The sequence below is a fragment of the Ceratotherium simum genome, chromosome 13, assembly GCF_057802395.1.
Source record: "Ceratotherium simum simum isolate JZ-2026a chromosome 13, ASM5780239v1, whole genome shotgun sequence".
NCBI classification, from domain to species: Eukaryota; Metazoa; Chordata; class Mammalia; order Perissodactyla; family Rhinocerotidae; genus Ceratotherium; species Ceratotherium simum.
Window position 1 is genome coordinate 24,050,447 of NC_141912.1, and position 72,089 is coordinate 24,122,535.

Genomic DNA, 72,089 nt, shown 5'->3' on the forward strand with positions numbered 1-72,089 from the left:
ACCTTCCCATGTCACTATTGCTTGTAAGATACTCCTTAAGCTCCCTAACATGGCAAACAAGACCTCCATGCTCTAGTCATGCCTGTTTCCCTAAACTCATCTTCTGTCCTTTAATAACTGACCATACAGGCTGGTGATTCCTTTCAGAATCCATCCTGTTTCTTCTTTTCATGCCTTTGCAGATGTTGGGCTCCAGAGTGGGAAATCTTACCGTAACACTACATATCTAACATTTACTCAGGAATTACTGAAGGAGATCTCCCCTGTGCTCTTCAGCTTGGGATTGGAACCCCTCATCTGGTCTCCCATAATGGCCTGCTTGTCTTCCTGCTACTGTACCTAAGACAATGCACTGCCATCTATTATTATGTCTGTCCTCCATATTAGAATGGAGCATAGTGACTGTGTCTAATTTACTTTAGTGTCCCAAGGTCCTAGATTCTAGACTATAACAAGATCTCAGTAATTATTGAATTTATTCAAATTTGACCTTCTATATCCTTGCGCTGATTTTTCACTCAGAATTAGTGTCCATCACATCACCTCTACACAAAATGACTCAATGGCTGTAATGTCCATCTGCATGGTAGAGATCACCACAAGAAGCAACCTGGAACATGGTCCTGGCCCCTCTGAATGTGCTCTGACCCACCAACACCTACAAATTATCATTTTACAAAAATACTGATCCATTTCATGTTTTGAGCTTTATATATGATTTGACCACTGAATTAGCTGGATCTCAGAAGGAAAATATGGTGGGCTTACATTGGGTAATTTGAGGGCAGTGTTAAAAGACACAATTTACAGAGGATTGGGAAGGTGGTAAGGAAATCACAAGAAATTGTGGAGAATCCCAGAACTAGCAAAATAAAGGCCAAAAAAGACCTGAAGGGACAGGGGAAGAGAGAAGTTACCAGAACATGTGGAGGAGCTGCCTGTCAGGAGCTGTGAACTGTAGTGGAAGGATCAGCCACCTGCAGACCCCACAAGGAGGAAACTTAGAGATAAATACTCCCTGCCCTCACTCTCCTGCCTCCATTGGAAATCCAGCAGAAGCTAGTGGACAAAGGAGGGTGGGGTGGAAACCATGCAGGTCAGCCTCCTGGGGCCTGAGCAGGATGGAGAAGAGTAGAATGCACAAAGGGAGGAGAATGTGAACAATATCCAGCCCAACAAATATAAATTAATATTCATTTTCACAAATAGGAAAAACCATTGTGTTTTTCCTCTAGTGAGGTTACCACCCTAGATTAAGAATTTCAAAACATTGTTTCCTGTTTCAAGATCCAGAAACTGAATCTAGCCTATTGACTCCTTTATAGCAAGCAGCTCCTCTGAATCCATTGTTAATTCTATGAAGATGACAACTTTGTTCTTGGCTATCATTTTATTTGAATTTTCACTCATCTTATATTTTCCTCAAAAAGAAATCTGAGTAAAATAAAGAACTGATCTCAGATTTGAAAAGAGCCACGGCAAACAAAATTCTTCCTGTTGGTATTTTCATCACTGAAGCCTTCTCATTTATGAAATAAGGTGCCTAAAGACTTTCCATCCAAGGTGAAATTACTAAGAAAGAAAAATGACATAGAATTAAAAATTTAGGCAGTGCTTCTCTGGTTAGAACCATAGATGAAATCATTATCCTTTACCTTCATAAATGAGTGAGTTTCCTCTCTTTAGCCCAGTCTTGTACATCTGCTTCTCCAAATATGAGATAGAAGATCAGTGATGATAGGTCAATGGCTAACAACAAGAGGAAGACATTCCTCCACCCATTTTCAGGGTCCTGGGGACACAAAACCTCAAGTAAATATAACCCCTTTAACCTGTTTTCTTTGAAACTCATATTAATAGTTTAGAAGACAAGGCTTGCTAGTAAGGTCCGTGTAGAAATTCATTTCCTGAAAGTGGCTTGATAGTTGGATGGAAAGAAGAATTTCAAAATACATTCAGAATATTCTTAATAAAAGAGATTTAGGAGCCCTTACAATTAACCTCCAGAGTCGCATTCTGTAGGTCAAAGTGCCATACACTTTTTCTTTTGTGTGAATCAGGACAATGTAAAATATACTAAGGATGTTTTCAAGGTTCTTCTTGCATTGCAATGGCATAGTGAAAAGATTGTGGGCTTTGGAGCTAGACAGGTCTAAGTTGGAAGAATTCTGATTCTATATCTTCTTAGTGAAAAGACTTATCAGATTTTTAGTTTAATCATCAGGAAATGAGGATAATAATATTCCATTTTCATAATTGGTGTGAGAATCAATAATTAAATGACATTGCCGCATATAAAATAACTATAATAATGCCTGCATGTATCAGACACTTAAACATATTTGCTTTTATTATCTCTTTGATGTTGTATGGTTAGGAAAATGAAAATTTCAGTGTTGCAGAAGACATGGCCAGTTGCGTCTATGCATGGAATCATCATCTCATGACATCTATGTGGCTGTGTGATTTCAGTTTCAAAGACTGAATACTACTAGTGGATCACTAGATAATTCTCGGCTTTAGAATGAATAAAGATTGAGGTCATGAAGGAAATTGTTCTATATTTTTCTTTGCCAGGTTGATCTTCATGACAAAGTTACTCACAATTTAACGTTGTTTTCCAAAATGGGAACACATTCTTTATGCTATTACCTTTATGAATGGATTTGGCAGAGCATTTTAAGAGTCCTTGACAAGAAAACTCTACCTGACTGAGGAGAAATCCACTGACAGTGGGTGTCAGGACAGCTGCTATGTGTGCAAATCCCCTTGAGGCTCCCATGAGAAAACTGGAGTGTCTGTGGGTGACAGGAATGTTCCAGGCTAGATCCAGAGATGCTTGACAGTATTCTTCAGCCCTTTTCCATGTATGACTCCATCATATAATTATATCAAAAAGGACTTGTGCTGTGTATGACTCATGAGAGGCACTAAGACAAATCAATAATACCCCTCCCCCCACATACCTGAAAAAAATGGCCACAGGTCTATCTGTGGTCCTTGCCCATGATTTAGTATTTTCCAAAGTTTGGGGCTCCCAGAAAGCTAAGGAGGCTAAATTTTTCTCAAAAAATGCGAAAATATGAGTGGAGATTGGTGTCCTACCTTGGAGCAATATCTAAGGCATTGATATAGACCCCTGACTGACATAATGGGGTTAGTCCACAAGACAGCGTCAGAAGAATGATTGTTGTGATATAGCTGGAGGTGAGGTAGGGCAGAGCCATAAGGAATACTGAAGAAGGGAGATTTCCTAGGGAATGAGGAGCAGACAAATTAAATAATGTGATACATCTTTTGCCATTGTGTATGCTTTGTGAATTACTGACCCTTAGGTGCTGTTCTTACCTAGAACTGTGGCAATTTTCCTCACTGTAACGAGCCTAAAATTCTTGGTCAGAAGGAAATCTGCCAGGTAGCCTCCCAGGATACCAACGACCCAGGCAACAGCAAAAGGAAGGGCAGACAGGAACCCATTCTGAGGGGAAAAAATTGAGTAAACCGTCATAATAAAGGTGGTGAGACCACATCTTTCATTGATGAATCACTGATAATCATGCTGATAATCCTGAATCATACTTTCTTAAGAAAATCAGTAGCCTCTTCAGTCATACCCTCAGAAAAGCTACTGGCATGAGTGTTAAATATTAGATTATTTCTTGGTAATAAAAGATAAATTTTTCTAGATGGAATGATTTGTGAAGGCAGAGTAATCAATGAGTCATGCAAATAGGAGAAAGGGTTGGGGGGACATATACTCACATCTCTGATGTTAACATGGAACACAGAGCTGATGTAAGTTGGTGTGTATACCATCAATATGTTAACTAACCATTGATGGCCGAAACTGCAAAAACACATGGACCAAAAGGGAAGAGATCTGACCATAGCTTTGACGGGAAGAGACTGCTTAGAAGAACTGACCTGAAAACAAATTTCCTGATCAGAATAGTGAGATCTGAGACATGTTCACACATTCTTAGTCACCCTGATAAACCCAGATGCTGACACTATATAGGTAGAGAAGGTTGGAGTCCTTACATGTACCTGTTGGGCCAAGGAGGATATGATGTATTCTTTTTCTGTGACATTTATCCATGGGTGAGAGGCAGGGTCATCATAAACCAGAACAGACCAGAGAAGGCAGCAGACACAGCCAATGCCTCCTGCAAGCAGAGGGTAAGATTGGTAACTGAGCTGATTTCTGCCTTCTGCGTGAATTTTTCTTTTATGTTGGGACATTTTCTGGTACAGGTCCCAGGAAAATCTCTTGCTCATAATATCCCCTTTTCATTTCTCAAAAAATTCACATGAATATCACAGCTTTCTAGAACCCATTCCTTTATATTTCTTGATTATTTGTGTGTGTGGAAATCACAGACCCTAGGAATAGCACAAAACTTGGTATCTCAACCTTTTTAATCCTAGTAAAGGAAAACTACTTCTCTACTCACAACACTTCTGAAACCAAATGTGTGGGTATTTTTCAACACTAAGCAATTCTCCAATTCTCTGTGGACACCAACTTGGTATCCTACAATTTAGTTCAATTCTGACACTACCTGGCATTAGCACAGACCCCACATGGTAAGAGCTCAGTCCCACAAGACTGCCTCCCCACTTCAGATACCAGTTGCAAGGAGTGGGTCCCCAGGTTACTCAAACTTCTGTCCGAATTGACTACAAAGTCAGAGGTTCCCACAATTTCCTCTTAGGTTTGATAATTTGCTGGGACAGCTCAGAAAACTCAGGGAAATTTACTTATGTTTACCAGTTTGTTATAAAGGATATGATAAAGGATACAGATGAACAGCCAGATGAATAGATACACAGGGAGAGGTCTGGAAGTGTCCTGAGAGCAGAAGCTTCTGACCCTGCGAAGTTGGGGTGTGCCACCCTCCCAGCATGTGGATGTATTCACCAACCTGGAAGCTCTCAGAACCTCACAGTTTAGGGATTTTTATGGAGACTGCATCATGTAAGCATAATTGATTATTAGTACATTCTGCAGCCCCCATCCCTCCCCAGAGGATGGAGGGTGGGGCCAAAAGTTCCAAACATCTAATCATGGCTTGGTCTTTCTGGTGACCAGCCTCCATCCTGAAGCTATCTAGCAGGCCACAAAGAGTTGTCTTATTAGAACAAAAGATACTCCTATCACTCAGGAAATTCCAAGGGATTTAGGAACTCTGTGTAAGATTCTCCTGTCATTCCTATCACTCAGGAAGTTACAAGGAATTTAGGAGCTCTGTGTCAGGAACTGGGAGCAGACACTATATATATATTTCTTATGATGTCATAATTAGCCATTCTAATAGGTGTGCAGAGGTATCTCACTGTCATTTTTATTTGCATTTCCCTAATGACTAATGATGTTGAGTTGACCACCCTTTTATGTGCTTATTTTCCCTCTATCTTTTTTGGTGAAGTGTCTTTGCCCATTTTTTAATTGGGTCTTTTTCTTATTATTAAGTTTTGAGAATTATTTACACTTTCTGGATAAGATTCCTTATTATACATATATATATGTGTGTGCATGTATGTGTGTGTTTTGTAAGTATTTTCTCCCTATCTCAGCTTGTCTTTTTATTATTCTCATAATGCCTTTTGAAGAGGAGAAGTTTTTAACTTTGATGAAATTCAATCTATCGATTTGTTATTTTATGGATCAAGCCTTTGGTGTCATATCTAAGAAAGCTTTGCCTACCTAGAGAATAAAGATTTTCTCATCTGTTTTCTTCTAGAAGGATAATAATTTCAAATTTTACAATTAGGTCCAGGATTCGTTTTGAGTTAGGTTTTGTATAGGGTGCAAGATATGGATCAAAGTTCTTTTTTTTTTTTGCACATGGATATCCAATTTTTGAGCACCATCTGTTGAAAAGACTATCCTTTCTCCATTGAATTGCCTTTGCATCTTTGTCAAAAATCAGTTTACCTTTCATGTGTGAGTCTATTTATGCCTGTATTATGTTCCACTTATCTATTTGTCTGTCTTTATACAAATACCACAATGTCTGGATGACTGTAATTTTATAATATGTCTTGACATCAGGCAGTATTAGTCCTCCAACTTTGTAATTCATTTGCAAAATCGTTTGCTTATTCTAGGGTCTTTTTATTCTCAAGAGAATTTAATTTTCAGTGCATAAGTCTTTCACATCTTTTGTCACATTTATCCCGGTATTACATATTTTTTGATGTTATTGAAGATGATACTGTTCTCTTTAATTTAGATTTCTGATTCTTTCAACTTTTGAGTGTCTAAAAATGCTCTTATTTTGCCTTTGGTTTTGAAAAATTTTTTTCTCTGACTCTAGAATTCTACGTTGACAGTTTTATTTTCTTGCAGTACTTGAAAAATGTCATTCCATTGCCTTCTCGCTTGCATTGCTCCTGACAGGAAAGCGCCATCATTATCTTTGTTCCTCTGTATATAACACGTTTTTTAGCTTTGGCTGCTTTTAAGATTTTATCTTTATCACTGGTTTTGAACCATTTGATTATGGTGTAGCTTAGGGTAGTTTTCTTCATGTTTCTTGTGCTTGAGGTTCATTGACCTTGAATCTGTGAGTTAATAGTTTTCATCAAATTTGGAAAGCTGTCAGCCATTATTTCTTCAAAGACTTTTTTTCTATTCTTCCATGCCATTCCTCTCCTTTGGACACTCCACACTTTACTGATGTTCTCATTGCATTATTATTATTTTTCTCTGTGTGGTTCATTCTGGATGGTTTCTATTGCTATTTTTAAGTTCATTAATCTTTCATCTATTGTGTTTAATCTGTCATTAATTCCATCCATATATTAGAGTTTTCATCTCTAGAAGTTTGATTTGGGTCTTTTAAAAAATATTTTCCATGTCTCTACTTAACTTTTGAATAAATAGACTTATGTTATAATACAGTTATAACAACTATCTAATTTAATGTTCTTGTCTCCTAATTCTAACATTTTTGTCAGTTCTGGGTGTTTTGATTGTTTTATTATTCCTCTTATTGTGGATTGTGTTTTCTTGCTTTTTTTCCATGGAGCCAGACATTGTGAATTATACCTTGCTGGGTGCTGAATATTTTTGTATTCCTATAAATATCTTTTAGCTTTGCTCTGGGTTGCAGTTAAGTTATGTGGAAACAGTTTGATCCATTTAGGTCTTGCCATCATCATTTGTGAGAGGTATACACAATAGTGCTTCCTCTAGGGATAATTATTTCTTGCTACTAGGAAAGACATTTATGGGTATTCTGCTCAATGACCCATGAATTATAAATTTTTTCAGTCTGTCTTGTGGGAACAGGCACTATTTCTGATTCTCTGTAAGTAATGGACACTGTGCTTTAATCTATTCCAAAGATGTTTTCCTCTGGGCTCAGGTTACGTCTTCACACACATACCCTGATCAGTGCTCTGCTGAGTATCAAGGGGGACTCTGCAGATAGCCAGGGTTATCTCTGTGTGCAGTTGTCTCCTTGTAGGTACTCTTTCCTATGAACTCTACCTGCCTTACTCTCTCCGGGCTCTTAGCTCGTTCTCTTCAACTCTGTTTCTGCTGAGCTTTGCCTGAGTTCCCTCTTTCTATGCCATGCCCTAGAGCTCATCTCTCACAGGCCATTGTTCTTTATTGCCTGATGTCCAGTATCTTGAAAACCATTGTTTCATACATTGTGTCTGTGTTTTTTCTTCCAGGTGTTTCAGGCCAGAAGGTATATCTGTTGCTTGTTACTATATGTTAGGCAAAAGTGGACATTCCATGCAGTTTTGTTTGCATAGGCCTCATTGTGCCCCTGAATTACATTGATTTTTGAATATTGAACCTGCCTTGTACTCCAGATATAAATTCCTCTTGTCATGATGCATTATTCTTTTCATATATTGATGGATTCTATTTGCCAATATTTTTTTCAGGATATTTGTGTTTAGGTTCATGAGAAATATTGGTCTATAGTTTTCCTTTCTTGTAATACCTTTGTCTGGTTTTAGTATCAAGGTATTTCTGGTCTCATATCATGATTCATAAAGTATTTTCTCTTCTAGTTTCAAGAAGAATTTGTGTAAAATTGGTATCATTTCTTACATGTTTGGTAAAATTTGCCACTGAAATCATATGGGTCTAGGGTTTTCTTTGTTCAAAAGCTTTAAACTACAAAATCAATTTCTTAATATATATGAAGTATTCAGAGGATCTCTTTCTTCTTGAGTGAAATTCGTTACTTTGTATCTTTCAATGACTTTGTCCATTTTATCCAAATGGTTAAATTTATGGGCATAGAGTATTTCATAATATCCGTTTATTATGATTTTTAGTGTTTGTAGGGTCTGTATTGATGTCCTCTTTTTCATTCTTGATATTGGTTATTTGTATCTTCTCTATCTTCTATCTATCTATCTATCTATCTATCTATCTATCTATCTATCTATCTATCTACCTATCTATCTATCTACCTATCAGTATTATTGATCTTTTCAAAGAACTAGTTTTTGGGTTTACTGATTATTTTTCTGTTTGAATTAATTAATTTCTGCTTTTATTTTTATTTTCTTTCTTCTACTTGATTTGGGTTTAGTTAGCTTTTCTTTTTCTCCTTCATAAGATGTAAGCTTAGATCATTAATTTGAGACCTTTTGTCTTTTCTAACATAAGGGTTTAATGTTAAAATTTTCTCTCAAAGCATTACTTTAGCTGCATTCCATAATTTTGATATATTGAGTTTCATTTTCATTCTATTCAACTTAAAAATTTTCCTTGTATCTTTTTCTTTAACCTATTATAAGTATGTTGTTTAATTTTCAAATATTTGGGCATTTCCAGATATCTTTCTGTTACTGATTTTTATTTTAATTCCATTATGTTCGAAGAACACATTTTATATAATTTTCAATTCATTTAAATTTGTTAAAGTTTGTTTATGAGCCATAAGGTTGACTATCTTGGTGAATGTGCCAAGCACACTTGAAAAGAATATTCTGCTGTTGTTAGATGAAGTATACTTCATCCGTCTTCCACAATATCTAATTGTGGATTTATCTATTTTTCCTTGCTCTTCTATTAGGTTTTTCTTCACATATTTTGAAGCCTTTTGTTAGGTGAATATACGTTTCAAATTGTTACGTCTTCTTGGTGAATTAACACTTTTATCTTTATTTGCTGTCTACTTTTATCCCTGGTAATAGTCCTTGTTCTGAAGTCATCTGTGGCCAATATTAATATATCCACTCTATTTTCTCTTGATTAGTGTTTTCTTGGTTCATCTTTGTCCATTGTTTTATTTGTATTTATCCATGTCTTTAAATTTAAAGTGGGTTTCTTGAACATAGGATATAGTTTTGTCTTTCTTTTTAATTCCAGTCTGAAATCTCTGTATTTTTAATTGGTGTGTCGAAACCATTTATATCTAATATAATTCTTGATATGGTTGCATTTACATCTACCATTTTATTATCTCTTTTTTGTTCTGTTTTGTTTTCTTTATGTATTTTTTCTTCCAATTTTTTTGCCCTGTTTTAGTTTATTTGGAATTTTTAAATAGTCCAGTGTAGTTTTCCTTTTGAAATTCAGCTTTGTCTCTCTATTTTTTTTTTATTTGTTGCTCTAGGGAATACAATATACATACTATCTATACTATCTATTCTTATTCTTAATTTAGTCATAGTCATAGAGTTAATATTGTAGAACTCTAAGTAAAATATAAAAGTGTTGCAAATATATAGGTTCCATTACCCTCTCCACTGGCCATTATGTTGTAGTTGTCATATATTTTATATCTACATACATTGAAAACACCTCCAGACAATGATGTAAGTTTTACTTTCAACAATCATACATATTGTAAATAACTTAAGAAAAAAATAGTAGTTTTTTACACATTCATATATTTATAATTTGTGTTACTCTTCATTCCTGACGGTTCAAGTTTCTCTCTGGTATCATTCTCTTTCAACTTGAAATTTTTTCTTTAGCATAACTTTTAGAGCAAGATTGCTAGTGATGGTTCTTTCAGTTGTCCTTCATTTGAGAATATTTTTATTTGACCTTCATTTTTGAAGGGTATTTTCAGTGGGCATAGAATTCCTGATTAGCAGTTCATTTCTTCCAGCACTTTAAAGGTGTTTTTCCACTGCCTTCTGGCCTCTAAGTTTGCTAATAAGAAATCTGTATTTTTAAAATTGTTGTCTCCTTGTGTGTAATGTTTTATCTGTTTTCTAGCTTCTTTAAAGAATTTTTTTAACTTTGTTTTTCAGCACTTTGATTATGATGTATCTAAGTATGATTTTCTTTAAGTGTATCCTATTCGGGGTTCACTCAACTTCTTGAATTTGTAAATTTATGTCTTTCACCAAATTTGGGTATTTTGAGGGCATTTTTTCCACATTTGTTTCAGCCCTGCACTCTTTCTTCTTTTCTTCTGTGATTCTAATAACATGTATAGGAGACCTTTTTTTTTTTTTTTTTTTTTTTTTTTTTTTTTAGATTTTATTTATTCAGTTTTTTCCCCCCAAAGCCCCAGTAGACAGTTGTATGTCATAGGTTCACATCCTTCTAGTTGCTGTACGTGGGACCCGGCCTCGTGTTGGAGGGAGAAGTGGTGCCTCGGGGCGCTCCCGGGATCCGAACCCGGGTCCCCAGCATCAGAGCGCGAGCACTTAACCGCCAAGCCACAGAGCCGGCCCTATAGGAGACCTTTTGATATTGTCCCATGAGCGCCTAAGGCTCTCTTTAATTTTTTCCAATTGGTTTATTTTCTTCCTTAGATTATATACTTTCTGTTTCTCTATGTTCAAGTTCACTGACTTTTTCTTATTATCTCCATTTTCCTGTTAAAACTATATAGTGATTTTTTGTTTTACATAATGTATTTTTCACTGGTAAAATTTACACATTGTTCTTTTTTACAGTTTCTATTTCTCTGCTAAGAACTTCTATCTTTCCATTCATTTATGTGTGTTTAACTTTATCTCACAGAACATGGTTTTAATAGCTGCTTTGAGACCTTTATCTGATAATTCCAATATCTGAGGCACCTCAGGGCTGGCATCTGTAGATTGTCTTTTCCCTTGGGAATTGGTCACATTTTCATGGTATGCTTATGTTGAGAAATTTCTTAATTATATCTTGAACATTGTAATTGCTGTGACTTGAACCATGATTTAAATCAGTGCGATTATTACAGCCTTTGCTAATCCACTTTGATCTGCCCCATACATGTGCAATTTAGGGGTGATCCTAAGACTTGTGCAGATTTATCTCCAAGCCTTTCCTCTCTTTATCCCATACACTATCTTGCTTGAGGGAGTCTATTTTCCCAGTTCCTCTGTTTAAAAAATGGAATTTCTATTGGAATTTTACCCATCTGCATCATTGTGACTAGGATCACCCTCAGGGAAAAGCAGAGAAATAAAGAAAAAAGGAAAGCCAATCCTTGCACATCACCTTTCCAAGTTTTTAATTCTTTCCCACAATCTGCCTACTTTTGTTTTTGTTTAAGAGTCCTCAAATGGTGCTTTTTGTATTTTCTTGAGAGTTTTCTGTTTTAATCAGTGAGATAGGTTATGGTAGACTTATGCTACAAGAGTGGAATTAAATCTCAGTAATTATTTCTTGAATGAATGAAATTTTTTCAGTTGTATGTATGTGACTACATATGTGTGTTTGAGTAAACGTGTGAGAGAGCAGAGAGTGAGAGTGAGAGAGAATGCATGAGAGAGAGAAAGAGAAAGAGAGAGAGTATTGAATATTTACTTGAGTTCACCATCTGAGGAACACCCTGGATTGATTGGCGCATATAGACTATTGTCCCACATTTCTCTATCAAATTACTGAAGCCATTGAAATGACAAAGTAATGTCTGAAACTGAAAAATAGAGACACAAAATGTGATTTTAAATTCAGGCAGCCATAAAGAAAGATATTTTGAAGTGAAACTTGAAGTTTCACTGCCCCTTCTGCAGCATCAATAAACATGACAAATCTGCATTTAGACCCTTTCCTTCCTTTGTCTTATTGGTAAAATGGAGATAATAATACCAACCTCACATGGTTATTTAAATATTAAGTGAGAAAATGAACATAAAATCTTTAAAGCCTGTTAAATAGTAATTGTTTTATAGTTAACTATTATTGTCATTATTATTACTGTTATTTAAAAATTTATTCTGTCTGACTTTAGCTTAATATTTGTAGCATCATATAAATGAATCAATTTAAACATCCATGAGCAAAATTCCAAACAATTCAATTAGGTTTAATTCATTTGTTCAACAAGTATGTCTAGCACTGGGTGGGGACTACAAAGACGACTAAGATGGTCACAATGGAGTCCACTGTCTACTGGAGGGATTGGACTTGTGGACTACATGGTACTAGGTATAATGTAAGTTGGATGATAAGTGAATTATGAACAAAATGCCATGTGAGCATGAAGAAAAGAATAACAGAATGACTGAGGAAAAGAGAAAGACTTCACAGGAGAGTGACTTATGAAAGATGTAGGACATCAACAGGTTGAGAAGCAGGGAAAGTTCCCCCAGGCAGAGGGAGCTGTGTGAGGAAAAGCCCTGAGGGCCATCAGTGCAGACGCTGTTCTGGTAAAGGAAAGCATCCTGGTGTTTCTGGAGTCTATTAATGTGTAGGAATAGCAAGGAGTGTTGAGAACTTAAGTTAAGAAGAAAGTTACAGGAAGAAGTCAAGATGGTGGCGTAGGCAGACTCTGAACTCACCTCCTCCCCCAGACACAGCCAATTTACAACTACTTGTGGAAAAATTACCCCTGAGACAGAGCTGAAAACTGGATAAGAGGAACTCCTGCAACAACGGACAATCCTGGTTGAGGTGGAAGAGGCAGAGACTCCCTTCTGGAGAGGAAAAACGCCGCCTTCACAAGCTGCCAGCGTCACGGCCGCTGGGAGCAGCTCACAGGTACGCAGCCTCCCTGGAGGCGCGGGGCCCTGAGCCAGGGAGCACCCCCGCTGTGGGCATTTTGTGGGCCCAGCACAATCGAGATGAGTGGCATAATATCTGACTTTGCCTGCTACTAAAACATTGGGGAGTACCCCCAGAGAAGCTGGTTTACAAAGAAATTAAAACCGGCTCTTGAAGGGCCCATGCACAAACTCACCCATTTCAGAAAGCAACCTAAAATCACCAGAAAGAAAGGTGCACAGTGCTGTGGTGAAAAGAGACTCACCTGATAGGCCCTGAGTGCATCTCGGTGAGAGATGAGACCTCTCCAGGGACTGGGACATTGGCGGCGGCCACTGTTGTGGCCTGGTGTGGGCGTGCTGACACGGATGCCATTGGAGATTTCCCTGGGGCCTGCTAGCCCAGGTCTGCCCCACCCGCTAGAGCACCGATTTAATCCAGCTCAGCCAGGACAGGCAGCCCACCCTAGAGACTGGCCCCACCCAACAACAAGCCCTCAGGCAACTTGTGGGCCTGCATAGATTGGTGACTCGATTCTCTGCAGCCTGGCAACTGAGCTGACTTCAGTGGGGCAGGGCGGGCACAAGGAGCTGGTGGAGAGTGTGGGGCGGTGGTGCAGTGTGTGGGGCTCCTGCCGTGGAGGGACTGGGTCTGCTTCGGGAGGTCGGGGCACGCACATGGGGCAGGACTGTGTTGACTGTGTGTGTGGACCTGTGGGCGGCAGGGCTTGTCAGCTGCAGAAGATTTGTGCTTCTCAAAGACCCACATAGGGGGTTTGCCCGACCTGCCAAAGCCTGAAACAATTGGGTACTCCCGTGCCTGAGGCCAGCCTTACCCAGCTGCAATCCTCAGAGAGCTGACAAGAGACCTAAAGGCTGGAGGCTTATAGCAATTGTAAGGCCCTGAATCTAACAACGTGCCATGCTGGGGGCCTACTCACTTAAAAGAATTACTGCAACACAAATGTGGTATTAGAACTTGCAGCCAACTGTGCTGGGGCTCCCCTCACCTGATAAAGAGACTGAAGGGCCCACAACAACTACAAGCAGCTGAGCATTACAACAGCTGGCCAGGAGCATAACTCAGCCTCCCTGGGCACCTACAGGGAGAGCAAACAGGCCACAACAGAAGGACACATGTAGCCCACATAGGGGTCACCCCTGGAACGTTGAGAACTGAGGGAAGCATAGCGCAGGTCTCCTAAGGCATCACTTACATAAGGTGACCTATCCAAGAGCAGAAGACGTAGCTGACCTACCTAATACATAGACACAAGCACAGGGAAAGAGGCAAAATGAGGAGGCAAAGGAATACATTCCAAGTAAGGGAACAAGACAAAATCCCAGTAAAGGAACTAAGTGAAACAGAAATGAGCAACCTACCCGACTGAGAATTCAAACAAAGAGTGTTAAGGATGCTCACTGATCTGGGGAGAAGAATAGATGAACTCAGTGAGAATGTCAACAAAGAAATGGAAGATATAAAAAAGAACCAATCAGAAATGAAGACTACAATACTGGAAATGAAAAATTCACTACAGGGACTCAAAAGCAGAGTAGAGGATACAGAAGAACGGATCTGTGAGCTGGACGAAAGACTAGAAGAAATTACCCAAGGTGAACAGGTAAAAGAGAAAAGAATTAAAAAGAGTGAGGACAGTCTGAGGGACCTCTGGGACAACATCAAGTGCACTAACATCCATGTTATAGGTGTCCTGGAAGGAGAAGAGCGAGACAAAGGGGCAGAGAATCTATTTCAAGAAATAATAGATGAAAACTTCCCTAACCTAAGGAAGGAAACAGACATCCAGGCACAGGAAGCACAGAGAGCCCCAAACAAGATAAACCCAAAGAGGCCTACACCAAGACACATCATAATCAAAATGTCCAGAATTAAAGATAAAGAGAGAATCCTAAAAGCTGCAAGAGAAAGTCAAGTTACATATAAAGGAAACCCCATAAGGCTATCAGCTGACTTCTCAGCAGAAACCTTACAGGATAGAAGAGAGTGGCATGATACATTTAAAGTGCTAAAAGGAAAAAAACTTACAGCCAAGAATACTCTACCCAGCAAGGTTATCATTCAGAATGGAAGGAGAGATCAAAAATTTTCCAGACAAGCAAAAATTAAAGGAGTTTGTCACCAAGAAACCAGTGCTACAAGAAATGTTAAAGGGACTGATTTAAGGGGAAAAGAGAAGACCACAAATAGGAAAAATTATCTATTTCCATGATAAGAACGTAAGGGATACAAATGCACAAAAAAGAGGTGAGATATGATATCAAAAACATAAAAGGAGGGAGGAGGGGAGTTAAAGAGTAGAGCTTTCAGACAGAGGTCAAACTAAAGAGAACATCAATTCTGTATAGAAGAAGAAAGGAACAGAGAAGAACTACTAAAACACTGAGGAAAAAAAGTTAAAAAATAGCAGTAAGTACATACTTATCAATAGCTACTTTAAACGTCAATGGACTAAATGCTCTAATTAAAAGGCATAGGGTGGCTGACTGGATAAAAAAACAAGACCCATATATATGCTGCAACAAGAGACACACTTCAGACCTAAAGGCACAAACTGAAAGTGAAGGGATGGAAAAAGATACTTCACGCAAATGGCAATGAAAAGAAAGCTGGGGTAGCAGTACTCATATCAGACAAAATAGACTTTAAAACAAAAACTGTAAAAAGAGACAAAGAAGGGCATTACATAATGATCAAGGGAACAATCCAACAAGAGGATATAACACTTGTAAATATCTACGCACCCAATGTAGGTGCACTAAATATATAAAGCAATTATTAACAGACATAAAAACAGAAATAGACAGTAACACAATAATAGTAGGGGACTTTAACACTCCACTTACACCAACGGATAGATTATCCAAACAGAAGATCAATAAGGAAACATTGGCCTTAAATGACACACTGGAACAGATGGACCTAGTAGATATATACAGAGCATTCCATCCAAAAACTGAAGAATACACTTTCTTTTCAAATGCACATGGAACATTCTCCAGGATTGATCACATATTAGGCCACAAAACAAGTCTCCATAAATTTAAGAAGATTGAAATCACACCAAGCATCTTTTCTGACCACAACGGTATGAAACTAGAAATCAACTATAGGAAGAAAATCAGAAAAGCCACAAATACATGGAGATTAAACAAAATGCTACTGAACAACGACTGGGCCAATGAAGAAATCAAAGAAGAAATCAAAAAATACCTAGAGACAAATGAAAATGAAAATACGACATGCCAGAATTTATGGGATACAGCAAAAGTAGTTCTAAGAGGGAAGTTTATAGCAATACAGGCCTATCTCAACAAACAAGAAAAATCTCAAATAAGCAATCAAACAGTGCACCTAAAGGAACTGGAAAAAGAAGAACAAACAAAGCCCAAAATCAGTAGAAGAAGGGAAATAATAAAAATCAGAGCAGAAATAAATGAAATAGAGACCAAAAAAAAATAGAAAAAATTAATAAAACCAAGAGCTGGTTCTTGGAAAAGATCAACCAAATTGACAAATCTTTAGCTAGACACACCAAGAAAAAAAGAGACAAGGCACAAATAAGTAAAATCAGAAATGAAAGAGGAGAAATTACAACAGACACCTCAGAAATACAAAAGATTATAAAAGAATACTATGAAAAGCTATATGCCAACCAATTCGACAATCTGGAAGAAATGGATAAATTCTTGGAATCATACAACCTTCCAAAATTGGATCAAGAAGAAGTAGAGAATTTGAATAGACCAATCACCAGCAAGGAGATCGAAACAGTAATCACAAACCTCCCCAAAAATACAAGTCCAGGACCAGACGGCTTCCCTGGTGAATTCTACCAAACATTCAAAGAAGACTTAATACCTATCCTTCTCAAACTCTTCCAAAAAATTGAGGAGGGAGGGAAGCTCCCTAACTCATTCTACGAAGCCGACATTACCCTGATACCAAAACCAGACAAGGACAACACAAAAAAAGAAAATTACAGGCCAATATCACTGATGAACATTGATGCAAAAATCCTCAACAAAATACTAGCAAATCGCATACAACAATACGTTAAAAAGATTATACACCATGATCAAGTGGGATTTATTCCAGGGATGCAGGGATGGTTTAACATTCGCAAATCAATCAACGTAATACACCACATTAATAAAATGAAGAATAAAAATCACATGATCATCTCAATAGATGCAGAGAAAGCATTTGACAAGATACAGCATCCATTTATGATAAAAACTCTGAATAAAATGGATATAGAAGGAAAGTAACTCAACATAATAAAGGCCATATATGAGAAACCCACAGCTAATATCATTCTCAATGGTGAAAAACTGAAAGCTATCTCTCTAAGAACGGGAACTAGACAAGGATGCCCACTGTCACCACTCCTATTTAACATAGTACTGGAAGTCCTAGCCAGAGCAATCAGGCAAGAGAAAGAAATAAAAGGGATCCAAATTGGAAGGGAAGAAGTGAAACTGTCACTATTTGCAGATGACATGATTTTATATATAGAAAACCCTAAAGAATCCACCAGAAAACTTTTAGAAGTAATAAACGAATACGGTAAAGTTGCATGATACAAAATCAACATACAAAAATCAGTTGCATTTCTATACACTAACAACGAAGTAGCAGAAAGAGAAATTAAGAATACCATTCCATTTACAATTGCAACAAAAAGAATAAAATACCTAGGAATAAACTTAACCAAAGAGTTGAAAGAGCTGTACACGGAAAACTATAAAACATTGCTGAAAGAAATTGAAGAAGACACAAAGAAATGGAAAGATATTCCGTGCTCTTGGATTGGAAGAATTAACACAGTTAAGATGTCCATACTTCCTAAAGCAATCTATAGATTTAAAGCAATCCCTATCAAAGTTCCAACAACATTTTTCACAGAAATAGAACAAAGAATCCTAAAATGTATATGGAACAACAAAAGACCCCGAATAGCTAAAGGAATCCTGAGAAAAAAGAACAAAGGTGGAGGTATCACACTCCCTGATTTCAAAATATACTACAAAGCTATAGTAACCAAAACAGCATGGTACTGGCACGAAAACAGACACAGATCAATGGAATAGAATCGAAAGCCCAGAAATAAACCCACACATCTCTGGACAGCTAATCTTTGACAAAGGAGCCAAGAACATACAATGGAGAAAAGAAAGTGTCTTCAACAAATGGTGTTGGGAAAACTGGATAGCCACATGCAAAAAAATGAAAGTAGACCTTTACCTTACACCATACACAACAATTAACTCCAAATGGATTAAAGACTTGAATGTAAGACCTGAAACTATGAAACTTCTAGAAGAAAACATAGGCAGTATGCTCTTCCACATCAGTCTTAGCAACATATTTTCAAGCACCATGTGTGACCAGGCAAGAGAAACAATAGAAAAAATAAACAAATGGGACTACATCAAACTAAAAAGCTTCTGCACAGCAAAGGAAACCATCAACAAAATGAAAAGACAACCTAACAATTGGGAGAAGATATTTGCAAACCATACATCTGATAAGGGCTTAATCCCCAAAATATATAAAGAACTCATGCATCTCAACAACAAAAAAACTACCAACCCAATTAAAAAATGGGCAAAAGACCTGAACAGACATTTCTCCAAAGAAGATATACAGATGGCCAACAGACACATGAAAAGATGTTCAAAATCATTAACTATCAGGGAAATGCAAATCAAAACTACAATGAGATATCACCTCACTCCCATCAGAATGGCTATAATTAACAAGACAGGAAACAACATGTGTTGGAGAGGATGTGGAGAGAAGGGAACTCTCATACACCACTGGTGGGAGTGCAAACTGATGCAGCCACTATGGAAAACAGTATGGAGATTCCTCAAAAAATCAAGGATAGAACTACCATATGATCCAGCTATTCCACCGCTGGGTATTTATGCAAAGAACTTGAAAACACCAATGCATAAAGATACATGCACCCCTGTGTTCATTGCAGCGTTATTCACAATAGCCAAGACTTGGAAGCAACCTAAGTGCCCATCAAGGGACGAATGGATAAAGAAGATGTGGTATATATACACAATGGAATACTACTCAGCCATAAGAAATGATGAACTCCAGCCATTTGTGACAACATTGATGGACATTGAGGGTATTACGCAAAGTGAAATAAGTCAGAGGGAGAAGGTCAAATACCGTATGATTTCCTTCATTAAGTAGTAGATAATAACGGCAATAAACAAACACATAGAGACAGAGATTGGATTGGTGGTTACCAGAGGGGAAGGGGGGAGGGAGGAGGGTGAAAGGGATAATTAGGCACATGTGTGTGGTGATGGGTTGTAATTAGTATTTGGGTGGTGAACATGATGTAATCTATGCAGAAATAGAAGTATAAAGATGTACACCTGAAATTTATACAATGTTATAGACCAATGTTACTGCACTAAACAAAAAATAAAAAAATAAAAAAAAATAAAAAAAATAAAAATTAAAAAAAAAAAAAAAGAAGCAAGTTACATCAATGGATCCCACCAAGGCAAGTGAAAATGTCAGGTTACAGTTATTAATAAACACATCCTGACAGAGCCACAGAAAGGGTAACTCTGTCTTTCGTAAGTTTGATCCAACAAATATTTATTCAGCCCTTACTGTGTGCCAGAGACTCTGCAGGGTCCAAGGAACCAACAAATCTCCATCTCTGCCTTCAAGAAGCTCATCTTGTCCAGAAGGGGAGATAGATGTTTAAACAAATATATGCAAGCTGATGGGAGATTTGAAAGTAGAATATAGAAGCTACTGAAGTACGCAATAGTGGAAGAAGAAGTTCTTTCTTGATTTCTAATGGTTAAATGGAAGGCTCTGGGGAAAATGCTGGGGTTGGCAAAATTCATCCTATTGGTGTGTAGTGTTTTCTCTCCTTTAGGCAACTTGAGCCTTTTCCAGGACCCCTCATTGCTGTGCTTAATCTGAGAAAAAACTGACAGCAGCAGCTATCTCTCTGGACTTCTTTCTTCTATCACTCACAAAGCACTGCTTTGCAAACCTGTCCCCTGCTACCTGCAGACTATGCCCAGTCACTTTGTGTTAATAATGCATTAGAGTGGGTTAATAGCATCATAGGCAGGAGGGTTTCCAAATTCTTTGATAGTGTGGGTGAATTTTTCTCTAATATTATATTAAGACATTTTGTTTTTCTAGGATATTTTTGTCTTGACTCATTTCCTCCATGAAAGTACATGCATATAGATAGAAACTCAGAAGAATCGCCCCAAATATGAAAACCTGGGAATGGGTAGACCGTAACTTACCAAAGATATAGAAGACAAAAGGCCACCCGAGGGCTTCACTGATGATGCCACCCAGGAGGATGGCGGCGAGGGCTCCCAGTACCAGTCCTGCAAAGAGACAGAGAGTAAGCTATGGGGTTGTGGACTCCCACCTGACAGACACCTACAGAACGACACTGACATGTTATAGAGCAGTTATTGCCAAACCATAAGGAGATGAACATATTGGAATATATGAACTTCAGATTTATGATTTAGTTCATACGTTCTCCCGAGGACCTATTTTTCTGGCAGTTTCCTACTAACATTGCAGATGGGAGCCACGCTTCATTTTATGCTATTTTAATTTTTAATTACACAAGTCATATAATATATGCTTATTGTAAAAGTAAATTACCACAAAGAACCAGTTCCTCTCACATGTCCCCCAATCTATTCCTCCTCTTCTCTCTAATGTTAACCATTAGCAACAATTTGTTATATGATATATAATTGTATATCTTTTCCTCTCTGCATGCATTCATAATATATATCTACAAACATACTTATCTCTTTGTGAGTGCATTATGTAGTATGTGGACAAGAAGCTAGATAGTTTTATCTATAAATGTGCTAATAGCACTCTGTTTTAATTTCCACGGCTTTACACAGTATTTTCATATATAGTAGGACACATTTCTTTTTTACAACTTTTTCAATCCGAGACTATTATGCTTTTTATTTTCTAGATGAATATTAACATCAATTTGTTAAATTTTATATATATGTATATGAGTTATTATTATTTTTAAATAAAAAAGAATCATAATGTACTTATTGTCCTGTGATGTTACTTTTTTTCATTTAACAATTGGTCTTATAAGTATTTCCATGTCACTGTAGATTCTACCTAGTTATTGTTATTTGTGAACATAGACTTAATCATCATTTCTGAACATAAACATAATTTATTTCTCTACAATAGAATATCATAAGTAGACTTGCTAGATCAAAGGCTATGGTCATTTTTAACTTTGATAGATATATACCAAATTAAATTGCCAACAAATATTGGTTTTTTTACTCATCTCCTTGACAACATTGGACATCCTCAGAATTTATAAAAATAGTTTTCCAAATATGAATGTAAAACAGTATCTCATTATTACCTTTTTATAGTGAAGTTGAATATTTTTTCCTGTGTTAATCATTTTTATTTCTTCTGTGAAATGTTAGTAATCATTTTTCTTCGTTTCTTTCTCTTGTTTAATTTTGTTTCAATTTACAGAATCTTTATATATTATGAAAAATAATCCTCTGTTTATCATGCTGGCTGCAATTCTATTCTCCCCTCTTTAACTTTGTGTATGGTGTGTTTTGTAATTCAGCAGTTGTAAGTTTTTATAGGGTCAGATCTATGAATTTCCTCTGTAATGACTTCTAGATTTACTCCTTGCTTAAAAGGGCTTTCTCCATCCCACAGTTTAAAAAAATGGTCGTTTATGTTTTCCTTCTCATTTAGTCATCCTCTTTATTTAAGCATCTTACCTGTGTTATCTCATTTAAGTACTAGTATCAAAATTTACAATTGAGGAAATAGAGACATGGAAAAGTTAAATAACTAGCTCAAAGTCACACAGCTAATAACAAAGAAAGGCAGCATTTGAAATGAAGTTTGCCTGATTCCAGGGCATGAATAGAGGAAGATGGAAATCAGTACCATTTTCTACCACTAAGTCCACCAAATCTGCATCTTTCCCCTGAACTCTCCGCCTTTACTCCAATTACAATGGGGGACAGGTTCTTGCATTCATTCAAGACTAGGCCTCCTCTTGTCTTCTGGACCACATCTCCAATCTGCCCTAGGCCTGGGTTACTCTGAGAATGTACTTTCACTTCTGTATCCTCACTTACATCCTCAGCTCCTGGATCTCTCCCATCCACATGCCAACATACCTTCATATAGCCCATGTTTGAAACAAAACAAAACAAAACAAAACTTTTGACCTCTTCAGAGGCTCCATGTACTTTGCCATTTCTCTGCTTTTCTTCAGGGCAAAACCTCTTAAAAGACTGTGCTTACTGCTTCCACTTCCTTTCCTTCCTCAGCCAACTCCAAACACTCCTCCAACTTCCCGTGCACCATTGACATGGTTTTGTCAAGGCCTTTAATGACCTCCAGCTTGCCAAACCCATGACTATTTGCTCAACTCCAGCAGTATGTGGTACAGTTGACCCTCCACCTCTGACTCAGTGTTGTCCAATGGCCTCATAGGAAGCTTCTCAGTCCCTTCTGCTGGCCTCTCATTCTCCTCTGTTTGAGGCCTGAATATTAGAGGCTGCACGGCTATTTCCTTGGTTTTCTTCTCCATCTATGTTCTTTCTCTGAGTGATAGCATTCAGTCCCAATGCTTTAAATACAGTCGGTATATGTACTGAGAAATTTCAATATGTCTTGTTATCTCTCATTTTTCCATTGAATTCCAGAGTATAATCTGATCTCCACTCAGATGCCTCATAGTTCATAGCTAACACTTGATTTATGTACACTGCAAATCACTTATTGCTCGAACATATCTATTTATCATCTATCTATCTATCTATGTGTGTATGAGAACTGTATCATATATGCATATGTATACCTAATGTGTATGTTTTTTTTAATTTATTTTCTTCTTCTTTTTTCTTGTTTTTTTGGTGAGGAAGATTTGCCCTGAAGCTAACATGTGTTGCCAATCTTCTTTTGTTGCTTGAGGAAGGTTAGCCCTGAGCTAACATCTGTGCCAGTCTTCCTCTGTTTTGCATGTGGGTCGCCGCCTCAGCGTGGCTGAGGAGTGGTGTAGGGCTGCGCCTGGGATCCAAACCCTGAAAGCCAGGCCGCAGAACAGGAGTGCGCCAAACTTTAACCACTACACCATGGGGCCACCCCTGTTTTATTTTTTGTACTTTATTAAAGCAACATCATCCTGGATGTTCTCGTCTAGGACATTGTAATGTGTGCTTGCTTTATTATTCAAGAATATTCACTTCAACCATAGAAGATGAATAAATTCATCTTATAAAACACAGGCAAATATCCTAAGATGTGTTAGGTATAGATAATGATTAAGTCAGTAGATTGTGAGACAGAGAGACAAGATTCACAAGCTGTGTTAAAGATAAGTAATTAAATAAAAGAATGTGTTGATCTTTAAACATAGATAGAAAAAGATAGAAAGATCAAGAGACACATAACATTAGTCAGGTAACAATTATAAACATGATACTCTGTACATTCATAGGGCATGTGAGGCACTCAATCAGTGGAGTGCTGATGCTGGTGAAATTTGATTGTGCACATTTCTTCCTGACCGCGTTCAGTGACTTGAAGTGGATATCTTTAAATCAGCCATGGTGGGAGTATTTAGAGAACAGAAATTGATAAATACTATAAATCAGCTTTTTTTTCTTCCTAAAGAGCCTGTTTACCAGCATAGCACTGGCTCAATATTTGTGAAGGCCTAATTTAGCCATCCACTGGGAATACCCACTCTGGCCCCATGTGTCCTCTGTTTAAAAAACATAAGGGAAACCCGTGACAATAATAGGTTATTTGGTAAACTAAGTTGTGGTCAGCTGTACTCATCTCTGTGTCTCTCCCATAGAGCAAGTGTGCGTCATTGGCGCAGGATGCCTTCCCTCTGTGGGCTCTCTTGCTTGAAGCCCAACTCTGGTTCCCATATCCACACCATCAGTGGGAAGGACGACAAAGCAGAGAGAAAAAGAGACAGAGAGAGAGAGACAGAGTCAGACAGAAAGATAGAGTGTTTGAACATTCTGCATACTTGATTCAGGTAGTGTGGTCCTTCCACCTGCTTGCACCCTATCTTAAATGTGTTAATTTACCCCATTTTCCATCTAACTTCTCACTCTGTGTTTTAAATTGGTTTAACAAACTGTGCAATTATAGCACCTAATTTGGCCTGTGAGCTTATCTGTTCCATGACCTCTCGGATAGTTTGCCTGGTAGTTTACCTAGGGCTACCATTGCATTAAGGCAATTTTAGACATGCTTTATTCATTCAACATTTGTGTTTCTAAAACTTATCCATGTTATTGCATGCAGCTGTAGTTTCTTCATTTTCATTGCTGTATGATATTTCATCTTTAGATTAAAGGGGTGTGAGTATGTGTGTGTGTTTGTGTGTGTTTCCATCATCTATGAGGCCTGTCTCAAATACGAGCTACTAGTTCTTTTGGGTCTGCTTAGTCTTCCTCCCTTACGTTATTGAGCTCCTTAAGTGGCTAAAAAGTTTCCTGCCTATAGGTGTGCCATTGTGGGCCCCCTTAGAGAAAGATATGTTTTGTCCTAGAGGCTGGCAGTACCTGGGCCCTTCCACTGAGGGCAGGAGCCTTTCTTGAGAGTCCTCCTCCAACCTCATGGGCTGAGTGATCCTGTTCACCAGTGCAGCCTGCTGAGGAGCCCCAGCATCACTGGAAATGGCAGTTTCTATAAGAACTACTGAGGCAAGCAAGTAGGTTCAGTCCACTCCACATGTTGATGGGTTCCTCTAGTGACTTTTTATTGGGCCTCCTCAGACAGTCATAGGCTCTGTACTCTCTGAACCAGGTTCTGGAAGCCAGAAAAGACCACCTTCCTGGGTATGCTAAGATATTCCCACAACACCAAAGACAAGGAAACCTCTGGAACTTGCAGTCTTGTAGGTTTCTAAGATTCCTCTAGACACTGTCAGTTTACCTATTCCAGTTGCTCTGTCCTTGTATAACAGGCAGTGAGAGGAAAGGGCATTGCCCCTCCTATAAGATCACTATCTTCATTCCAAGTCTCTTAAATTTTCTTTCATGTTTTCCAACTCCTGATTTTCCTGTATTGTATTCTGGGATAATCCCTCAACTTATTTGTCCAATTCAATAATTTAATGGTCATCTCCCTTCATTTAGAAATTCAGATTACTCATTTTAATTAAAAGTGTTGGCAATCATATTTTTAATTAGCAATAACTGTTTTTTTCACAGTAATTTTTAAATAAATGCTGTCTACACATATTTCCTTGGGTTTCTCTGATGTTATTTGTCAATTATTTAAGATTTTCTCCTAATTCATTTATTAATTTCTTTTTCATTTGGTTTTGTTCTTGTAGTTTTTGAGTTTTGTCTCTCTCTTTCAGGCTGTTGGTTTCCTTCAAATTTTGGAGGATTTGGGGAGGTCAATTCTTATTTATATTTGAAGACCTTCCTTAGTTATGATAACTGAAGTGAATTTTCTTAGTCCAAATTGGAGCCTCCATTCCCCTATCAGTGAATACAAGCTCTGATGACAGAGACTAATCCTCTAGAGGGGCATGAGGTCAGGTATGGGGTGTGTGTGTGTGTGTGTGTGTGTGTGTGTGTGTGTGTGTGGCTTGTTTTCTGGACTTGAAGAGTCTCTGGCTTTCTTGGTACCCATAAGTTACCTAGAGAGTTACTCTTCTGTTTTTTTTTTTGTGTGTGTGAGGAAGAACAGCCCTGAGCTAATATTCATGCCAATCCTCCTCCTTTTGCTGAGGAAGACTGGCCCTGAGCTAACATCCGTGCCAATCTCCCTCCACTTTATGTGGGACGCCACCACAGCATGGCCTGACAAGTCGGTGCGCACCCGGGATCCGAACCTGGGGCGCCAGCAGTGGAGCGCACGCACTTAACCGCTATGCCACCGGGCCGGCCCGTTGCCCCTCTTTTCTTACCAGCACCCACTTTGGCAATCTCCTGTTTGTTAGCCATACTCTTTCCATTTTTCATTGTTCCCCAATATAACCTAGGCTTCTTCCTCCAGAATATTTATTCCAGCTACACTGTCCAGGCAGATCCTTATCAGAAAGAAGTTCTCAGGACAACTGAGAGCAATTCCAAAAAGGATTAAGTTGGATCCATAACTTACACTGAATATTAGTATAAACTCCAATATAATATAAAAACAGAATCATACAAATTCAAGAAAAACCGTGAGTGGATGCTTTTATAAACTTTCCATCTACGACCCAAAATCCAGAAACCATAAAAGAAAAGAATGATTTGACTTTACAAAATTATATTTTTAAAAAATGGAAAAAATCATTATAGGCAAAGTCACATTACAAATGACAACCTGGGGAAAAATAACTGAAAGTCATGTCACAGACAAATGATCCATCTCTCTAATTTATAAATACTTGGTCAACATTGAGAAGACAGGGAATCATGCAATAGAAAAATTGTCAAGGAACCCAGTGCAAGAATGTTGGATTGTAGCATACTCGTTTTAGGTATATGCTTTTACCTGATAGAGCAATGGAGCAGAGTTGGCTTCGTTCACGTGGAGGACCCCATCGCTCCCAAATTGCAAACTGACCCCCAAATCCTGATCCCTGAAATAAAAATAGTTAGAGTTCTTGATATATGGTGCTGTATAGAAATTCATATCCAGCTCATATTTATAAAATACGTGGATACCTGGGTTAGGCCCTGGACTATTCGAGTTGCAATGAGGAAACCTAGTCCAAGGTCAGCTGCCAGAGGGATGAAGAGAGTGAAAAGTGAGGAGACAAACAAAGAAACACTAAGAACTCGCTTTGTTCCTACTCTTCCAGCCAGGTATCCACTGGGAGCCAGTGTCAGAAGCATGCCATAGTTGACAGAACCAAAGATGACGCCCTGGATTTGAGGGTTCCAGTCATACACAGGGGCCTTAAAGAAACAGAGAAAACTGTAGTAAGCCATTTATGGGAAGGCTCTTACATAACTTAAGAAGCCTCTTTAGATCTTTCACTTGCTTTAAAATCACTACTTTCTTAGTTAGAACTTTTTAACATAAAAATTCTAGAAAAATAAATGTCCAAACAAACAAACAGAAAAACAAGAGCACAACTTAAATCTTGCATTGCTTACCCTCGCAGGAAGACTCTTCGGGGCTTTATTTGGGCCACCAAATGAGTCGACAGGCAGCCCCTCAGTGGAGCTGTTAAACTGGGACTGATGGTCTGTGCTGTTGACCATGGTTACCATGGTGATGTTCATGATAACATTTTGTGCCATTATTATGAAGTTGCAGAGATGTGCGAGGAAGGCTATTCCATAGCGGATGGAACATAAGCTTGGAACTGGAAATATTATGACATTACATTAGTCATTACATTAGCGCTTTCCTTATTGAGACATCATTTATTTTTCACAAGTTATAATACAGAAAAATACCACAGATGATCATCTGATGGTAAAAGGCATTTCTACTGGCTTTAGGAAAGAAAGATACAAAACAAGGAAATTATTGAGTTGAGGCAGAGGGTGCTTTATAGATCCTGACTTGCTCTGGGGCATTCTGTCTTTCCTGTAATTTTGTCTCTCTCATTCCTAAGTTATTGTATTCTATAGTTGCTGAAATTACTCATAAGTAAATAGATAAAGATATAGCTATATAGTACATATGTATTAAAAGTAAATATTTACATATAAATAAAAATATTTGTGTGTACATATTTAAGTTGTATAATTTATATTATATTTAATATGTTATAAATTGTATATATATAATGTAACTTTTAAACTTTGAAAGAGTTGTTCATTGGTGTAGTTGGTTATTCTTCTATATGTCTTCAGGCATCGAGGACAAACTTTCATTTAAATTTTGAAATTAAACCTCTAGGAAGATTTTTTCATTAGAGAAATTAACATCCACAAACAATGAAAAAATATAATGAAAAAAATAGTGGAAAAAGAAATGAGCACAGCATGGAAATAATGTGTTTTTGTGTTTCCAGAAAAGATGACTATTGTCAGGAAGAAACTATTGCCATAATCCAGGACAGAAATGAAAAACCTTGGACTAGGATGATAGCTGGAGAATAGTTAAGATGTGATCAGATCCCAGATAAATCCCAGTATGGGAATCAACTAAACTAAATCAAGGTTTCAATTTTACAGATGGATGGGGGAGGGGCATTGGAGAGGTTCTTGCTCTACACAACTAGAAGAATGGTGTTGCCATTCACTGAGGAAGGGGATTCTCTGGAAGGAGTGGGTTTTGGGGAAGCGAGGTGATAAAGAGCTTAGTAGGACAATTAGGACAGCAATGCCTTTTAGGTACCCAAGAGAAGGTGTTGAGAATGTTGTCTGATATACAACTCTAAAGTTGAGAAGAGAGGTAGGGGTTGAGGAATAACATTGGGAGTTAATAACCTACAGATGATACTTGAAGCCATGATATTTGGGAAATGAAAATAAATAGAGAAGAGAACCAAAGACTGACACTGGGGCTTTCCAATGTTTAGAGGTTGGATAAATAGAGAGAAACCAGCAATGGAACCTTAAAATGAATGGTTGGTCGAGTGGGAAGAAGACCAGGAGAGTGTGGTGTCCTGGAAGCCAAGGGAAAATGGCTTCAGGGAAGAGGGAGTCAGCAGGTGTGTCAGGTTCTGATAGGTTATGTAACATGATGACTGAGAATTAACTCATCTAATCTTCACAACAATCCTATGAGGCAGCTACTACTACTATCCCCGTTTTATAGATGAGGAAACACAGGCACAGAGAGGCCAGCTAACAGTGCAGCTCAGGTGTCTACGCTCTTAACCACCATTCTGCATGTATATGGTGGCTTTGATTTTGTCCCAGACGGTTTCATGAGAATACCTTTGCTACAACCCAAGTGCACCCATCTGTGGGGTTTATATGGCTATATTGTATGGGAGAAGAAAGTAACACTTTCCATCTTCAAGAAGTCCTCAAACTTCAGGAAAAGAGGTGCCTTGAGATTAACAAAGGAGCCTTCTCCTCAAGACCATTATGTTTCCTGTTTAGTGAAGCACGAGTCTTTGTAGTGAATGGGGATCCTAGAGCCAAAGGCTACTGAAAGAGAATATCAGCAAAACAGGAAGCTCATAAATGAGTAAGTAAAACGCCTGCCTTGTGTGATTGCTGAAAGATTAACTAGAGGATGTTTTTAAAAGTCTTAGCCTGGTGCTTGCTGGCTATTAAGTCTTTCCTACAGGCTACTGTATGTATCCTTAAAAGTTATTTGTTTCTTGTGTCCATTCTGAATGAATTGTTCCAGTTGTGTCTAATCTAATAGGTTGGTGCCAGTGCTATGCTGGCTGTTAAATATTTTCAATGATTCTCCTTAGGCACTTGAGAATGTGTGAGTTTGTATGTGTGTATGAGAGAGTGTGTGAATTAATAAATATCCTGAAGGCATAGTATTTAACCACTGGCAGAGGGCATTGACACCATAAATCATGGACTTTTGAAACTGGAAGGTTATATTGAGGAATTAAATACTATTCTAATCAGAATCCAGGAGACTTGATTTTTAACTTGATGTGACAGACAGACCCTAGGGTGACCCCCAATGATTTCCACCTCGCGTTGTTCACAAATTTGTGTAATTTCCTTCCCTTGAGTGGGGGCAGGACCTATGAATTACTTCTAGCCAGCAAAGGCGATGGGATGTCACGCCCATGATTACATTACATAAGACTTCATCTTAGGAAACTGAAGCTAGACACTCTTCTCGTGGGCTTAATGGAGTTAGCAGAAAGTTGGGGAAGGCCACATGGTAAGGAACTATGGGCAGCCTCTTGGACCTGAGAGTGGCATCCAGCCAAAATCCTGCCAAAAGCCAGAACCCTCAGCTGTGTAGCTGTAAGGAAATGAATTCTACCAACAACCTGAATAAGCTTGGAAGTTGGTGTAATGAGAAAATAGCAATTTTGAGTTGCTGCCTAGGCATTTTACTGTATGACAACCCAGCTCATACCCCAAATCTGGACATTTAGATAAGGACCTGAGCTTAGGTTTCCTGCCACAATTTCCCACTGTGCTTTTCCCGGGGCACCTTTAAAATAACCACTTAGAGCTGAGCCCACAAAAAGTTAGTGGCCTTCTCCCCAGTCACCTTATAATAGGTGCTTGCTGCCCTGTTCTCTATCTCTTGATTGCTCATGACCTGGGACGGAAGACTGCCCTTCCCCCAGCTCATTGCATCCCTCCCACCTCCTACCCACCCTGTAAGTAATAGGATGCTGGGATCTGTAAGTAATAAGTGCTATGACTTTTCTTCCTTTGTGTGAGTGTATTGTGTCTATGCCTTCAATCAAAATGACCCTGGGGTTTTCACTTCCCTGAAGCAGGAGCTCGGATGCTGAGGGAGCTACCTGCCAATCCCATGTGGGTGGCTTGTACCTCCTCATTCAGTAGATCATAATCTTAATTTAATACACCAGCTACGGGCCCCCCAACACAGTGGGCTTTTCCCAGTCTAGCCTCCAAATTAGAATGCAACCTGGCCAACCACTTGATTGCAGCCTTATGAGACCCAGGGAAGAAGAACCAGCTAAGCCAAGCCACGGTTGGAACTCTGACCCACAGAAACTATGACATAACAAATGTGTGTCATTTTAGGCTATTAAGTTTGTGGTAATATGTTTGCAGGAATATAAAATAAATACAGTTGGCAAGAAATAATAAAGATCAGTTGAATATATTAATAGACTACACAAGAGTTTATTTTGGAGGTGAGGGCAAGCATTGAAAGATATATGCGTTATAAAGCATTGAAATTTGTCATGAGGGTAAAATGATAAGACATAATCATATGGAAAAAAGAATAAGCAAAAAAATCCAAGGAACAACAGAAAACATCAAAAACTCACCCATATGGTGAGTAAAAAATGTTATGGCAATTAATAGAGGAAAGCTAAATTATGTAATAACAGGTGCAGAGATAACTGATTAAATATATGGAAAGATAATGTTGGAACAATATCTCATCTTTTAAATCAAAGTAAAGTTAAGCTATAATACAGTATACTGCATTTTGTAAAATTCAAGCTGCCATTGATTTTAAGATGCATCTTTTTTTTTTTTTTTTGAGGAAGATAGGCCCTGAGCTAACATTTGTTGTCAATTTTCCTCTTTTTCTTTTTGCCTCCCCAAAGCCCCAGTACATAGTTGTATATCCTACTTGTAGGTCCTTCTAGTTCCTCTATGTGGGATGCTGCCTCAGCACGGCCTGATGAGCAGTGAGTAGGTCCGTGCCCAGGATCTGAACCGGCGAAACCTGAGCCATGGAAGCAGAACACGCGAACTTAACTGCTACGTCAACGGACATCATTTTTTGTTCCACTGAAAATCAACTGACCAACTAATCAACAAATCAAACTTAGATCTAAAACTAAACTCCTGCATTCCCCTTCCCAAACTTGCTCTGCCCAGATTCATTCCCAATTCAATTGATGGAAATTCCATCCTTCCAAACACTTTACAATTATCTTTGATTTCTTTCTTTCACATCCTATATCCAATCTATCTGGAACATAGTGTTGTCTTCACATTCAAAATGTATGTAGCATCCAACCACTTCTCACCAGGGCCACTGCTTCTTTTGGTTTAGAGCCTCTTCCATGTGATTCTAGCTACCAACATCTCTTGCCTGGATTTTGTAATAGCCTTCAACTTGACTTCCTGCTTCCAATCTATTCTCAACACAGCAATTAGAGTACTCAAGTTATACCACAAATTAGATCATCCCCCTCCTCTGCTCAAAATCTATGTGGCTTCAGTTTTGTTCAGATTAAAAACTAAGGTCTCTGTAGTGGCTAATGGAAATGAAATATTTATAACCTTTGCAAAAAATTTTAATTTCTTAGGAACAAACCCTGACGAAATAAAAATTCCAACTGTTTTATATATATATATATGTGTGTGTGTGTGTGTATGCATTATATATATAATAGCTAAGTAAAAAAACAAAACTCCACAACTTAAATATCCAACCACAGGAGGATTTTTCAGGTAAATAATGCTTTATCTATTGGATATATTGGAATAATAACATGTATCCTTTAAGAGTAATGGTTGTGAGAAGACACAAAGAAATGGAAAGACATTCCGTGCTCTTGGATTGGAAGAATTAACATAGTTAAAATGTCCATACTCCCTAAAGAAATCTCCAGATTCAATGCAATCACTATCAAAGTTCCAACATTTTTCACAGAAATAAAACAAAGAATCCTAAAATTTATACGGAACAACAAAAGATCCTGAACAACCAAAGGAATCCTGAGAAAAAAGAACAAAGCTGGAGGTATCACACTCCCTGACTTCAAAATATACTACAAAGCCATAGTAACCAAAACAGCGTAGTACTGGCACAAAAACAGACACACAGATCAATGGAACAGAATCAAGAGCTCAGAAATAAACCCACACATCTAGGAACAGATAATTTTCAACAAGGAAGCCAAGAACATACAATGGAGAAAGGAAAGTCTCCTCAATAAATGGTGTTGGGAAAACCAGACAGCCACATGCAAAAAAATGAAAGTAGACCATTGTTTTACACCGTACACAAAAATTAACTCAAAATGGATTAAAGACTTGAATGTAAGACCTGAAACCATGAAACTTCCAGAAGAAAACATAGGCAGTACACTCTTTGACATCAGTCTTAGCAGCATATTTTCAAGTACCGTGTCTGACCGGGCAAGGGAAACAATAGAAAAAATAAACAAATGGGACTACATCAAACTAAAAAGCTTCTGCACAGCAAAGGAAACCATCAACAAAATGAAAAGACAACCTAACAATTGGGAGATGATATTTGCAAACCATATATCTGATAAGGGGTTAATATCTAAAATATATAAAGAACTCATACATCTCAACAACAAAAAACTAACAACCCAATTAAAACATGGGCAAAAGATTTGAACAGACATTTCTCCAAAGAAGATATACAGTTGGTCAACAGGCACATGAAAAGATGTTCAACATCATTAGCTATCACGGAAATGCAAATCAAAACTACAATGAGATATCACCTCACGCGCATCAGAATGGTTATAATTAACAAGACAGGAAATAAGTGTTGGAGAGGACGTGGAGAAAAGGGAACTCTCATACATTGCTGGTGGGAGTGCAAACTGGTGCAGCCACTACAGAAAACAGTATGGAGATTCCTCAAAAAATTAAGAATAGAACTACCATATGATCCAGCTATTCCACTGCTGGGTATTTATCCAAAGAACATGAAAACACGAATGCGTAAGGATACATGCACCCCTATGTTCATTGCAGCATTATTCACAATAGCCAAGACTTGGAAGCAACCTAGGTGCCCACCAAGGGATGAACGGATAAAGAAGATGTGATATATATATATACACAATGGAATACTACTCAGCCATAAAAGAACAATGAAATCCAGCCATTTGTGACAGCATGGATGGACCTTGAGGGTATTACGCTAAGCGAAATAAGTCAGAGGGAGAAAGTGAAATACCGTATGATCTCACTCATAAATAGAAGACAAAAATAACAACAAACAATCACATAGAGACAGAGATTGGATTGGTGGTTACCAGAGGGGAAGCGGGGAGGGAGAAGGGCAAAAGGGGTGATTAGGCACATGTGTGTGGTGATGGATTGTGTTTAGTCTTTGGGTGGTGAACAGGATATAATCTACACAGAAATTGAAATATAATGATGTACACCTGAAATTTATGTAATGTTATAAACTGATGTTACTGCAATAAAAAATAAATCATGTTCTCTTTTAGAAAAAAGAATAATGATTGTGAGTATTATACAGTGTATGGAAAAGCATCTGTTGTCAAATTAAAAAATATACAGCACAGAATTATGTAAAACATACATATAAAAGGAAGACAGTAAAAACAAATTACAGTGGTTGAATTAAGCTTCTTAAAATCTTTTTTCATTTCTTGATTTTTCAAACCTTCTGTAATTAAATTTTCTTACTTTACCTAATAAAGCAACACAATTATGTTTACAATATTACATGCAATGACAAGCAGAATACACAATACTACAAATAGACAATTTGGTAGCAATTATCAAGAATGTAAACACATATGAACAAAGATCAGAAGGTAATCATCAAAAATAAAAGACTTTTTTTTTTTTTTTTAGAATAGTGGTATTTGTTTCCTTCATGTATTTGCAAAATGTACATTAATAGTACTCGATTTACCATAAAATCCTAAAACCAAGTAGTTGAGATTGAGTTTACCTTTTCTGTGAATGAGCTTCTCATCCACTTGCATATCTTGGGAGCACTTACTCTTTTCTGCTGTGGGACTCAACTCTGTCACAGTGGCCATCGCGTTCTTCTCTCCTGATGACTATTTTTCACCTATCAGAGCAATATGTAATCCACAGGTGTCAGCCAAGAGAAAGCGACTCCTTTGAGACATTTAACCAGTGGGCAACAAGCAAACAAAACTGGGTCATTCCATCTGGATGGAGAATAGGGAGGATCATTACTCCCTCTTGGCTCGATACAACAGGTGTACCACACCTAAGGTTTGGAACTGTCCATTTCGGATCTAGAGTGCTCACTGTGTGCCAGTTTAAGAGTGCTGGCTTTGGAGCTAGGCATTTCTAATTTCAAATCCAGGTTGGTGATTTACCTAATGTGCCAAGTGCCACCAGGAGCAAATATATGTGTTTCACTTTCCCATCTGTTGCTAACAATAGCAATAACAACAACAACAACAGCGGCTTCATCAAGGATTGTAAGAATTCAATAGACCACACATGGCTAATGCTCAGCAAGTGGTAACTGTATAGTTTATTGTCATTGTCGCTGGAGCTACCACTGACGTGAGTTACCTCAGAGCTGTGCTCCTTCAGAATCCTCTACTGCACCTGCACTAGTTTCTAGTGCCCTTGATGTGTCCCATATGCTTCTTCATTTGACCCACTGTGAGTGTTGCTGACACGTATGTCACTAATAACTGGGGACCATATTTGCATAATGAGATGATACAATTCTAATCTCATATTATTTTTGGCCACAAGTTGATGATGTGTCTACAGAGTTCTGGAAATAACTAACTTGGAGATTTTGACCTTTTTGCCTGTAAGAGAACTAAAAAAATCCTTATCACTTACAATATTAGAATGTTTAACACCCAAGGGGATTTTGTTGTGGTACTGTGTGTAGAATTACAATATTTGTGTTATGTTTACTGTTCAATTTATTAAATTTATAAATTTTTTTAAAAGTTTCAAAATATATAACTACTTATGCCACTAATAAATCAAACTTGTTGATTTAATAAATAAAATACCTCTTAAACATTTAAAAACTGGCGGTTAACTAGACCTGGTCTAATACTATTGTTGCAAACTGAGGCATAACTTCTTAGTATCTCTTTGTAATTAAAAGTTTCACTATTCAGAGGTGTTTCTCCCCAGGAGATGAGGGCTTGATTCAGTGCAGTAGGCTGCCCGGTTGGGATGTACAGGCAGGCCCCCTCTGGTGGCATGTGGCCAGCAGTGTTGCTTCTCTTTCTCACTTCATGGCGGTATGTGATTACCAGGTTGATTGATCTTTTTTGTTCTCGATCCCATTTTTCTTCAACTACTTACCCTACTTCTGGGACCCAAATCCATCCATTCTTCACATAAATGAACTTTATAAGTAGAGAGATGTACCTAAAAAAAGGAGGGGAGCGCACTTCTGTCTATTCTCCTCTACGTGTTAAAATTTATTTTTAAAATACCTCTAATAATGTCATCGTTCTTTTGCATTACAACTCTTATATTAGTATTTCTTACATTAATGTCTCCTTTTTAGAGAGTTATTAGGGAACCATGGTTTAAAAATGATTCCATTTAAACGTGATTACTATTTTCCTTTCATGTTAAAATAATCCTACTTGGTTGCAGGTCAAGTTCAGTTCGGCCTTTGGATGTCTCCCCTCTAGTCATTTTTTACCTTAAACAGCTTTATAGAGGTATAACTGACGTACAATGAACTAAGCTTATATAAAGTATACAATTTCATAAGTTTTGTAGGATGTATACACCCATGAAACAGTCAATGCAATCAGAATAGTGAACGTATACGTTACTGCCTAAAAGTTTCCTTCTGTCCTTTTGTGATCCTTGCCTGCAGCATCTCCCAGCTCATCACCATTTGTCTTGGTCTTCCACCCTGGCAACCAATGATCTGCTTTTTGTGATACAGAGTAGCTTGCGTTTTCTAGATATTTTATAGAAATGGAAACACACAGTATGTACTCAGTTTTTTCCTGGCTTATTTCATTCAGCATAATTATTTTGAATTCATCTACATTGTACATATTAATAGTTCATTCTTTTTTATTGCTGAGTAATATTTAATTGCACGGTTCTACCACAACTTGTTTATCCATTCACCTTTTGATGAAAAATTACATTGTTTGTAGTTTTGGGTCATTACAAATAAAACTGCTGTGAACATTCATGTACAGGTCTTTGGTTAGAAGCGTGCTTTCATTTCTCTTAGATACATACCTAGGAGTGGAATAGCTGGGTCATGTGATAAGTATATGTTTCACTTTTTAAGAAAACGGCAAGCTATTTTCCAAAGTGTTGTACAACCTAGCAGTGCTGAATAGGAACATGTTGTTTCCATTAACAGCTTTTCCGCATGAGTGATCTTTATTCTCACTTTGATGCTCTGTTATGAAGTCAGTCAATGTGACTCTGTAGCTGTGAAACTTTACCAGCCCCCTACTGTGGGACTGTTTGGACTGGAACAGTCTTTTTTTTTTTTTTTTTTAATTTTTTGTTGATTGCAGTAACATTGGTTTATAACATTGTAAAAATTTCAGGTGTACATCATTATACTTCTATTTCTGCATAGATTACATCATGTTCACCACTCTGAATGTCAGATTTCCGTTCTAAGCCACTCTAAGATTAACCCCAGTTAAGAGGCAATGGGACTTGCCCATATCTATGGCCTCTTCACAGAGCATCAGCCTCTGTATTCTTGTTTTTGGTCACTTGAAGGGAAGATTGGATGCTGGATCCTCAATGACTGGCCAAGAAAAAGAAGTGCTTAGTGAGATGCTAATAATTGCATGAGTCCCATGACTGCCTCAGGTGAACAGTGTTTCTGTTGTAAATGGGATCTGTTTGGTTTAAAGGTATACGTACCCTCTTGTTTAATCAATGAGTAGCTGGGATTGTGAAGTTGCTTTTAACTGACTCATAGCATGAAAAAGTGAAACCATATATATAATCTGGCAGGGAAAATGGAGGTAAAACTTGATGATCAAAATGTCATCTCTTAGCAGTTGGGTCTGAGTTCAGAAATAATGCTGACATGTTTGAATACACTCCATTTTAGCAGCCAAGAATGGGAGCTCAAGGCTCTGAGTCCCCTGAACTATGATGTTGGAACATGTTCTTAGTTTCCTCTTCCTTAGACTCTGTTGAGGGCTATGTGTCATCTGACATCTGTCTCATCCAAGAAATTCAATAATTTTTGTAGAAGAAGGTTAAATGGAGGCCCTACAAAGAAAAATAAGACAACAGAACAGACATCCTCAGGAACATTAAGTTATATCAGAGGACAAAATTATATAAATAGATGAAGGCAAGGCAGAACCTGAATTGAGATAGGAAAACAAGAGAGAACCCCAACATGGTCCCCTCAGAGAGGAGAGTACAAGGTAAGGCAGTGGTGTCCTGGAGTCAGCTACCATGAGCCTGCAAAAGCAGATTGTTAAATTTTTAGGAATTCTGAAAGCTGGTTGTTGAAAATAGCCTTTATTACAAATTAAATTATGTAAATTTAGAGTTAAATAAATTATTCTTTAAAAAGATAATACATATTTAAAGCTCATTACTTCATAATTATTTTACTGCATTTTACTGTCAGCTATGCTCTTGAGGTCATTTATGTCTCTTGTATCTATATGGTGGGATTACTACACAAAGGCAGGCTATTGTGTATTTCTTCTTAGCTCTGAATTCAGTGATGTCACGTTGGTAGCTTGAAACTGGCCATGACAGGAGATTTTATGCCGAAAAAATGGCAAATGCTAAAAATTTGGGCTTGATTTATTATTTACCCTAGACTTCAGAAATTTATCAAACAATATTATGTTAGAATTATACTCATTATTGATGATGTGAGTGACGTTTTTGCTTAATTGGATATTAATCAAACATTTATTTATAGTCTGATTTTGTGGCACTGTTGGTGATAGAATTATAAAAACTCAGAGTGGATTTTTCAAGAAATAGAAGAATCACACTGAAGTTATAGAGGTAACTGGAAAGCAGATTAAGTATTTTAGCTGAAAATGAATGTTATTTTAAAAATAATGTAAGGACATTAGTATCAGAAAGTTTATGTTAACCCTCAAGTGGTATTGTGAATTTTACTAACATGAAGTTAATTTAGATGATTTGTATATTTTTAGATAGTAATGTAAAATAAAACAATGTTCCAATCCCTGCAACTATGCAAAAAGTTAAAAAAAATATAGAACTATTGTAATCCATAGTGCTGAAGCTGAAAGTGGTTTCAGTTTAATGAATATAATTTGTATGAGAGTGAGAAATAATTTAACAACAGATAATCCATGAGATTTAATGACAATAAATATATTGGGAAGAATTGGCAGATTGGGATGCAATTTCATTTGCCAAATTGTGGTTGAATTTCAACTGTATGTTGCCTACAGACACAGAGTTTAGCAAAAATAAACGAAAGTTGTACACTTTAAATATATATACAATTCCTATTTGTTAATTGTACCTCAGTAAATCTGAAAAAAGGAAAGTAGTTCCATGAGAATCAAATTGGCTATATGGAATTTATAATAAGCAGTGTTGTATATTTTATTATTATTTGTAAATTGTGTGCCCCAGATCCTTTGTTCAGCAAAATTTATAATAAACCTATATGCATTTTTCCCCCTGGAAAGCCAGTTGTGAAATATTCACCAGCATACCACCAGCATGAGGAGACCTATCACGTGTCTTCCCTTTGGGCCTCTGCACTTTATGCAATCATTTACTAATGAACCAACATTTTTTATTTTGCCACTGGCATTTAAAAATTTTTCTAGTGAGTTTTATATCACTTGACACTGCTGTTCTAGGAATTCCAGAGACACAGGCAATTTACAATGAAGTCTTTTTTTTTCTCGGGAAGCAAAGGTTCAGTTTCCCTGTTGAAAGAACAAATAGGAAATCTATCTGGTGCCTGAGATCGATGTTCTTTCTTATTTTATGTTCTACCATGAGATACTCAGATCAAAGTCCCCTGAAAAAATGAGCATATTGGGAGATTCATTAGGCCCTCCAAATTCTCATGGAGGTGGAGGTTCTCAATGAAAAGAACAATAAAGAGGGGTTCCCTCCTATCACAAGTACCACAAGTAAATTCCAAGTGTCATTCATTTCCACTGCCTGTGGCTCCTGGACCAGTTCCAAGAGACAGGGATCCTTACATGTACCTGTAACTTGTTGGCATCACTAGGACTGAAGCAATCTGACCTGTGTAATATACTGACCACCCTCCAGCTTATGAAGGATCATCTTGAGCCATTTTGCTATTGTTGATCAAGTTGTTGATGGCCTGGACAGTGGCACTTTATCCAGCCCAACTTTGCACATGATGCCATTATTATTTCAGACAAGAGAAAGCATCTAGCAATTCCAGGGTGATCTAGAAATTAAGGTTATTTTATTCTCTACTTTTATGCTTTGACTACCTAACAGCTGGCCCCTTAGGATGGAGAGCAAGATCTTGTCAGAGTTTGATGCTGAATTCCATTGGATGAAAACATTGTGGTATGCCATATTCATGGTTTACCACAACTTCACCTATTCTTAAATTTGTGCCTCTGACTGATCCTTGGGACCTTCCTACCACGGCGGGATTCAGCTCTTGAGCCCTCTAGCTCTGGGTCTGTTTATCCAGGATGGTAGCCCCAGCGAAGTTCTTCTATTCCATGGAGGATGTTTGACCATTTTCAAGCTGCTTTCAAGGCTTATAAACATGAAGTAGAATCTCAGTATTTATTAACAGTGTGCTCAGAATATCAGCTTTGATAGAAGCAGAAACTTAACTAATAATAACTTGGGTGAAGTAACTTCAAATACTTTTAGTTTTTTATTATCTCTATTCTAGACAACCAGACATGCCTTGCCCTGGAAACCTGAATGCCCAATCCCAGCAGATGTGACTGTATACATGGAGATCCTTCTCCCAGGAGATTTTATAAGCATTCACTCATGCAGCTAAACAGGTGGTTGGGCATAGACAGTGAATAGGGATTCACATAAGGGAAAGTCCTGAGAGCATTTGACTGCCAAGGGAGTATCTGAATTCCAGGGAAGCTTGGTGGCCTCAAGAAGCTTTTGTGGCTGGATGCCCAGAGAGTGGGGTTGCAGTAGTTATGCAGTTCCACCTACCCTAGCTAGCCTCCAAGGCTTAGGGCTATACAAAAGAAATGACTCATAGTTATATATATACATATACACACACACACGTATACTCTTGTATATACATATGTATATGTACGTATATAATTAATATATATTATATGTAAATGTTATATAGGTGTTTTATCTTATATATGTTTTGTATATGTTTATATGTGTGTGTGTGTGTGTGTGTGTGTGTGTGTGTGTGTATATACACTTTTTTTTTAACAGCTACCTTTATTTTCCACTATTGGTTTGGTCCAGAAAACTGAGCTGGTTGCCTGGGTCAGAGACTGTATACAGCATCCTGAAATGTTTCTAGTTTGCAGCAGCATTCACAGGGAAACACAATGAGGATCAGCTTCCTACAGAGACCATTAGCTTTAAAGGCCAGGGGTGTCCTACTAATAGCATCCTCCCTACACCTCTGTGAGGTCACAAGTACCATCAAAAAGTTGTAGCTTCTACATTCCTGCCTTGAGGACCCGCCCTGATTACCTCCTTCCAACTGCCCTCAGCCCACCATCTTCTGCTGCCCTGGTGACTATTCCATTGCCTCATCTCTATATTTCCTCTTCTAGCCCCAGCCATTTGAATTTGGTTAAATTTTGTACCATCTCATTGGTTCTTGACTCAGCATTCTTGTAGATACTGTCTTGTATCAGAGGCCAGCCCTAGAGCTCTGTCTTGTGTCAAAGCCCTGGACTTTGGCTTTGATCTGAGTGGGAAACTAAGTCAATGAACTTGATTACAAAAGGCTAGAGTCCTTCAGGACACTGGGAATAGCCCTGGTGCTGCAGTAAATCTGTCCAGGAGAAAAGCCCAGTACAACCTTCTTGAGGGGCAGTGAATCTTCACGTAAGAGATGGAGATGTGTTTGCTGATTCTTTCTTATCTGGAGTGTTTCATCACAACTACTCTACAGCTCTTCCTGTGTGTCCCATCAGCTGTTGGTATAACAGAAATTATTATAGCCACTGTTATTAACTACTGTACCAGACAGTTTACATCAACTCCAGATGGAGATATTATTGACCCTTTTGTTCCAGGTCCCCCAGTTGGTAAATGAAAGAGCTGATATTTGTTCACAAGCCCCCCAAATTTAATCCCCCAAATTCAGCTTTAAACTCCTCACTAGAATGCCTGTTGGAAATGTCTTCCACAGTTGTCATTGTCTCAAAGTTTACGGATGATCAGGCACAAAACTTCAGCTTCCTGCTTCTACCTCCCTTCTCTCCGCCTTGTTAAGGTGGTAGGGGCTTTTACATTTTCACACATTTTTTTTATCAATATGAGAAAACCTGGGACTTGGGGGGTATATAAAAATGGTCAGTTGTTACACAGAAAGATCCTTAGAAATCTTTGGCATCAACACCAAGATAAGTGACTTACCGACTTAGTGTCTGAAGGAGGACTTCAACTTAGAACCTGCTCTTCCTCACGCCCTCTCCCTTCTGTCTTTACTGCCTTGCCAGAAGATTGTTGAGGGTTCTTTGCCACTTGGGACTTAAACTGACAATCATTAATGAGAGTCATCAAACTAAAAGTGAAATGAGAAGCACTTCTTGCCAAGGGAACTTTGGGGAAATTTTCAGAAATGTGTGCCTTGTAACTTGGAATCTGAACCCCCTCTGCAACGCCGCCTGCTTCTCTGCTGATGTGAGCTTCTCCACCTTTCTCCTTAAAACCTCAGATGCATTCTCCAGTTCAGACATCTGCATGTGGTTTTTGCTTTGCTTTGTGGTATCTTTAATGACTTCAGTTCTGTTTTGAAGAGGTTAAAAAAAGAGAAAATTATAATTAAATACAGAAATTTAGTACTTTTTTGTTCTTGCTATTTTTTTGTTTTTTCCCTTTGAAATTTTGTTAATTTCTTCTTCTTTGAAATACATGAACTATAATATCACAGATAAACTTGAACTTCACTCTGTTGCTTTCCCTAGTCCTTTCTCCTTTCCTCACATACAAAAACAAAAATATCAAAAACATCTCGCATAAATTTAGTGAGGTTTCTCCATATTTTTCTATTTTTACTATCTATAAGTGTGTTCACAAACTATATCAAATAATACTTTGTATTTTTCTAAATTTATGTATATGCTATCATGCAGTGTGGACCATTCTATAACTCACTTTGGAACACCCACACTGGCACAGTGGAGGCCAAACTCTCTCAATTTCTTTTGGTTGACTTGTCTTCATCTACACCCCCACATAGTTAAGAACAGCCTCACTGCTTTCCAAGCTTGTGTATAGTTCTGTTTGTCCTCGTCTCAGATGAGGCAATGCCTTCAGATTCCTAGCTTTATATAAATAGTTCATTTTAAGCTACCTGCATATTCTGTGCTGGCAACCCAGACTCCTTTCCTATGTGGGCATTAGAATCAGTCCCCAGTCATGGAAAATTAAACCTGGTTCTGCGCTCCCATGACCCCTCCTGACTCAGCTCCTGCTCATCACTTTGATTTTAAGTTCCTTCTTAGTTTATGGCCCCTGAGGAGATTTCCTTTTGATTTTGAGTTTGACCATTTATACCTATCTGAACTATATTGTGGGAGAGTAAATCACCTCCCAGCACCCTGGTGGAGGAGTGGGAGCCTGACAGAGTCCATCACTGAGATCAAGAATTCAGATGGAGGAGCCCAGCTCTTGGGAATTCAGAGCCACTATTTTCTAAGCATTTATTGTATGTCATCCTCACAATTCTTTCAGGTAAGTTTTATTATACTCTTTATAAGATAAGAAGAGAAAAGAAAAACAGATTTGTTCCATTTGCACTTTGGAAATTTAAGCCTGGGTAATCTAAGTTCATTATGTAGGGGGAGGGGATGTAAATTTCACCTTCCTATATAAAAGATTTTCCCCTGAGTCATTTTTGAAGGACTCTGGACCCTCTGAGAAATAATCAACAACAGGTGAAATATTTCTAACCCTGGATTATTATCCAAGGCAGAAAATGGAACTTTGGTTTTGCGACTTAATTTTTAACTTCTAAAATTCTCATGAGTTATTCGTTCTTGCATTCTACTTGGTTTGACCTGGTAGAAACTGACTCAAGTTGTCTCTGTGTGGAAAAAAAAATCCAGCCTTGCTTCATCTCTATAATTAATTTTTAAACACTTGAATATAGATTGAAATATTTCCTTGATTTAGACTATAATTTCCACCTTTTTTTTATTTATATGTTTTCCTTTTGAAAAAGGTTGACTTTTAAATTGCTTTGTTTTGGTCACGAGAATTATTAGAGAGGATAGAGTGCACATTTCTCCTTTGTTAAGTGTTAAAGTTATCCTCAGAGCTGTTTTCATAACACTATGAACAACTGTCGTTAATAATAAGCCACGATACAACTCAGCAGGATGTTGGCTCTGAATCTGTGTACTAGTTCAGAGGACTCCAGTGGACAATCCTATTGTGATCACAGAAAGTCTGTTGTTTCTAGTCTAGAAGGCGAGGATGGGCCCTGGCAGAGGAAGCATCTCTCATGTGCACACTTTGCCCCAAACCTCATGATGTCCAGCAGTGATTCAGGGCAGCTATCAAGAAATCACCTCAGATTGGTCTAAATCCTGAAACAAAAGATTTGACTAAATGGTAGTGGTCATTCTGTAGATTGGCTGCTTTTTCACACACACTCTAAACCATGAACTCACATGCCGTGTTACATCTGCTCAGAACCTTAAGTCCTCATCATGGTTCTGAGTGTAAATATAATAAGAGATTTTTCCATTATTTTTTTTCACTGCTTTTCTATGTAGGAATGCTATTGATATTTGTGTTGCAATATTATATTTGGCCGCCTTGAATTCTATCACTTTAGTTTTCCAGGTTTTCGACTTGGATTTTCTGGTAGACAGCAAGCTGTCGAACAGTTAAGTCTCTAAGCAGCGGCACAGTGGCAGCTGCTAGACTAGCTTGCCACGTTTCCATATATTTGGCCAGGAAGGAGACAATGAGCCAAAATGGATTTAGATAGTTTATTACTCATACCAACACCAAAACAAGATCAACATGGGTCACCTTCCTGTTTCCCTAGTTCCACAGGATGACACGGAACTGGAAGGGCCAGATGACAAATGACACAAGCTGTGGGTTGGTCTGTCATTGAGGAGCCAACTAAACTACAGTCAAGCAATTTTACAGCCTGCATCTGTATCCAAAGGGTAGATACTTTCTGGAACCAGAGAGGTGATGAGTGAGAAACTGCCTCACAGAAGCCTCCCACCATATAGATGACTTCCATCTAGATGGTAAGGCTGATGAGAAATGGCCTTGTGACAGTTCTTCACAAGATTGCCTCTTTGCATGTTCCAGGGAGGATCACAGGGCATTCTGCCAAGATGGTCAGAGTGCAAATGAGCCTTGCCTGTGTGGCCTATGTGGAGATGCGCAAAGTTGCCAGGGTGCCATGGCAGAGCCACTCCTCTACACAAACTGTAGGATTATTTTGCTTTATTATTGTCAGTGGTTAAATTTCTTTTCTAAATGCATTGTCTGATAGTCTGACACCATGATTTAAAAAAATTAGTAGTAATATTGGATTTGAATTTCTCAAGTATGATACAGTTTTATTTGACATATATTACCCCCATGTTACTAGCAGACTTTAATTAAAAATAAATATAAGATGTTAGCAACTCCTCATTTAGCAACTACTAAGTAACATATAATGTTTTTCTCCTTTAATTAGTGTCATGAATTATATTTGTGATTTTTATCATCAGCAACAATAGGAGCCATAACAATGGAATAATATCCTGAAAGTGCTTTTGAAAGAGGCAAAAACACTTTGTTTTGAAAAGAGGCAAAACACTTTTCAATTTAGAATTCTATGTACAGCTAAACTGTAATTTAAGGGTGCAGGTAAAATAAAGACTTTTTTAGACAAAGACTGAAAATTTTTACAACTCACAGAAGGAGGTTTAATTTAACATATAGTCAGAGAAACTAGCAAGAACATTTTTACCATTCGAATTTCAGAAATCTAAAAGTTTGATACACTGTTGGTAAGAATGTAGAGAAATAAGTAATGAAATAAATTATTAATGGATGTGTAAATTGTTATAGCCCTCCATGGAGAGCAATTTGGAAGTGTCTATGAACATTTAAAACACGGATATTGTTGACCCAGGAATTCAACCTCTTAGATTTTCACCTGAAGTTACGCTTGCACAGGTGTGCCTGGAAGTATGTGCAAGGGTATTCAGTGCTAAATCATTAATAGCACAGAAAGAAATCAATAACAGCAAACACTTACGTAGCATTTAATATGGTTAAGGCCCTGTCCAAAGTGCTTTGCATATATTAACTCATTGATTAACTTTCCCAACCACCCCGAGGCCAGAGCAATCTTTGCTCCACATAACAGATGAGGAAACTGAGTACAGCCTAAGTGCTTGACACGGAGCTTTTTTGATTGTAATGTAAGTGCCAGACATTAAGCTTTTGATTACAGACATCCATTTTGGATAAACATATTGCCAGCTACACAACCAGATAAAAAACCAGGCTGCCCCACCCATGAAACTCCCCTTTTATGTAGGTCCCCTGGTTGACCTACATAACTGACCATTTGAGTGACCCCGCTTTTCCTTTCTCATACTTTAATTCCTGCTCTCCTGTTTTATTTTATTCTATTTTTTATTGAGGTATAATTGACATACATTATTATATTAGTTTTCGGTGTACAATATAGTGATTTGACATTCATATACATTGCAAAATGGTCACCATAGTAAGTCTAGTTACTATCTGTTTTAAATTTGCCAAGAAAGAGTGAACCCTAGGCACCACCCTCGACCCCAAAAAAGGCAGAAGTCCAGGTCCAAGCTCTCTCTCTCTCTCCCCCCACAGCCTTGCTGTGTGGCCTCAGGCATTCCCTGTATTCTCGAGGACTCGGGAGTAATAACCGTTTTTTCAAAGTTTCCTGATGGTTGTTGCTGAGGCGTGTCTTGCAATCATAATAAGAACCAGAAGGGCTGGTCCAACCACAACATTGACTCAGGTTGGGGAAATGCCTGTGGGGGCTCACCTCAAGTAGTAGGGGCCCAGGTGAGCCCCAAGCATTCCTAGCCAATAGCCTCACTACTGACAGGCTGAGACCGACACAAAACACCGAGGAACAGAATGGTTAAATAATTTGCCAGGCACTGTTGGAAGTGTTTTACTTAATGTGGAAAAAACAGAGTTATATGCCAACTAAACCATTTTTCTCTTCCTGGGCACTCTGGATTACTCATTTCCCAGCATCCTTTGAAGTTGATTTGTGTGCCATCCACTGAACAATCTGCATTGGACAGTGATGCCAATAAGAAATGAACATTTGCTTTCTTAAACTGCTGAGATTTTGTAGTTGATTTGTTAGCCGAGTATAGTCTAGCTTACTCTGACAAGTTCAGATTTTGCTACCAGAAGTGGGGTATCACCATAACAAAAACCTAAAATAATTCCACTCCTATTGTTCCCTGGAAAAAATCACAGAAGTAATGAAGATAACACAGTACAACTGTATTTTAGTAAGCATGGTGCACAGACTGTACGTAGATAAGTCACAACAGATTAGGTTTCAAGGGTCATGTGGCATGTTCCACATTATTGTTGGCTGAGCCAAACTATTTTAAAATCCCCTCTTCCTCACCTATATTCCATTTAAAAAAAAGCTTAAAACAATTTTTAAGCCTCCCTTGCAACTAATGGAGTCATGATGCACATTTCTGGCCAAGGACACACAACCAGAAGTTGACTGAGGCTGCATCTTCTCTTTTCCCATTTTCCTGCCTTGAAAGCAGATGTGAGGTCTGGCAATACATCTGATGCCCATGGGACAAAAGAATGAGGGGAAAAGCCAACAGGCTGTGGATAGGTATATCACCCTGGAGGTGACAAATGAACCAAAAATTTCAATGACCTACTAAAGGTCTAGATCTTGTTCATACTACATGTCCATTGAAATTGGCTGCAGCTCTGCTCCGTGTCATCTTCCCTTCAGGATGTAGGTTGATGGGGTAGGCTCTATGTGGAACATCGGTGGTCATCTTGTGAAGAGAAAATAGAGAATTTGGTGAGCCATGAATTGGTTCTAAAAGTTTAATGTGGGTGTGACTCTTGTGACTTCTACTCACATTTCATTGGCCACAGAAAGTCATTTGGCCAAGCCTGACGCTGATCAGGTGGGAAAGTTTCACTATCCAAAATGGAGGGGCAGACATATTTGTAAACAGAAATACGATTCATCACAATCCAAACTTCTGACCATAAATATTCAGTTCACTCTCCTTTTCATACACAAAATATATTCAACGTGTGCTCCCCCTGTCCCAAGAGAGAAAACCCAAAAGTCCTATCCAGTCACAGCATCAGACTTGAAGTGCAGGATCTCATGATAATGTCTGCATTAGTGTGGATTTGGGTCTATTTGCTCTGAAAACCAATAAAATGATGTCTGCCCTACTCTCACTCCACCCCACTTATCCAACGTAAAACAGTGGCACAAGAACAATTTAACTACAAAAAGAGGAAACAGACAATAGTCACTTGTCCAATGAAATTCGGAAATCATCCCAGGCAGATATAGCAAAGACTTTTTACCCTGGAGGTAGGAAGCATTCCTTGACTAGTTTGTACAGTCATATGTTGGTCAACGATGGGGATACATTCTGAGAAACGTCATTAGGTGATTTCATCCTTGTGCAAACATCGTACAGTGTTCTTACACAAATCTGGATGGTATAGCCTACTACACACCTAGGCTACATAGTATTATGTATTTCATTTATGTTCCTAGTTTCTCACATTTAACATACTTATAATGCATTCTTCATAGTAGAAGGTGGTATTTTTTTATTTAATCTTCCAAAAATCTTGCATTATCAAATGATTGCTTAATCAATTTACCTTTTTGCATCTCTTACAAGCATTGATTTAATGAATGTATATACTAATTTCTACATCTATTCTTTAAATTTAAACCTTATTTTTGTTGTATTCCTTACCAAACTCATTTGTCTATACGCCTGCTTCTACTTCCTTTATTCTATCACCTACCTCAGTTTATTTTGCAGTTAAAGTATGGAAAAATAATCATAACAATATACTTTTCTCGTCAATGACTCCCATCTGTTCTCTGAGAACTTCAACTTCAAAAACTTAAGTTTGACGTGATTGCAAGTATAATACAGCCCAAAACACAAAAACATTTTAAAGTTGGTCTTTTGTTTATTTGTTTCTTTGGAATATGTGTAAACATACGTTTTTCTCCTATACTGCAATTTGTGTGAAATTCTGGGTACACTTAAAAGGATGCCTTAAAATACCAATATTTAACTGATTCTAAGTCACACATTTTTTCACTTTTTATTATTTCTGAAATCTACATGAAACTTAAAGTTGATAGTGTTTTAGAACTTCCCTTGGCTGGAGGTAGTCCTGAAATTGTCACATTATCTATTCTTTCTGTTTCCCAGCTTTATTGAGATATAATTGACATACAACATTGTTGTAAGTTTAAGGTGTACATCGTGATTTGTTATACGTATATATTGTGAAATGATTATGACAATAAGGTTAGCTAACACATCCAATCACCTCACATAATTATCTTTATTATTTTTTTCTTGCAGTGAGAACATTTAAGATGTACTCTTTTGGCAACTTTCAAGTATACAATACACTCTTGTTAGCTCTAGTCACCATGCTGTACATGAGATCCTCAGAACTTATTCACCTTTTAACTGGAAGTTTTTACTCATTGACCAACATTTCCCCATTTCCTCCATCCCTCAGTGCCTGGCAACTACCAATCTACTCTCTGTTTTTATGAGTTTGACTTTTTTAGATTCCACATGTAGGTGAGATATTATATCCATTCATCCATCAATGGACACTTAGGTTGTTTCCACGTCTGAGCTATTGTAAATAATGCTGCAATGAACATGGAGGTGCAGATATTTCTTCGAGATAGTGATTTCATTTTCTTCAGATATTAACCCAGTAGTGGGATTGCTGGATTATATTGTAGTTCTGTTTTTAATTTTTTGAGGAAACCCATGGCAATGATTTTTTTTTTAAATGATGCTAAAAGCACAAGCAACAAAAGCAAAAATAGACAAGTGGGACTACATCAAACTAAAAAGCTTCTGCACAGCAAAAGAAACCATCAACAAAATAAAAAGGGAACCTAAGGAATGGGAGAAAATACCTGCAAACCATTTATCTGATAAGGGATTAATATCCAAAATATAGAAGGAACTCATATAACTTGAGTGGCCTTGGGACCAATGTCAAGGAGCTTTTTCCTTATATTTTTTTCTAGGAGTTTTATCGTTTCAGGTCTTACATTTAAATCTTTAATCCATTTTGAGTTAATTCTTGTGTATGGTGTAAGACAAGAGTTCAATTTCATTCTTTTGCTTGTGGATATCCAGTTTTCCTAATACCATTTAATGAAGAGACTGTCCTTTTCCCATAGTATATTCTTGGCACCCTTGTCAAAGACTAGTTGACTGTATATGTATGGGTTTATTACTGGGCCTCTATTCTATTCCATTGGTCTATATGTCTACTACATTATCTATTCCTTTTTTTTTTTTTTTTGCTAAGGAAGATTTGCCCTGAGCTAACATCTGTTATGATCTTCCTCTATTTTGTATGTGGGCTGCAGCCACAGTGTGGCCACCAACAGATGAGTGGTGTAGGTCTGCACCCAGGAACCGAACCTGGGCCACTGAAGTGGAGTGCCCCGAACTTAACCATTTGGCCGCCAGGGCTGGCCCTACTTTATCTATTCTTGACCGAATATCTAAAGCACCAGCCTCAAAGCTTCCTGAGTAGGTGTCAGCACTTTGAAAGGAAATCTCTAGGGTAATAGCAGAGGCATTTTAAACTCCTGGGAACTAAATAGTCATGAAAAGGAAGTGAACGAGATGTTGAAACCAAGATATTTAGCAACACTCCCAAAGCATGCATCTAGATAGGCTATATAGACATATAGCCTATAGTGTTAAATCAAGTTTAGGACACCAAAACTAAGTCCTTTTATTTTATTTAAAAAATTCTCTTCAGAAATGCTGAATCAATGACCCTCAGATGGCATAGAGGTTGTTATTTCTGAAAAATATGAGCATCAGTGATTCTAAATGGAAAAAACCATCTTTTAAGGGCCATCTAAGTTTCCAGAATAAATGCTGTAGTCAAATTAAGTACTATATTTTCCTGATTATAATCTACTACCTGTGAATCACCCACTAAACCAATGACCAAACTGGAAGATATAGACTGCTTGTCCTACTCATTACAGTTTAGTAAAATTACAAGTCACTCTTTGATTTGAACCAGGTTTGATTTCAATTATGTTGGTTTACTCTAGAGTTGTAGAGATTTATTTTATACTTGTGTAGGGGCTGGAGTACAACATGTAATAACCTCTAAGCTTCTCTCTGTCAGCTTTGGAAGGAGCATTTCTTCTACAACCTCAACATTTTTATAAACAGCTTTGGATTTTGGTCAGGCCCCATAGATGGAAAAAAGGAAGGGCAGAGGGAGAAGTGCTCTGAGTCCCCACCAACTCACATGGAGGTGTCATTTCAACATTTGCACTGACAGAGGTTCAGTGTGTTGAGGACTGAGTCTGGATTTCTGGAGAAAAGGCAAGACCATCTTTCTTGCTACTTGTTATTTTTCCAGCCAGGCAACTGTGATAAGAGGGCATGGAGAGCAGGAGAGCTGAAAACTTTAGGAAATTCTGGAGTGGAATCGTTAAACCAGTTCTGCTCCCTCTCTAAGCCAGCTTTTGTTTAGGAAAAAGTAGTTGTTCCTGTAGCCCAGCCAACTCTACTCAGGAGCAATTTTGAGATCTGAGACCACAAATCCAGCAATAAAATATTCCTTGGCCTGTCACTGTCCTTGGTAGGAGGTTGAGGGCAGGTTTATATATGTAGAGTCTTGAGTCTTTGCCTTCTCTATCTTGATGATATTTTTTATGCTATTTAATAATTGATGGCCATAGTCTGACAACCATAATTCTGGCCAGCTCCAACAATCCTTACTATATTAATTATTGGATCAATCTCAATTGTACCTGACCAATATCCTGTAGCTGCCACCTCTATGTGGATGCTCTCCTCACCCTGCTCAGGCTCCAACACCTGTGCTGTGGGCCTATCTGTCACATGGATAATCTCTCTACCCTAACCAGGCTCCAACAGCACAGACAGGGCTGCCTCCTGCCTTTCTTTGCAGACACTCTCTTCACCCTATTCAGGTTTCAACACCCTCCCAGGCCACCTCTACTACCTCCCCCTCCTTGAAAGGAAACTCTCTCACCCTGCTTGGGCTCCTGCATTCCACACCAGACAACTGTGGCTAAACTTTCCTCTCCCATACTCCCTCTGCCACCATACACACACAGACATCTACCTTGCTTGGTCCAACCTACCAGATTTTGGATTTAATCATTTAGAGAGGAAAGGAGGGAGGAAAGGAGGAAGAAAGGAAGAAAGGAAAGGAGGGGTTTATTTTTAATAGATAAATTATAGACATAGGTGCTGTTTTTACCTAATAAGTCTTTTAAAAAATCTAATTGAATAGTCAAATGTTCTGCTAAAATTCTACATAAAATCTTATTTACTTCTGTGAACAATGAGACAGCTCTGACCTGCTAGAGTCGGCCAACAGATCTGTTGGAACTAACATTTGCTCTCCTGAATTACATGAAAGAAGATCCTGATCCCTTATCAAGAGAGATTCACATCAAACAACAGTGTCTGCATTTCTCCAAAATCTGCCTCTGCCTGATGGCCACTCTCAAGGGTCACTCTGCTTACCAAGCATTCTCCTTCCTCAGGAAAATTTGGGACAAAATGTATAGTAATAATAAAAAAAAGTTCTGATCAACTTTTTGTATCAGTCAAGATGTTTTTGGCTACAGGTGAAAAAAAAAAACCACAACCCTGACTCAACCAATTTAAACAGTAGATAAATTTCTTATCTCACAAAACAAGATGCTCAAAAGCAAGAGGCTCCAGGGTGGGATGATCAGAGCCCTGGTTCCTCTGCCCTCAGTCTTCTTGCCTCTGACCTGCTCCACACCCTGGCTTTACCTTCATGCTGGTCAGCGTACCAACTGTCCATGCAGACACAGCAAATTAAGGGCAGAAGTAGTCTGTTTCTCTTTGAGAACACGGAAACCTTTCCAGAAGACTTTCCCCTCACATCTCATTTGCCAGAACTGAACGTAGTCCAGGTGCTGCCTGAACCAATCATCTATGGGGAAAGTGACTACACGACTAGGGCGAACCAATCAGAATTCACCTCCTTTATTAATGTAGCCAACCTGTCCAGGGGACAAGGCCATGTAGAGGACCAAGGATTGCTGAACAGAATATTGACAGATTTTAGGATTGGAATTAGGGTTAGAACTCTTACCTCCACCTAATCCCCACCCTATTTCCTTTTGTTTCTTTAATTTTTTTTCCATAGCATTTATCGATGTGGCAAACTATATGTTTTTACTTGTTTATTGTCGCTATCTCCCAATTAGAATATAAACACCCATAATTCACTGTATCCATCTTTGAGTGACGTTCTTTCTAGCTTATTCATAATCATCATTGTTAGAATATTCATTGTTATTATATTCTAACAATATTTATTGTTAGAATATAAACAACTATAAGTCAATGTATCCATCTTTGAATGATGTTCTTTCTAGCTTATTGCTAATCGTCAACCAACTTACTTGACCTATTTGACATTCATAGAATACTTCATCCAACAAGAGCAGAACACAAGTGTGCATAGAACATTCTGTAAGATAGAAGATATTCTGGGCTATAAAATACACCTTACCAAATTTAAAAGAATATAAATTATACAAAGTACGCTATTAGACCATAATGCAATTAAACTAGAAACAACAGGAATATATCCGGAAAAAATTGAAAATCAAATTATATACTTCTAAATAATTCATAGGTCACAGATGAAGTCTCATGGGAAATTTTAAAATATTTAAATTAAATTAAAATTAAAATAAAACACATAAAAATTGTAGAATGTAGCTTTAAAAGTGCTTAGAGGGAAATTTGTAGCACTAAAAATGTAGTAGGCTAGAAGTATCAAAAATCAATAAACGAAGTTTCCACCTTAGAAAAGAGGTGGAACAAAAGCAAATTAGAGGAACAAAGATTAGAGGAACAAATTAGAGGAACAAAAGCAAATTAAACCTAAATCAAGCAGAAGGAAGAAATAATAAATATTAGAGCAGAAATCAATGAAATACAAAACAGGAAAATAATAAAGAGAGTAAATGAAAATTAAATCAGATTCTTTGAAAAGATCAATAAAATTTATAAATCTTTAGCCAAGCTAACCAAGAAAAAAAGGGACAGAGAGAAAACAAATTAACAATAGAGGAATAAAAACAAGGTCATAATCACTGATTCCATAGGCATTAGATGGATAATAGAGGGATATTATGAACACATATGTTTATAAATTTGATAACTTAGATGAAATGAATCAAATCCTTGAAAGACACAAAACTCACCAAAGAAAAAATTAATCATAATAATACTATACATAAAAGAAATTGAATTTGTAGTTAAAAACCTTCCAAAAAATAGAACTCTATGTCCAAATGGTTTCACTGGTGAAATCTACCAAATGTTTAAGGAAGAAATAACAAAAATTCTATACATTAATTTCCAGAAAATAGTAGAAGAGAGAACACTTTCCAATAAATTTTATGGGGTCAGTATTACTTTGATATCAAAACCAGACAAAGACATTACAAGAAAAGAAATCTACTGACCTTTATCTTTTATGAACACAGACTAAAAAAATCCTCAAAAAATAAGCTAATTATTCAATTCACAGCAATATATAAAAAGGATAAAACCAAGGGGAATTCATCCTAGGAATGAGAAGCTGGCTTAACATTTGAAAATCAATCAATGTAATTGGCTATATTAATAGACTAAATAAGAAAAAACATATAATCATATCAATAGGTGTAGAAAAGTTTTTGACAAAACTCAACATCTGTTCATGACAAAAAGAGCTCTCTTATTTTGGAGCTTATTATGGTCTTATTTTTTAGACTTATTGTGGTGAGCATTTTGCAATATATACAAATATCAAGTCATTATGTTGTACACCTGAAACTAATATAATGTTATATGTCAATTACATCTCAATAAAAAATTTTTAACCTCTCAGTAAAGTAGAAATAGAAAGGAACTTCCTTAGCCTAATAAAAGATATCTGTGAAAAACCTACAGCTAACATCATATTTAATGGTTGGAGACTAAATGCCTTTTCCCTAAGATCTGGAACAAACCATTGAACAACAAGACAAAACAATGTCTTCTGTCACCACTCCTACTCAACATCATACTGAAAGACCTGGTAGTGTAATAAGGCAAGAAAGAGAAATAAAATGCATACAGATTGAAAAGAAAGAAATAAAACTTTCCTAATTCACAGATGACATGGTTGTCTATCTAGAAAATCCCAAAAAAAACTACCAAAAAAACCTCCTGCTGGAATGAATAAGTGACTTTAGCAAAGTTACAGGATAAAAGATCAACATACAAAAGCAAACTGTATTTCTATATACCAAGAATGGACTGAAATCTGAAATCTAAAAAAAAAAATCATAATAGTGCCAAAAAAAGAAACACTTAGGAATAAAATCTAACAAAATATGTGCAAGATGTGTATGTGGAAAACTATAAAACACAAATAAAAGAAATCAAGAGAAATCTAAATAAGTGGAGAGATATACCATACTCATGGATTGGAAGACTCAATATTGTTAAGTCAATTCTCCTCACTTTAATCTATTGATTGAGCACAGTCCCAGCCAAAATCCCAGCAAATGTTTTTGTTGATCTTAACAAACTGATTCTAAAATTCATAAAGGCAAAGAACTAGAATAGCTAAAACAATTCTGGAAAAGAACAAAGTTGGAAGACTCATACCTGATTTCAAGACTTACTGTAATCAACATGGCATTGTATTAGCAAGACTATGCAAAAGGATAGACACTCAAATTAATGAAACAGAATAGAGAGTCCAGAAATAAATTACCACAAATATCATCAACTGATTTTTGACAAAAGGGCATAGGGAATTCAACAGAGAGAGGATAATCTTTTCAACAAATGGTGCTAGAACAATTGGATGTGCACATGCCAATAAAAGAACCTAGAGACATCCCTCACACTTCATACAAAAACTAAAAATAGATCATAGACCTAAACCTAATACATAACATTATCAAACTTTTAAAATAAAAGATAGGAGAAAATCTGCATGATCTGAGATTTGGCATAAAGTTTTAGCTATAATACCAAAAGAATGATCCATGAAAAAAAAAGAAAAGTTGAGAGTGGCCTAGACTTAGTGACTCACTTTCAAAGAATAGAGTAAGGAAAAGGAAAATAATAACTTTACAATGGAGAAACCTGGCACACATCACCTCAACCAGGTGAAAAAGTTTAACGTCACAGGGATGTCATGTGGATATCGTGCACTCTTTGATATGATGTAACAAGAAGGGCTCTTCATTTCTATGGCATTATTTATTAAAATCCATAACTCTAATCATGAGAAAAACAAACCCAGATTGGGGAACATTCTACAAGGCACCTGGCCAGGACTCTTTAGTACTGTTAAGGTCCTAGAAAACAAGGAAAGACTGAGAAAGTGCTGCAGACCAGAGGAGACTGAAGAGATATGATGACTAAATGCAATACAGTACCCTGGATTAGATCCTGGGACAGAAAGAAAATATTGATGGAAAAAGTGGTAATATCTAAATAAAATCTGGAGTTTACTTAATAGTAATGTGTCAATTTTAGTTTCTTATTTTTAAAAAATGCTAACAAGGGGGGAGACGGGGTGAAAGGTATATGGGAACTCTCTGTACCAGCTTTGCAACTTTTCTGAAAATTAAAATTATTCCAAAATAAAACATTTTATGTTATTATAAGCCAGGATAGGGGTTATCTTGGGGGGCTTAGGGACTAGAATGGAGCATGAAGGGTCTTATTAGATGGTAGTAGTAGTTACCTTCTTGATCTGGGAGCTAATTACGTAGGCGTGTTACTTTGTGAAAATTTAGCTTGCTGATATGTATAATTTTCTGGATATAAATATACTTCAATAAAAATCACTTTAAATGAGATAATTGTTACTAACTGTCCTCTAAGTACTTTTTAGCTCTAAAAATCCAGAATTCTTTTGTGCTGAATATTACCTATTTTGAAACAGAAGTTCTATTTTAAACCTAACTTATTATTTTGAACACATGACACAGTCATGTGGTTTGAAATTCAAACCAACAAAAGAAGATAATAAAAAGCAAGCAAACAAAATAAAAACAAACAAAAAATTCTGCTTAGCCATGTTCTCCAGTCTTTCATTTCCCTCTTGAAACCAGAGTAATGTTTCCTTGTATCCTACCAGAAACAGTTTTTTCTTTTTTTAAAAAAAAAAATATATATATAAAAACTATACATTTAAAAAAAATGTATATATATAAAAGTATATATATATATGTTTTTTTTTGGTGAAGAAGATTAGCCCTGAGCTAACATCTGTTGCCAATCCTCCTCTTTTTGCTGAGGAAGATTGGCCCTGGGCTAATATCTGTGCCCATCTTCCTCTACTTTTTTATATGTGGGACACCTGCCACAGCATGGCTTGATAAGCAGTGCATAAGTCTGCGCCCGGGATCCGAACCTGCGAACCCCAGGCTGCTGAAGCAGAGCGCGCGTACTTAACCACTATGCCAGCGCACTGGGCCCAAAAATATATATATATTTTTAACAGAAAGGATAGCATGCTACTTCTTTTTAAATAAATTAATATACATATACTATTTTTTCTTTTTATTGCTATTTCAAATAAATTTGGAAAACGGGAAAAATTGCCCAATATTCATCATCCTAACACACCAAGAATTTTCCATTATATGTAGTACACTTGTCGTTTTTTGTACCCCATTTGTTTTTTTTATTTGGTTGGACATCACAGCGCAGATAAAATTTTAAGGCACATACTTTACGATGTTTCCTTTTCTCTTGTATTACAAAACTTTGAGAGCACCGAGGAATCTTGAAATATTCATGCAGTTATTCACCATTCAGAATATTGTTATCACACATCCATTTTGTGTCAAGCTATTTGTTAAGAACTGAAAATAAAAAGATGGTTACCACCCTCTAGGAGATTACATTCAGATAGAACAAATAAAGATGCAGAACTTTAAAATAAGCGGTAACAAGGACTATATAGGGTGACTGATTCTTCCTGACAAAATTATAAAAGGCTTCCTAGGGGAGGGAGTGTTTGCATAAGAGTTCTTCAGGTGGGAAAGCATGTACAATGGGAAATAAACATGAAAGACTGTGCTGGCTTGGGAATTAGAGATTATATATTGTGACTAGTTGAGAGTCCTGGGGTTTGATGCCTACAAAGAATTAAGATTTGCAGGTGCTTCTGGACATATGGGATGATGACAAGTAGGGAAGGTACAAGTCTAGGGAAAGGAGGAGTTAGTGGGAAGCCAAGAAGATATGAGGAAGAGGAAAAGAGAGCTGCAACATCTGAGCGGAAAAATGACAATGCTGACATCAAAGTATAAACAAGGAGGCTGATGGAAGAAGCTATGATAGCCTTTCAGTGGGGTAATGGGGCAATGACTCTGGAATTGCTGAGCCAGCAGCAGTGCCATATTCAGTGCCAAATTATATAATGGAAAACAAATCAAATAGAGGTGAAGAAAGATCAGACTCAGAGAAGAGAGTTTTCAGTGGTAGAGCAGAGAGGAGAACCCACCGAGCTTATGAGGGTGCTGGGGTCCTTTCCAGGCACCATGAACCCTGGAGAATCAGGAGAGCTGGGCGTGATGGATCTAGGTATAGAGACTTTTCACCTCACAGTAGAGTCAGGCAACATGCCCACTGAAAGCAACCCCTTCTAAACGTTGCTTCTGTGTTTAGTTAGGGCTCTTGACAAGCTGATCAGCTGGTGACCTATTGATTTTAGGAGAGCAATGGGGCAACATGTAAAATAAGTGGGAGTTAACCTCAGGCTGCCTCCCGTGGACACCACTCATACACACTTGTAGCATAGCAGCTCTGGTTATTTTGCGCCCCGTTGTGTTTTGAAAGCTTTTAATTAATTAGTATTTTTAGCCTTCATTTGAAATCTAATGCCAAATAATAACCTTCTTTCTTGTGAGCAGAGCCATTTTAATTAAAGTAAGGCTTAAGTTTGGATTAAATTTTCTCCCAACTGTTTGCTATTCGCCTACAAGTGCTCTTAAAACACTAGGTACATGCTAAGAAGAGTCTCAGCACCCTGCATAGTCTGATAAATCAAAAGCCAGTAACTTCCATAATGGTGTCAATTTATATCTGTCTCAAAATCTTTGCTATCTTCAATTTGTGAAAAAGAACCATTTCACATCTTCCAAGTTTCCTGGTCAATAAGATCCAATGAGACTGCCTGGATTCTAAATCCCATTATGTAATATCTTTTTTTTGCCTCTGTTACCTCATGGTAAAATGAGGATAATAATACTACCTACCCATTGGATTGTTGTGAGAATTAACATAATAAGCACTACATAAATGTTGGCTATTACTATATTATTATTTTTATTATTCATTCTTCTCCTCATACATGCTGGTTCTTTTGCCTGGAATATCCTTACTACTTTTCTTTGTCTAGTAATTCTTAATAACCTTCAGGGCTCAGATCAACTCAAATGTCACTTTCTCAATGAAGCCTTCCATTGCCACCCTGTCTTCCCTCCAATCTTTCAAATTCTTCTACACTGCATTCCCTCAGTACTCATCCTAATTGTAATATGTGGTTGATTATCAAATTCACTGTTTCACTCTGCCTGGAGTGCTCTCCCCTCAAAAGCTCGTTCCTCTCTTTCCCTTCCCTTCTTTAGGACTTTACCCAAATGTCACCTTTTCATAAGTCCTCCTTCCCTGCTTAATTTTTCTCCTTAGCATTCATCACCTCCACACAATATATGGCTTACTTATTTGTTGTCTTACACCCTTTCATATAGACAGGGACTGTGTGTGTTTGCCCACTACTCTAGCCCAAGTAGGCTACACGGCAGGTGTGTGATATATATTTTTGGAACAAGAGTATAAGTCCCCATTTAGAATGTCAACTTCTGTGGTGAGGACAATACTGGCATCATTTGTCATTGTACCTACAGCAGCTCATGCAGAGCCACAAAGAAGTGGTTCAAAGTGTAGATAAATGAAGAACAAAACAGGATAATCCCTTCTGGAGGCCAAGATACAACAAGAGCAACAAATCTTTTTCTGAAAGGACATGGAGAGCATCAACTTTAAGACACAAGACTAATCTTGAGAAAGAACTATTGAATCACCGTTGAAAAGAACTCATAAAGATTGATGATAATTGACTTTGAAGAAATACATGAATCATGATGATAGCTGCATAAGAAGAAAGTGTTCCTCAATTTCATTGCTCCTTTTTTGTACATAATATTCTAGGCTAACAATCTGAACCTGATTGACACATTTTAATTCTTCCCTATAATCAGTATGTGAGGCCAAAGACCCTGTCTACATCCAAACTCTGGGTGGCAGCATCCACGTATACCACACTCTGAAATGGCTAAACAGTCATTCCTCAGGGTTGGTTCCAAGAACCCCATCAAAATTTATAGCTCCAGATGCCAAATTGACGGGAATTATCTGAGTGATAACAGAATTGTAAAAAGGATATTGTCCACTAATCTCAATGATGCCCAGCCTCTCTGCTTCACTGAGGCTTCTGTTTATGTTCATGGCACTCAATTAATTTCTCTGCTGGCTCCCCTAGGGGCTGGGGTTAGAGGTGGAGATGAGTCCATAGTGCTGGACCATTGGGGATGATTTATCCTTAAAACTAGCAAACACTTTATGGAACTGAAGAGTCACATATCAACAGGGAGAGGGCACTCCTCTGGTTTCAGAAAAGCAACCGGTCATGACCACTCTGAAAGTGGTTTCAACTCAAACTGAGGAAAGCGGTTACATTCACCTGCTGGGGATGTCCATTTTAATGACTTAAGTCATTAAAATGAATTAATCTTATATAAACTGACATCACTTGGTGTAGAACTCAGGTCCTAGGCATAGTAGTGGCATTTAGAGCAGCAAGGGGGATTCTCAAGGAGAAACCATCCTTACTTTATCTTGGCAAAGAGCTGGCTTAGGCAGAACTGATTCTATTCTACAATAACTAAAAAAAGAAACAAAATAGATTTTATACAAACATATTTCCAAGGTTTCTTACCAGCATCACAACTTTATTTTGGGGAACAATCTCTTGCCCATTATGTGTAACCATATTGTGATTGTGAGTCATGGTGTTCTGACCTCCCTCTGGAATCTGAAAGGGTTAGGTGAGACTGCTCATAGATTTCCAGGCTCTATTAAAGCCAAGCAGTGAGCACTTTACCTAAATTCCACCAATTAAATTCTCTCCTGAGGCCTTCAATATTGAAAAGAGGGACAGGGGAATGGAGAATATAGGGTCAAACCCATTTATTTCAGCAATGGAGAACGGTGCTATAGCTGAGACCATCTGAGGTTGCCTGGTTTCTTCAGGTTTCACTTTGATCCTTGAAGCAGCCCCCACTTCAATTTCTTTGAATACATACACTGTGGCTTAAATAATCCAGAGTTGGTTTCTGTAACTACAACTCCAAAATTGTCACTGATATAATCATTTTTTTTTTTTTAATTCTCAATACAAAGAAAGGAGGTTAATATCATGGGCGATAGATGAGGGGCATGTTTTTCTTGAAATTTTCACAAGAATGTAAAAGCAAATTCCTCAAGTTCCAAAAACTTTGTTAAAGGACTCAAATAAATATATATTCCATGAAGCGAGTTATAAAAATCAAAATATGGCATTGTGCTGAGAGGAAAAGGAAATTGGTAGTATTAAAGAAAGATTTTCTTTCTTTTTTTTGTGTGAGGAGATCAGCCATGTGCTAACATCTGCCAATTCTCTTCTTTTTTTGCTGAGGAAGACCGGCCCTGGGCTAACATCTGTGCTCATCTTCCTCCACTTTATATGGGAAGCCGCCACAGCATGGCTTGGCAAGCAGCACATCGGTGCGCGCCTGGGATCCGAACCAGCAACCCTGGGGCTGCCGCAGCGGAGCGCGCACACTTAACTGCTTGCGCCACAGGGCGGGCCTTCAAAGAAAGATTTTAATTAACAAATAACGCTATGGCAAATTTTTTAAAAAACAGAAATTGTAAATGTCAGAACGGTTACTGCTTAAAAATAGACAGTTTGTATAGAGAAGTGGTCTGCAAACTCTTTTGATTGTGTACCACATAAAAAAATTTTGAAAACTTTAGGAACCCACCTTGAGTATTTTTTCTGTGTGTGAGGAAGATTAGTCCTGAGCTAACATCCGTCGGCCAATCCTCCCCCTTTTGCTGAGGAAGACTGGCCCTGGGCCAACATCCATGCCCATTTTCCTCTACTTTATATGGGATGCCCCCACAGCATGGCTCAACAAGCGATGCGTCAGTCTGCACCCAGGATCCAAACCTGCGTCTGAACCCGGGGCCACCACAGCAGAGCTCGCTCACCCAACAGCTATGTCACTGGGCAGGCCCCAGAGTATTTTTAACTTGACATCTAAAACTTTTCATCAAAAGTATAAAGGGGTTGTTTTGTAAATAACAGAAAACATTAAACATTTTATAAGATGAAATAAGATGAAGAATGACTATAATTAGAGTAAATATTTCATGACATGATCTGATTTTAATAAAAGTGTTAACCATGTTATTGTATAATTCATACCAAATCTAGAAGTAATCACATATATTTTTTTTTTTGGTAGAGAAGATTGGCCCTGAGGTAACATCCATCTGTTCCAATCTTCCTCTATTTTGTATGTGGGATGCCGCCACAGCATGGCTTGATGAGTGGTGTGTAGGTCTGCGCCTGGAGTCTGAACCCGTGAACCCTGGGCCACTGGAGTGGAGCACATGAACTTAACCACTATGCCACTGGGCCAGCCCTCACATATCTTTTTAATCTGAGGATTTTATCCAATATATCTTGAAACTCGGTGCTCTGGGAAAATATTCCAGCTTAATTTGAAAGAACCGATTCTCTAACCTGTTATGTTTCAGTTCTGAATTCAGAACATTCTAACTTTGGCCAATCTTCTCCTATAATATAAACACACGGCAGACAAGGTAAGACAGGAAAACCAAGAGCCAGATGAATGTGTTAATGATTAACAGGTTATCCCCAAACCAATATTTGGAATTATCTCTTTGTTGAAAACCAAGAAGTGTTTACACTCCATGCATTGCACCACAATAAGGTGTGGCTGCCTTTCTTTTTAAAAAAGGGGAGAGGGCTAGGATGGACATAGGAATATTTTCAGGCAATTTTAGGAAATAATTTAGAACTTACAGAAGTTGGAGAAGACCTTGGAAAATGTCTTCATGCACATCCAGCACTGAGAAGTCCACGGAGAAAGCAAAGTAAAAGGTCCAAGGACGAAATTCAGCAGAAACGAAAAGATAGACAATAAAGTTTTAGCTTACAGATATATAGATAAGGGATTCTCAACAAATAGAGAAGAATCACGAATTAAAACAAAATTGAAGGAAACTCTAAAACCACTAGCTGAAAAGCAAATTACTCATGATGTTCAAGGAAATATCAGTTGAAAGTGCTTAATACCTTGGAACATCTTGGTGAAAGTACGGAATTCCAGGGTAAAGACAAAATCCTATAGCACCTAGCCTAAATATATCTCTCCTACAAAAATTAGCTGGCTAACCAGACTTCCCTATCATATTAGACACCAGAAGAGACTAGTAGGAAGTCAATACTGTTTTGAAATTTTTGTAAAACAAAAATTCTTTTCCTGGCTATGTTAATATTTTAACGTATTAAGGCTCCATAATAACAGTACAGCACTTAAGACAGAAATTCTCCGCTATTCTGGGACTCAGAGGATTATCCAAATACTATTCCAAAATAATCTCCATTGAAATATTTTGAGAAGAAGAAGGGGGAGGGGCGGTCATGAAAAAAATGTCAGTAGCCAGGGCTAGGCTTAAGTAAGTGAGAAGAGTCCAGGGCACAAAATTAAGGAGGAACTCACTCTCATGTGCCAATTCTGTGCTTGCATGAACCTGAGAAAGAGTGTTTCCTTAAGTATTGCTCCCTGAGCACCTGGCTTGCCTCGCCCTAGCCGTCCTCGAAATGCATCCAAATAATAGCGACAAATATGATACTCAACAGAATGCAATTCTTGTATGGAAAAGTACTTAATGCAACACAAATATATTAACTGCAATACATTAGAGCAAAATTTCAGACAACAGCAATGAAACCAAGGGGACTGTACTTGGGTGAGATGTTAGTATGTCTCAGTGTGTCAGTTTCCTTACTGTATATAAGGTAGGAGTTAACAGTGTTTTTTTACTCTATAGGTTATTAACTTGAGAAATAAAGCATTAAGAAGACAATGAATTTGGGGGTGCAACACAGCAAAATGTAATTTCCCAGGAAAACGGACTAAAAGTCCTCCTCTAAGCCTTAATCTCTTTCAGAATTAAATAAAAATAAATGAATTAAGTATTCAAAACAAAATTTATAAGAAGTAAAACAGAGGGAAATAGGAGGTAAGACTGATAAAAGATAAAGCTAATAGATTATAAAACACAAAGACAAGCTATCTTGAAAATAAATAAATCACTAAGTGGTCTAATGAAGAAGGAGCAAGAAAGCCCACATGCATCATATCAGAAGTACAAAAGAAGCTCAAACCTCAGATCCAGAAAAAAATGAATACATTATAAAAAGATAATATGACAGAACATTTGAATATTTTGCAAATATATTTTAAATTGTGTATAAAATGGATGATCCTTCAAGATAATACAAATTGTCAAAATTGATGGAAGAAAATATAGAATGCCGTAACAGGCCCATAATCATCAAAGAAATTGAGAAAGTTATCAAAGAACTCTCCTCAAAATGGCTTTAAGCTTACACAGTTTTACAACCCAATGCTTTCAAGCCTTCAGAGTATAATAGCAATGATAAAATTTCCATTCTAGTTAATTTTTTTTCAGAGTATTGGAGAATAAGAAAAGTTTCCCTCTTCTTGTTTGAAATCAGCATAACCCTCATATCCAGATATGACACATATGCATACAGAACCAATGTCATACATTAATACGGCAGCCAAAGTCCTAAATAAACTATTAGTGAATCAAATCCTGTGAAATATTAAAAGAATACTCAAGGAACAGTTTGCTCAACATTAAGAAATGTATTAATATAATTCATAATATTTAACAGAAGAAAGTAGATCATCTCATTGTTAGATAGATGTGAATAATCTATTTGAGAAACGTGAATGAATTCATGTCTGTTAATATTAGAAATGAACGTTAGAAAAGAATTGTTTATGTGAGAAACAACTCTTTAGGGATGGGGAAGATGGGTTAGGATACTTCCTATCAGCTCACAATTTTATCTATTCTGAAGCTATTAAGAAACATGAACGGTAACTCTTCTGCCAACCACCAAATAGGGAAAGATAACTTAAGAGTCTCTGACACATTGATGTTATCTGTCAGGAATCAATCATAGCAGCTGCTCAGAAAGCCTGGATATGCTGGGCCATTGTTGTTCTTACCTCCAATGGCGACCGATGCTTCCAGGGACATGGTTTCTTGGGAAGCCCAACTCATTCATTTTGCTGTTTGGGAATTTAGACTTTGATCCAAAAGCTGACAATATAGATTATCCTGCTGCTTTCTCTCCTGCTCTGTTGCTAGAGGGTCCAGCAAAGGAGGAGGAGGAAGAGGACCAGGAAGATCATGAAAGTAGAGACCAAAGCACATTCCCAACTGCTCCATTTGTCAGACCTAAGCCAAAAAGAGAAGAGAAGCTTTGAAATGGATGAAACATTGAATTTACTTTAAGTACATGTTTTACTTTTTTACATACATAAAAGTGTACAAATCATAAATGTATCCTTTTCATAAAGTAAAAACACCCATGTGATTAGCACCCGAGTCAAGTAATAGGATATTATCAGCACCCCAGGACCCTCTTTTAAGCACCCCCATCCAGTTACTATTTCCATCTCTACCCAAGAGGAATCCCTAACTTGATTTTTAATAGGATAGATTATTTTTTTCTATTGTTAAAAACTCTATTTAAACTCTTAAAAGAAGGCTTTCCTTGTCTTCTTTACTTAATGTTGCGATTATGAGATCTATCCATGATGCTGTGTATTGTGGTCTGTTCATGCTCATTGATGTGTGAATAGACCACAGCTAATTTACTCATTGTTTTCTTGACGATTTAGTTGTTTCCTTTTGGGCTATTATAAATAGTGCTCCTATGAACATTGTTGTACATCTTTTTGTGAACGTACGTGTGCATTTCTGAGTGAAATGTCTAATTAATTGCAATGTCTAAATTTAGCTTTAGGAGGTATTGCTGAGCAACTTTCCAAAGTTCTAATTTATACTCGCACTTATAGTGTGTGAGAGTTCCAGCTGCTCCACACCCTTTGCCAATGTTTGCTGTTTTCTGTCTTCTTTCATTTTATCCATTGCATGTGGTAGCATTTCACTGCGGTTTTGATTTTCACTTCTCTAGTATTTAATGAAGTTCAGCACCTCTTTATATGTGTATAGACCACTTAGAATTTCTCTTTTATGATGTCTCTGTTGAAGTCATTTGCCCATTTTTCTATTGGATTGTCTGCCTTTTTTTTTCCTGTATTTAATTTGCCCATTTATTATACTGTCCCTCTCTTTTTTTTCTTCTTTTTGTTTTCTACAAACTCTCCTTTCTCTCTACATTATAAATACCCAGAAGGCAGAGCCAGAGTGTTCTCATCTTAGCAACAAGGCCTGACAATCTGTTTTCCTTAAAATACCTGCTTAAAAATATCTGTTGATTTGCATTAGGAGATTCTCTTCATCTGCTAAATTAGGCCAAGGTTCTAGTCCCTGTTAGAATCCTAAGGTTCTAATATGCGACTTTTAGTCCCATATTAGAAGTCCCTGGGCTTCTAAATATGGTGGGAATTTCTCCTCTAGAACAGTTGTTGGCAAAACCGGAATCAGCTCTGTGTGTGTTTTAAGTGTTAGAAGCTAGAATTAATTCCTGTTGGGGTTGATCATGACTATTTGAGAATCTCGGGAAAATATGAAGAAGGTCAAATGATCTTTTTCAACCCTGAAAAGAAACTTCTTTAGTATGTGCTTTCTTCCATCTTGTTGTACCTTCAGTATTCTTCTCCCCCATATAAATCACCAGTTCATTTGAAAGTGCCTCTATTGTCTCCCTCCTATTTTCATTATACGGTCCAAACCATCTCATCGTCCCTTCTGGAAGTGCCCACATCGCCTCCCCTCACATCCATGCTCCTCACAGTGCAAGCTTTCCAATTCTGTCTTCTCTCTTCCCTGATTTCTAGTTAACCTCATTCATTTAATCTTCTCCTGGTCATTAATCTCCCGGAATTTAGCTAGGATAAGTAAATCTCTGTTATGCCTGATGGAAATAATCCTAATTTAAATAATTTGAAAACGATCTGTTTAATTTTTAGTATGTGAATTTTAATAGAATTTAACCACATAAATAAATATCCATGTTTAACAATATATAAAAACAATAAAAATATTAATTCTGTAATTACAGCTTTAAAATTCTATTCTCTGCTGAGCTCTATAACATATAGCTACAGTTCCCAGCAGATCTTCTCTGTGTCCATAATCACCCCCATGAAGGTACTTATCACTGATTATTTTCGCATAGATTTTTATTTGTCCAGTACTTTCCAAAGAGGAAAGTTCAAAGGCAACAGAAATTGACGTTTCAAGTTTGTGCAGCAGTTGTCAACCCTGGTTGCATATTAGAAACTCTGGGGAGTGTCTAAAAATTAGTGGTTTCTAGGATCTACTCTAGACCAATTCATGTAGAACCTCTGGAGTAGGGCCCATTCAACATCATATTTTAGAGATTCCCCAGGGAAATCTAACACACAACAGAGTTGAGAACTGCTGAGTCCATGGTGAAGAATATGAAAAAAGAACGACGATAAATAAACAATGTTGAAAAGTTTATGGTCAGTACTACATTTAAGTTTGCAACTCTGTATCCTCAGAGACGGGTGACAGTCCTCTCTTTGGCCCAGTCCTGGATTTCTGCTTGTCCAAACTTGAGGTAAAAAACCAGGCCGAACATGTTGACAGCAGCAGACAGGAAAAAGACATTCCTCCAACCAGACACAGAATCCTGGAGGCAAAAAAACAGAATTATCAGTCTCACAAGTTACTTCTCCACCAGTTCTAGAAATCCTCCATTTTGTGTATTGCAACATTGATCACAAAGAATATGGGGATCAATATGTAATAGCTCCTTATCGTAAGTTATCAAGGAAGGTTTTATGAAACTGTTGGAAACAAAATAACTCGAACATTGGGTTCTGGGTTCGGATGGATTTGTCTAAACCAAAATAAATTAACTTACACTAATGTTTTTTTGGAAATTTGGATCTTGACGTTCACGAAAATATTACTCATTTAAAATTATGCCTAAAGTGACATCTTTAACATCTCATTCTTGTGTACTCTCTGTTTTGTTTTGATTCTGCCTGTTGCTGTCAATTACAACCACTGAGATGGACATCTCAACACAATGCGAGTTATATTTGTTTTGCCTGTATGATCCTCCTCCCCAAGCCCTTATAAGTCATAGTCCATTTCTGGCTTTATAGTCATAATGCATTCTTAGCAATTTGGTCAAAAATTAACCTGGAAACTAGATCACATAGAGATGTATTAAAACAAAACTTTTTTTTTTGTAAGTTGACTCTTGTTGTCCTTCCATTCCAGCCTGGTTCTGCCTTTTCATCTTCTCTATCAGCCCACACTTCACACTAAACAAGCCTCATGGCCCATGCTCCCTGCTCTGTCTCACAGACATGCTCTTTTCACCTGTGATTTAATCTCTCTTTAAAGTGGCCTTGAGACACTTTGTGTTTCCATTTTGTGATTTTTTTTAAAAATTAGAATTACTCTGAACAGACTGTTCATAATCTTCCCCTTCTGCTCCTCTGTCTTTATCTCTTACCATTCCTTGACATGTACCATTCACTCTGGTCATAACTAGGAACTCCTTTGATGCTTTTATACCTCTAGAAAGTCATACATTCTGTTTTCTCTCTGCCTGAACTGCTCATTTTCATCTATCTAACATATATTCACATTTAGAAATTCAGCTTATATTTTTCTTTCCCTGGGAAACCTGACCTACCAGACTCTGATTTAGAGTCCCTTATGAGTAGAGTAATTGTGTTGATATTCATGCTTGTTTTCCCCATAAGACTATACAGTCCTTGAGAGCAGAGGCCCTACTATGTATAGCCAGTGCCTAAAACAATACCTGCTACTTGCAGATGTTCAATAAACTGGCCCAACCTGACTGATAAGGAATCCAGTGGTAGTGGAGGAGATAATTCCTGCGATGAGCCCGAATCCCCTTGAGATTCCCATGAGGAAACTTGCATATCTGTGGGGAGATGATTTTATAGATTATTTTATATAGAAAGCTCCCTATGGCTTTTCAGCAACTCAACTTTAATGCTGTTCAGCTCTAATGGCAAAGTCATTTTGCTCAATGAAGTTTTTCGTTCACCTAAAGACTTTTAGGGCAATGTTTGTTTGCCAACCCTGAAAACACCCAGCTGCCCAGTCAACAACCAGGGAACAACTCAGTCTCCTGGGAGCCCAGGTTCCCACCCTGGCTGCTCAGCATGACAGGCAGTTTGTGCAGTGGACAGAACAACAGACTCTGGAAAACTGCCTGGGTCCAAATCCTTGCTCTGCCTTTTTGTGACCTTAGGCATGCCAGTTAAACTTCTTGTGCCTCTGTCTTCTCCCCTATCAAGTAAGGATAACAGTAGGGCCGGCCTCATGTAGTTCTGAGGATTAGATGCGTAGATACACGAGAAATCCTTTGAATAGGGTGTGGCTCATGGCAAGCGCATACATATGTAGTAGCTAATATTATCAACACTTTGGAAGCTTTTCTAAAACACATATATGTGGGCCCTTTTCTGGAACACACAGTCCAGTCTCTGGTGGGGAGTCTTGGGAAGCTTTTCATCTAAGTGATTACTAGCCAAGATTGGGAACTGTTGTTCTAAAAATGCCTTAGGTCATGGCCATAAACCGACGTTTCTAGTTATTTGTCACTATTCTGCCATCATTTAGTGCATGTCAACAACATGAAGGAATTGTAAGAAGAAGACTGAGGCCTAACACCTCTGGAAGGGTCTAGAGGAGGAGAACAAACAGGTAAAGGTCTTACCTGGGGGCAACATCTAAGGTGTTGATGATGAACCCTGAGTCACACAGGTTGCTGGTCCCAGGAATAAGTATGAGCAAAATAACAGTTGTGATGTAACTGGAAGTCACAAAGGGCAGGGCCACAGCACATAGCGAAGGAAGGAGGAGCCCTGGGCAATGAGGAGACGCCGTCAGGAACCCTCTCAGACCATGCGTGGAAAAAGGGATTGGTTAACTGAGCCCATACGCCTATCCTTACCTAGGGATGAAAAGAGTTTTCGTACGTTGATTAATCTGAGAAGATTCCTAGACAGAAGGAAATCTGCCAACTGACCTCCTAGAATCGTACAACTTGAGGCAGCAATAAAAGGCAGGGAGGACAGAACCCCACTCTGAAGGAAGGAAATGTATACAGTGAGTACAGAGGTGCATATAGCACCAAAGTTCATCAGTTACACAGACCAATCATTAGCCCACCCTCCTGACATTCTGAGTTGTTTTAAGGAAATTAGCATCCTTTTCCACACAAGAAGAACACTGTCTCAGGCAAAAGGGCCAACACTTGAATTACACTAGTCTCCAGAGAAAAGCAATATTAATTCCTCAGGGAAATTGAAGAATCAGCTAGTGTGGCAGTGTAGCATAGTGGTTAAGAACACAGATGCTGCAGCAGCTCTATCACTTAGTAGTTGTGTAATCCAGGGCAAGTCATCTCACCTCTATATATCCCTATTTCCACACCTGTGCAATGGGAAACATTACAGTGCCTCTCTCAAGGTCATTGTGAGGGTTAAATGAGTGGTTATGTGCATAATGTAGTAGGCAGCATAGAACTAATTCTCCTTATTGCCATTACCATTTTCATAGAAGTATCAGAAGTATACTCACATCTCTGATGTTAACATGGAGCACAGAACTGATGTACGTCGGTAGGTATGTTATGATTATGGTGCATAACCAGAAATGGCTGAAAAACCCCGTGAAAATGGCCCAAAGTGGTAGGCATCTGACCATAGCCTTTATGGGGACAGATCGTCTAGGAGAACTGGACTGAAAGGAAATATCTAATCAACGTGGATGTTAGAATAGGCCAGAGAGTGCCTTTTCTGGGAGCCCCACACCCTGCCCTGGAGATCTCTGCATGGTCTGCAGGTAGAAGGGATGCACTGTACCTGTTGAGCCAGCGAGGACACAATGTATTCCTTTTCCCGGGCACTTATGCATGGGTGATGCATGGGGTCATCATAAATCACCGTGAACCACAGGAGACAGCAGACACAGCCAATGCTACCTGGGAAGCCGGGACTCTATTAGTTTTCAGGTAGATTTGTGTGCTGGGGGAAGTGAGTTTCCTCTGAAGTGGCACACCTCTCTCCCAAAACACACATCAATTCATGGTTATTCCATCACGAGGACCTACATTTTCCCAGTTCTTTATTTCAATTTTTCTACAAGTCTCCATTTAACTAAAGCTCTCCAGATACCACTTCTCAAATACAGAGTGCCATTTGTCAATGTCAGAGCCCTCTAGAGAGAGCACAAGCATGAATGTACCATTGCATAGCTGACTAATTACTCTTAAGACTCCAACGGTTATAGTGCTATATGTCATTAGCAGCAACTTCTTAATATACACACTATTGTCTTATTTTGTAAGATCTGAATAGTCAGGACTGAAGAAGACTCATATATACATGAGACAACCTGCCATAAAATCAGTATGGCACGGAAAAACTTCCAACACATTTGCAAAAGACATTGTTATTTGTTTTCAAACAACACATTCATTATGGATTTCCAGAAGAAATATTTCTTGACAGTACTTGATTAACATGTATGAACCAAAATGACCTGGGATTAATATCATTAATGAGAAAGCCTCATCCAAGTCAGAACCATAATGAATGACATCGTTTGATTATAAAAACAGAACAGAAACTTGTCTCATTGCTGAGATTTTTCATTTGAAGAACTTCTATATTAAAAGACTCTGGGGATTAATGTTCTTTAAATTTCCTCTAATTACTGGATTCATCCATTCTTTTATTTATAAAGCTATAAGCCAGGAACTATGATAGTATCAAAGTGATAAAAAACATTATAGAATGGATTCCTTGCCTCAAGCATTTCACAGTCTAGTGGAGAGGGAGACGGGGAAATGAATAATCACACATAACATAGCCTAGAGAAGAAATATCGGCAAGCAGCATAGAGGACAGACAG

At 37.7% G+C, this 72,089-nt stretch overlaps 2 protein-coding genes across 4 annotated transcripts in view; both read right to left on the bottom strand.

Annotated features, from left to right (window-relative positions):
- Positions 1–1,250: 1,250 nt before the first annotated feature.
- SLC17A3 (solute carrier family 17 member 3) lies at positions 1,251–34,373 on the bottom strand. Its single transcript, XM_004432056.3, has 12 exons — positions 34,244–34,373; positions 27,106–27,317; positions 26,671–26,904; positions 26,498–26,585; positions 20,245–20,331; positions 4,048–4,166; positions 3,763–3,924; positions 3,349–3,478; positions 3,106–3,253; positions 2,708–2,798; positions 1,656–1,792; positions 1,251–1,572 (listed from the first exon to the last, which is right to left on the bottom strand). Exons 1-11 carry the CDS (start codon positions 34,332–34,334, stop codon positions 1,658–1,660), a joined length of 1,497 nt encoding a protein of 498 aa, XP_004432113.1. The 5' UTR covers positions 34,335–34,373; the 3' UTR covers positions 1,251–1,572; positions 1,656–1,657.
- A 33,282-nt stretch (positions 34,374–67,655) lies between these two features.
- SLC17A2 (solute carrier family 17 member 2) overlaps positions 67,656–72,089 on the bottom strand; it is an 11,839-nt gene continuing 7,405 nt past the window's right edge. For 2 of the 3 annotated variants that reach the window (XM_004432053.3, XM_087437849.1), the window contains 6 exons: positions 71,039–71,157; positions 70,755–70,916; positions 70,126–70,258; positions 69,889–70,036; positions 68,997–69,087; positions 67,678–67,812 (listed from right to left, as the gene is read on the bottom strand). In XM_004432053.3, the coding sequence (XP_004432110.1) occupies positions 67,678–67,812; positions 68,997–69,087; positions 69,889–70,036; positions 70,126–70,258; positions 70,755–70,916; positions 71,039–71,157 (788 nt within the window). Of the gene's footprint in view, positions 67,813–68,996; positions 69,088–69,888; positions 70,037–70,125; positions 70,259–70,754; positions 70,917–71,038; positions 71,158–72,089 lie in introns of all 3 variants that reach the window. The other variant, XM_087437850.1, reaches the window with a different exon arrangement.

Bases quoted from the DNA above. Each gene is read 5' to 3' on its own strand.
- SLC17A3 (XM_004432056.3), bottom strand. From the start codon at position 34,334: ATGGCCACTGTGACAGAGTTGAGTCCCACAGCAGAAAAGAGTAAGTGC. The intron at 27,318-34,243 runs GTAAACTCAATC...TAATATTTCCAG, and splicing joins GAAGCTCATTCACAGAAAAG to TTCCAAGCTTATGTTCCATC. The intron at 3,254-3,348 runs GTAAGAACAGCA...CTCATTCCCTAG, and splicing joins GAAAATTGCCACAGTTCTAG to GAAATCTCCCTTCTTCAGTA.